At 34.6% G+C, this 70,879-nt stretch overlaps 5 protein-coding genes and 5 long non-coding RNA genes across 11 annotated transcripts; 4 read left to right on the forward strand and 6 right to left on the reverse strand.

Annotated features, from left to right (window-relative positions):
• Window positions 1–365: 365 nt before the first annotated feature.
• On the forward strand, window positions 366–1,410 carry LOC136802079 (uncharacterized). Its single transcript, XR_010845957.1, has 3 exons — window positions 366–434; window positions 954–1,029; window positions 1,274–1,410. It is a non-coding gene; the product is annotated as an uncharacterized lncRNA (long non-coding RNA).
• A 9,469-nt stretch (window positions 1,411–10,879) lies between these two features.
• On the reverse strand, window positions 10,880–12,025 carry LOC136802083 (uncharacterized). Its single transcript, XR_010845959.1, has 3 exons — window positions 11,964–12,025; window positions 11,754–11,789; window positions 10,880–11,139 (listed from the first exon to the last, which is right to left on the reverse strand). It is a non-coding gene; the product is annotated as an uncharacterized lncRNA (long non-coding RNA).
• A 570-nt stretch (window positions 12,026–12,595) lies between these two features.
• LOC136802091 (uncharacterized) lies at window positions 12,596–13,111 on the reverse strand. The gene is made up of 3 exons (XR_010845961.1): window positions 13,022–13,111; window positions 12,815–12,859; window positions 12,596–12,679 (listed from the first exon to the last, which is right to left on the reverse strand). It is a non-coding gene; the product is annotated as an uncharacterized lncRNA (long non-coding RNA).
• Window positions 13,112–14,282: 1,171 nt separating this feature from the next.
• LOC136802098 (uncharacterized) lies at window positions 14,283–14,934 on the reverse strand. The gene is made up of 3 exons (XR_010845963.1): window positions 14,897–14,934; window positions 14,565–14,624; window positions 14,283–14,322 (listed from the first exon to the last, which is right to left on the reverse strand). It is a non-coding gene; the product is annotated as an uncharacterized lncRNA (long non-coding RNA).
• Window positions 14,935–29,179: 14,245 nt separating this feature from the next.
• LOC136802104 (C-type lectin domain family 17, member A-like) lies at window positions 29,180–31,615 on the reverse strand. The gene is made up of 3 exons (XM_067058825.1): window positions 31,490–31,615; window positions 30,357–30,522; window positions 29,180–29,923 (listed from the first exon to the last, which is right to left on the reverse strand). The coding sequence occupies exons 1-3, from the start codon at window positions 31,545–31,547 to the stop codon at window positions 29,668–29,670; spliced, it is 480 nt and encodes a 159-aa protein (XP_066914926.1). The 5' UTR covers window positions 31,548–31,615; the 3' UTR covers window positions 29,180–29,667.
• A 3,353-nt stretch (window positions 31,616–34,968) lies between these two features.
• Window positions 34,969–36,470, forward strand: LOC136802037 (echinoidin-like). The gene is made up of 3 exons (XM_067058743.1): window positions 34,969–35,038; window positions 35,374–35,539; window positions 36,206–36,470. Exons 1-3 carry the CDS (start codon window positions 34,969–34,971, stop codon window positions 36,468–36,470), a joined length of 501 nt encoding a protein of 166 aa, XP_066914844.1.
• Window positions 36,471–41,376: 4,906 nt separating this feature from the next.
• LOC136802114 (uncharacterized) lies at window positions 41,377–43,423 on the forward strand. The gene is made up of 4 exons (XM_067058834.1): window positions 41,377–41,572; window positions 41,722–41,806; window positions 42,218–42,400; window positions 42,657–43,423. The coding sequence occupies exons 1-4, from the start codon at window positions 41,434–41,436 to the stop codon at window positions 43,363–43,365; spliced, it is 1,116 nt and encodes a 371-aa protein (XP_066914935.1). The 5' UTR covers window positions 41,377–41,433; the 3' UTR covers window positions 43,366–43,423.
• A 293-nt stretch (window positions 43,424–43,716) lies between these two features.
• LOC136802045 (probable ATP-dependent DNA helicase RecS) lies at window positions 43,717–45,905 on the reverse strand. The gene is made up of 2 exons (XM_067058756.1): window positions 45,427–45,905; window positions 43,717–45,025 (listed from the first exon to the last, which is right to left on the reverse strand). The coding sequence occupies exons 1-2, from the start codon at window positions 45,903–45,905 to the stop codon at window positions 43,717–43,719; spliced, it is 1,788 nt and encodes a 595-aa protein (XP_066914857.1).
• A 144-nt stretch (window positions 45,906–46,049) lies between these two features.
• LOC136802167 (uncharacterized) lies at window positions 46,050–50,194 on the forward strand. Of its 2 annotated transcripts, none has more exons than XR_010845970.1 (4): window positions 46,050–46,095; window positions 49,059–49,247; window positions 49,398–49,533; window positions 49,769–50,194. XR_010845970.1 is itself a non-coding variant. In XM_067058891.1 (4 exons), the coding sequence occupies exons 1-4, from the start codon at window positions 48,812–48,814 to the stop codon at window positions 50,062–50,064; spliced, it is 693 nt and encodes a 230-aa protein (XP_066914992.1). In that variant the 5' UTR covers window positions 48,775–48,811; the 3' UTR covers window positions 50,065–50,194. The 2 variants fall into 2 exon arrangements, 1 of the variants encoding a protein (XP_066914992.1); XM_067058891.1 differs by lacking the exon at window positions 46,050–46,095 and adding an exon at window positions 48,775–48,883.
• Window positions 50,195–61,971: 11,777 nt separating this feature from the next.
• Window positions 61,972–69,292, reverse strand: LOC136802181 (uncharacterized). The gene is made up of 3 exons (XR_010845974.1): window positions 68,936–69,292; window positions 62,444–62,713; window positions 61,972–62,183 (listed from the first exon to the last, which is right to left on the reverse strand). It is a non-coding gene; the product is annotated as an uncharacterized lncRNA (long non-coding RNA).
• Window positions 69,293–70,879: the final 1,587 nt, after the last annotated feature.

Below are 70,879 nucleotides of genomic sequence, written 5' to 3' on the forward strand. Positions count from 1 at the left end.
CTGAAAAACACCATAAAGCAGATCACCAGCTGCAACGCCACATGCTGAGTTTTTTCTTTACGACTGTTACCTATTTAAGTGTCTGGAGATACAATCATCAGGTCTCGGACTCCGCAACTTAATGATTGCATGTGTACTTTCTAGCTTGCTGTGCGGGCACTTATTGGTAACAGCCGTAAAGAAAAAAACTCAGCGTATGGCGTTGCAGCCGGTGATCTACTTTAAGGTATTTTTCAGGACGTAATTTCTGCTGGACTACTTATTAATTATTCAACAGGGTGTCCTCTTTAAAAAAAGTCTATTCAAGTAAGATTATGTATATTGGTTTCAAAATTTCAACATATTTTATTAATATTTTTAGGCCCATTCACAGACAAAATGATCAAAGAGCAAGCTAAGAAGAGATTGTAACCAGTTTAATCCTGCCACTGAAGGTTAGTTTCCTATTTTCGGTCAGTTGCAGAAGTCACCCCAAGTTCATTCAATCAACTGATTGGAAGTATGAAAAAGAAAAAAATTGCATTGCAGAATGAATATTTTAATTTTCACCACATTCTTGTATTCAGCGAATCTCCCCAAGACCATTTTTTAGACAAGTTGGTATTGATACCACAATTAGGGGGTTGACCCCACTTTTGATAATTAAGTAAGCTTAGGTTTGAATATTGTATATGGGGTAGGTTCCCTGTTGTTAAATATTTTATTAAATTTCAAGTTGGTATATACCTGACATAAGATTTTGCATAACCACGTGTAATAAAGAATATGCTGAGAACTCAAGCATTTTATTAAAAAATAATATATATTTTGATCAGAGGATTTTGAAATTGAACAACAACAGGCTCAAATACATATGCTTCATTATATTTTGCAAATTATGCAGCTGTGTCCCAGGTGTTTGGATGAATATTTCAAATTACAATGCGTTATTACAAATGATCTTTTGTTTTTAGATCTGAAAAGCTACTGGGACGGACGTTATCATTCTGGAGTTGGTGTAATTTCTATGAAACTTCAATTCCAGTACAGGTAAGATGATACTTAAATTAGAATCTAGATTTCAGGATTGCTGATAAATTTTACGATTTTATTTCAGGTTAGTGCTGACTCCATAGGCTCTATGACAGGGCTGTATTACAATCTTCTCATCCTTCCATCGCCACTAAAACCTCTGCGATCCTGAAAACATTTCAGTGGTATCACTTTAGGGAAAGAGCGTGATATTTAAGCAATAGAAACGTAGACATGCTGTGAAATTTCATTTTGTTTTTAGAATCATACCAATTGGATTGAATCGACTGCATACCGTCCTCTGGTGATTCTTCAGATTCGTCAATCCTTATGCTGTTGCCAATCCTTGATGGACAACTGCCACTTTCATTCAATTTAAGATTATATACCTGAATTCGTGCGAAAATTAGTACCTTTATCTAAATGTATCAAACTAAGTTCGTTATGTGTAGAAATATTTTCAAAAAATGATTTTGAAATTGTCTCAATTCATTTTCCTTTAAGACTCTTTTCAGCTAGACTACACCCTCCAAGTTGAGGCGCTTACAATCGGAATCCGAGGGGCTTATTTTTTGAAATTTGACTTTAGAAGCCATATCTGACATAGTTGGTACTTCTCATAGTTATCTTAGGCTATAAAGAGTTCTTGAAGGCTCGACGTGGGCTTATTTTCGGAATCCGAAGAATTAAGCCCAAGTTGAGTCCGTTTGCGCTTAATATCGGAATCCGAGGGGCTTATTTTTTGAAATTTGACTTTAGAAGCCATACCTGACATAGTTGGTACTTCTCATAGTTATCTTAGGCTATAAAGAGTTCTTGAAGGCTCAACGTGGGCTTATTTTCGGAATCCGAAGAATTAAGCCCAAGTTGAGTCCGTTTGCGCTTAATATCGGAATCCGAGGGGCTTATTTTTTGAAATTTGACTTTAGAAGCCATATCTGACATAGTTGGTACTTCTCATAGTTATCTTAGGCTATAAAGAGTTCTTGAAGGCTCAACGTGGGCTTATTTTCGGAATCCGAAGAATTAAGCCCAAGTTGAGTCCCTTTGCGCTTAATATCGGAATCCGAGGGGCTTATTTTTTGAAATTTTACTTTTGAAGCTCTTTTTGACTTAATTGGCACTTTTCATTGTTATCTAAGGCTATAACGAGGTTTTAGATACTCAAGGTGGGCTTGTTTTCGGAATCCGAAGAACTAAGCCCAAGTTGAATCCCTTTGCGCTTAATATCGGAATCCGAGGGGCTTATTTCTAAAAGATCTGTTTAACATAGTTGTCACTTTTAATTGTTCTCTTAGGCTATAAAGAGCTCTTAGATGCTTATCTTCGTATTAAGCTCTTCCAAAAAAGTCAGTACATGGGAGGTGGAGGATATAATTTTCAGGAGACTCACAATAACAAGCGTGAATACATCCAGTTAGGGCTTAACTGTCGGATTCCGTAGATTTAAGCCCACACATCTAGTGCGCAGATCAAATCAACGTTACCACTTAAAATTATTTTACCGTTTTACCCCCTCCTCAAATCCGAATTTGAAGGGCTAAGCCCCATCCCTTGCGCTTGTTATGCACTATTCTACCTTTTAATTTATCGTGAGCGTAGACTAAACGAAACAGTCTGAAATCTCTTACTCTTTTGTGCTTAATTGTTAGAGGGTGGAATAAGCGGGGAGCGTGGATACTCTAAAAATCGTTACTCTAAAAATCGTTATATCCCCGTGAGAGTACACGTTTGCATCGATTGGGGTCTTTCAAAGTTCCTCAAAGTGCCGTAAAAAGCCGGCAAAAATTGCCAAAAACGACCTACTCAATTAAAAATGATACACCCCCTTCTCACCAGCAAAATTCGGCCGTCTACGGGTACCACCGTGCGCAGGCCCTGTGGGTCCCGGTAGACGTTCCCGGGAGTTCCATTGATGTCAACCGGCTAGGGGGGATGTGAAGGTACTCCTCTGCACCGGTTGGAGTGCTTCAAAGTTCCTCAAAGTGTCGTGAGAACCCGGCAAAAATTGGAAAAATGGCGAAAATTGGTCAAAATCGGAAAAAATGACCTCCTTCCCGTACCACCGTGCAACGGCCCTGGGGGTCCCGGCAGACGTTCTTATGAGTTCCATTGATGTCAACCGGCTAGGGGGTATGTGTAGGTACTCCCCTGAACCGGTTGGGGTGCTTCAAAGTTCCTGAAAATGTCGTGAGAAACCGGCAAAAATGAGTAAAAATGACCTCCTTTGGGTACCTGCCCAGGTTAGACCAAGTTTGGCCTCCACAGCCTACCACAGCCCTTCGCATCCTTTCTGCCTTGCTCTCCCTCATGGCCATCAGTCATCCGAAGCCTTCAAAAGGCTTGGAAAGGCTTAAAAATTTGCGAAAATTCGTCAAAATTGGATAAAAACGGTACCGCCGCGCACGGCCCTTGGGGGTCCCGGCCGGGGCACTGCGAAATTACTCTATCATTTTATCCCCATTGAAAACTGAATGTAAAAAATTGCACTCCAAAACCATCCCTACTGGAATTTTCGAGCTGGAAACATTAGATAGATAGATGATGCCCATTGGCATTTTGATAGAAATTTTCATCCCCACTGAGGGAAAAAGTTCAACCGGGGCACTGAGACAGGGGTGTATTAGACTAGACTTGATTTTATTGTTGGACAGTACATAAATATATATACAAATTATCATTTAAGTAATATTTATTAAAATATGAATATATTAGAATCGTGTAAAAAATCATCAAATCTATACATTAAGATAAAAAACCTATTCTTGGATAAACGGTCAGCTAGAAAAAAATTCTATTGTTCTCTTCATGCTCTCAGATTTTATATCTGGTGGTAAGGAGTAAAAATAGAAATACAAATTTAACACTTTATCCACTATATAGTGCTTAGTCTGAATTTATGATATCTCTGAACTTTCATGTGTTGCTTAACCGGGACAAATAATCCATACTTGAGGAATAACCGGGACAAAAAATATTACCGGGACAAAAAAGTGTCCCGGTAATTTTTATAGCATTATTTGTGTCTTTATTGGGTCTTTTGTTCATTTAACGGTTTTTTAGGTTGTCCCGAAAATACAACAAAATATAAAATGAAGCTTAACATAACAAAACATAGATCGTGGTTCTACCGGGACAAAAATAAAATTGATTTTGAAAAAGTAAGAAGCAAGACTGATTTTTTTACAACTCAATTTTGCTTCAATGGATGAGGCTATAAGTTTTTGCCATCTCCGATTTCCTTAATTTCAACATTAAAAATTAAGCATAGCTTACTTTTCAAAATTATTTTGATCCTTTGTCGGGACACACTTAATATTTTATTATTTTTCAAGGTCTTTCCGGGACACGGATTTATGAAATATAAACGGTTTAATCGGGACAAGCTTAAGCTTTGAATGAAGAGGGCGCATTACCGTGACACCCGAAGGAACGAGCTTGTAAAATATTGTGGCACTTTGTAGGGACAGACTTAATATTTTATTATTTTTCAAGGTCTTTCCGGGACATACACAGAGTTAGGAAATATAAACGGTTTAATCGGAACAAGCTTAAGCTTTGAATGAAGGGGAGGCATTACCGTGACACCCGAAGGAACGGGGTTTGTTAATTATTTCGGCACTTTGTCGGGACACGGAGTTAGGAAATATAAACGGCTTTATCGTGACGATTTTAACCTTTTAATGAAGAGGACGCATTGCCGTGACATCCGAACACCCGGGACGTGGTGTTTGGAAATATAAATGGCTACATAGGTTTATTGGAACAAACTAGAGCTATGAATTAGGAGTCATTGTAAAACCCAAAATGGACGGGGAAAACTAAATCAGATCGAGCACCATAAAAGGATCTTCCCCGGTTGGCTGTTGGTTTGAAGTTTTTGATGCAGATTTTGAATGAATATCAAATGGGATTTTAAGCATGTCATTTTCGCCACATTGGAATACGAGATTGGGGGAAAACAGGCTTTTGCAAAATAAGCTAAAAGTAGTGTGCGAGCGTAAGGAGTTGCATTTTTCAAACTTCAAAAATCTTTGGCTAACCTTACCCTTCGTTTACCGGGCTTTACGACGTTGTTTAATGTAAAATTCATATTTTCGCATTATTTTTGGGCAAGCTAGTCCATATCAAACTGCACCAATTTTCTATCTACGCTTCGAGATGAATGCATTTGTGCAATTAGATTTCAATGAGCTCGAAGACTTTACGGTTTTGTACGTAAAAACGTTTGGTTTAGCAAAGACTTTATATGTCAAATGTTTCAAGTACCGTATGAAAGTTTTAACAACCAAAATATTCTATGACTAAGAGTTATTGCCTGGCCTATATTTCTAGCAGGAAATTATTTTTAAATATATGTCAAAATAAAGTTAGTAAGTAGAAGTGAATTTCTGGAAAATATCTTTTTCTTGTAAAGTTGTAACGAACTCAAGGTTTTGAACAATAGTATATACTGTAATAACAAAATATAAACAAACGTTAAATATGTTTTTGTAAAATAAATATCGCCATAACTTTTAAATATAAAGTTTAGTCCGAACTTTTTTCTTCTCAAATATCTATAGTTTTACTTATTTTATTTTTCACTTTGTCTGCTCCCCGCTCCTTCAGTACTGGGTACCTATTCAATGCATTTAGGACTTCATGTTGCATTGGTTTGACTTTTGATTTCACATGGTGTTGGAATGCTTTATGTAATGCTTCTGTTTCGGCTATCGTCCATTTTTTCCACGTCTTCTTAGTTTTCTAGAAAAAGAAAAAGGATTTGTCTTTTTTTACATGACTAAAGCTAAAGTATGCTTTTCTGCAATCCTGCAATGCAATCAAAGGCATCGCACGCACTTGAACCCTGAAAGTAAAGTGGCCGTCTAATGAAAAAGCCTTTCTAACAGAAAAAATTACAGATCAGATCTTTTCTGTTGCAGCACTCTTACAATCTTCTCTGCTAAATTATTACTGCATTGCAAGGAAATTACAGGAAAAATCGAGCGGCTACATTACGAAATTTCTCAATTCAAATTACATTTCAAGATTGAGTGCAATATTTCAGAAAATAATTTGGCTGAGTATACAAAGGCCCATTAATACTACCACACGCCTGCGTGTAATGTCAAAAAAGCTAAGATGATAAATGCTAATGCAAAAAATGTCTAACTACCATTGGTGAATTAAATTTCGCGTGGATTAAATTGGATGAAATTTAGTCCTCGCGAAAATTTTAAAATCGGCATTTTTGCCCCGGAAAATGAACGAAATTAGGTGAACGTAGTAGATTCGCGAACATTTGCCCACGTGAAATTTTTAGATCTACGATTCGCAAAAAAATAATCCACGCGAAAATCTATTCACTTAAGGTAAACATAATTTGGGCTGATGTACCAGGCGACTAACCTTAGGGTCTTCTCGTTGCTGCTGAATATCGTTGTCTTCAGCGTCTTCAGTCCTGCTCTCTTCAACATTGTTTTCTATAGATTCAAAATATTCATGGATTAAAGGAACAATATTTCTATGAAAAGAATTACTCACAAAATTAATTAATTAAATAATAAAGTGACAAAATTATTTTGTCAAAAATGAGGCTCTGAAAAATTCACCTAACGCTTATAAAAAAATACTTTGTATAACAAATAACTGGAAAATGGAAATGGGAAGTGGACTTCAGTGTGACCTGGTCTTATACTAAATATTTCATAAGCGATTGTAGTCAGACAGAAATACGAACTATCTAGGCTGGGACATCCTACCAAAAACCACCTTAAAGCTTTCAAAGGAATACATAGGAGACTTTTAAACAAGTATATTCGATTTCTGAAATGATCTGGAGTTATATAGAAATTGGTTTTTACGACCAAATCTGGCCATCTGAGGGTTCTAGGTCAAACAACTTGTGATCAGCCTACTCCTTCAAAGTTTTCTATATACTTTTTTGAGAGCTGTTGCACGGTAGAAGCTTTCCGAAGTTAATGCAGTTGTGATTATGACCTTTTAAATTTTGAACATTTCGGCAATTAAAGTACAACACTTAGACCCTGCATTAAATTCATACTGGACACGTAAAAATACCTACCCGTTAGGAGATCGTCAATGTTTTTGTTCTTCAACTCTGCCCCTTGATCCACCGCACATAACACCTTAAATCAAAAGAAATTCATAGTTATTCTTCATTCAATTTTTGTTTAATAAATAGGACTTCAAGGCTATTGTCTTGGTTCTTATTCACCAAGCGTTCCAAATATTTGTAAAACCAGTCCATTAATCAAATCATCTCAAGTTTTGGCCTCGTCTGAAATTTTGGCAAAACTAGAGACATAAACTGCGAGGTAGTTAACAAGTGATCAAAATTAAGTACCTTAGCCACTTTTGTCAGCTCAATCGTAGAATCCTCCTGACGGTAGAAGCCGAGGTGGACATCTTTCGTATGGCCCATGTGAGTCGTCATCCAGCCCAGCTCTGCGTCATTGAGCTGCATCAGTTGTAAGATAGTGTCTAGGAATTTTCTTGTCCTAGTTGGCGTAAGTAACTTTGGCGATGTCAAACGATCGCCAATTTCCTTTGCCACGGTTTGCAAAGCGTTCCAACCTTTAATGTAGAGCTCGCCGGAGTGAAAAACATACTCATTTTCTTCGTCTACAAATTTATCCCTGAAAGAGACTAGACGTTGAATTGCCTCCACACATTCTTCAGGGAAAAGTATCGGAACGTGGTTCTTCTTTTTCTTCGACCTCTTTTTCTTTTTCCCCTCGATATAACAAAGTTTCAATTTCTCGGCCAGTTTACGCTCAACATCGTCATCGATGAGATCGATGTACTCCTTTTTTTTCCAACGGTCGTCCATAACCCCCTCCCAACGATCCAATTTTAACCTTGCAACCTCTGAGCCTGAATGAAAATATATAAACGCATTTCAATATAACCAAATTCAAAGCTTTTGCACTTTTGATATTCAACAGCTATATGAGATTGATCTAAACCCTATCAACCATATCATTTTCTTTTAGTATATTTCAAAATTTCTCTTTTGGGCTTGGCTCAAAAATGTAGATCTAGATAGTAGTCATCAAGGGTTCCAAGCTATTTTGAAGTACCAAGTTAATCAAACTTTTCAAAATCAATCAAATATTTCAAAATCTTGCTTATTTTTCAAGATTTTTCAGATGACGAGACAGTTGAAATTTCTATTTCTTTTTGTTCACAGGGATTTGTATTAAAAAGTCTTTTTCAATCAACTGTTGCTGAGAGTTCTAGGACCCATTGGGTTTTTCAGGTTCTGAGGGTAATTGAGTGTGGAGGGCTTTGACTTCTAATCCTGTTTAGGTGTCATGATGCAGATGAAAAAAGGTTTGGTCAAGTTTTTAGGCGTGGTAGATTTTCCATAATAGCGGATTTTTCGTTTCCTCGCGCTGTTGCTAAGGAATTTTTCATTTGGTGGCAAATCTACACATATTATTACAAACATTTACAATATGCACAACAGGCTCAGGCTCTACAAGCAATACAAATCCCTTTCAACAAAAAGAAATTTCAACTATCTCGCCATCTGAAAGGTCATGAAAATGATCATTTACATACTCAATTACACTCAGACCCTAGAGTAACCAGACTAAATACAAATTCTGATGAATAACGGATAAGGAAATACCGACCTCTCCTTGCATTGAAGGTCATCAGCCTTGCAAGTGTGAGATTGGAAAGCAACGAGTAGTCATCTTTTGAGAAGGAATCATATTTCAATTTCAACATTTTTGTGATTTCGTCAACGCAATACTGTTTGAACAACTTGACATCGCTTTCCAATGGTAAATTCTGAGGCGCATTTGCACTTCGATCCTCGTAGACGGCCTGCGCGTTCACTGAAAAGGCTGTCCAATCTACCTCATATAGTTCCAAAAATGATCGACACTGCTCTCTGAGATCATTGTCACATGCCTTGATAGCTTCGGTCCGGACAACGACAGCCAAATTGGAAAGAGAGAACCCGATTTTTCGAAACACATTCGGCTTTCCAATTTTCCTTGGCCCCTCGTAATTTGTCAAATTCTTTGCAGCTCTGAGTACGTTATCGTAGTTCTTCACTTGGACAAGACTCGAGCTCGTGGCATTGTGCATACCAGTGATGCTCCTAAATTCAATTAACAATTTGCTCAATGTTTTCATTGTGTACCGTATATCACAATAACGGTCTTTTTCTTTTAGCTGCATTTGAGAATATCCTAACAGTAATAATGTTCGGTCGGTCATTTTTCATAATAAGATAGTTTTCATCACGTCCGCGCATTTTTTCTACGATGTGCTCGCGGACGTCTCCAAATTTGCCGTCTGCTTTGTCGGAGGAAAGCAACATGCGACCAGCTGCCAGCGGCTTCTTCAACTCCTGATTCTTCTTTGAGGGGCACTTTTTGACATGTTTCGACAGGGACCGGGCTGCAAAGAGACCCGTGCAGTAAACACAGGGGACTTTTTCGGATATGTTTTTAGTTTTTCGCACAACCAATTTCGTTGTCGAGCTTTGGCTGTTAAACTTATGGTCACCTTTTCTTTCCAGAGCGATCCACAACCTCCGCTTTTCTTTGCCCGTCTTCATTTTCATGATGGCTTTCACTTCTTCTTCTTCTTTATGATAAGTTTTGAAATGCCTGGTAATGGGGTGCTCCAGTTTACCACAATAAAAACACGCATGTCTCTTGTGCCCGTCCTTCAATCGCTCGGCTTAAAGAAGAAAATGAATAAAAAATAATTTAGACAGAAATATTATACTTCAGTGTACCCTCGAAACATGTAATTAATTTTCGTTGGGATTAATTTTTGTGAATTTGTAATTTGTATTGGGCTCTTCCAGAAAAAAACCATTCATGGGGGGTGGAGGATATATTGTCCAGGGGTATTGAAAAAACCCTGAAAAACTGCCATGTCCATGGGGTAAATCTGCGATGTCCAGGGGTAAATTTTGTGTCCAGGGGGTCAACTTGATGCTTGTCCAGGGGGTGAAAAATCGAAATGTCCAGGGGTAGATCACAGAAAAAATAATATATCCTCCACCCCCATGAACGAATTTTTTCTGGAAAAGCCCATTCTGCGAATATTTGTTCCAAAGAAAATTTTTTTATTAAAACTAAATATTACAACCCAATATTACAATCAGTCATTATGATTTTACCTTAACGGAACTTATTTCGGCGAGAATTAATTTCGGCGAATCACATTAGGGGAATTAGGGGTCATTTTGGAAAATTATGAACAAATTTAAATTTGGCGAGAACTTATTTAGCGAGGTAGCAACTTTTGGACCAGGTATTTAATTGGTTTATTTTATTTTTATATTTAAATATTTATTCACAAATTACAGTGAATGAACGATTCCAGGCTAAATCACTTGACTGTTTTGCCTCGCCTATCTGCGCGATATATAGCTGATCCAAAAGAAATAGAGTCCAATTACTTCAAGCCTTAAACAAACGAGTTGGCAAGGACATTGTATAACGAGTGAAGGGTCTCCGGTTCAAAATGTTTCCAATGATGTGTCAATTTAAAATAATTTCTGAAATTTTATGGCCTTTGTTGTACCGTATCTTCACAGGTTACTTCTTTTATTTTGACGAGAACTAATTCGCAAAAATCAGTTCACCCAAAAATTAGTCCCCTTATTAAGGTAGTGAAGAGACAACAACTTATTCTTCATAAAACAGACACCAGATAACAGAAAGAGTCTAGAGAAATACGTTATAAAAGCTACTGACAATCAATCACTCTTTAAAACCTTACGCTTTCTATTCCCTATACTGAACAAACTTGAAATGCAAATTCCACATAAAATGCGATTTGATCTAACCTACCAACTAACTCTTCGGTTGATTTTTTATCAATCTCGTGATCGTCAATATCATTGTCGATTCCATAGTCATTTTCTCTTTCATCTCCATAGTTCGTTGTATGATTTTCGTCATCTATTTCGTTATTCGTTTGCCTGACAGCTATTTCTTCAGTGCCGTTTGGAATTGAAGACGTATTTAAAACTTTAATGACTGCATTTTCAATTTCTTTTTCGTTGAATTCGTCAAGGGGGTCGTTACTATCGTCCTCAGAAGCAGATTGGTCAGGGTTGAAATCTGGATCACGAACGTCATCATCCAACTAAGAAGATAAATAAAGTAGCTGTTACAAATAGGTGCAGTTTCTGGCAAGCTTCAGGGTAAATCCTTATTGTTTATGTCTTCGCCACGGAAAGTCATGTACTTTACAACTAATAAGATTTAAAGGGATAACCAGATAAAAATTGAAATTTAGCCCATTGTTGAGTAGAGTGTCACCTCGCTACACAACAATTACTACACCATTGGTCTCTGCTTGGTGTAGTAATTTATGTCTTAATAATTAGTTCTTTCAATGGTTCATAGAAAAAATCGTCATATCTTAACTTTAGAATATTAGTTCCTAAAAATATTCGCGTTGAATCCACAAATAGACAAATTTTTGTTAGAATTCAATTTGGCAGGTAACCAAATAGTTTTATTTGTTGATTATGGGATATTTTGGTGATAAAAATGGGGATATGGGAATAAAGTCGTTCAAAAGGCCTTAAATAGCAAGAAGTGACATAAAATAAATCTAAATTGGCAGAACTGAGTCAGTAAGAAAATTATGTCAGCAAACTTTGGAGAAAAAATTCCATAATAACCTAGATAGAAATATTTTTTGCCTACTACTAGTCTACGGATTTTAAGCAAAAGAGAAATAAGTGTACTTACTGAAGAGTCATCGGAATCACTACCTTCTTCTTGACTCTGAAAACGAATTATTTGAATGAAAGTTAAAGAGGCTATGTTAAATAGTATTTTTTGTCGACATTTTCTACAATTTCCTTGACTGAAAATATGAATAGGAAGAGAGAATGAATGCTTCTTGTACTCAAACTTTAGTACTCAGGCAGGAAAGACTTAAAACTGTACTTAACTAACCTCGTTCACAGTTCTGTCGATACCACTGTCATTTATTGCCGTTTCAACGTCTGATTCATTCTAAAACCAAGATTGTTTAAGACTGTTGTGTTGTTCATTTATGCTGGATTTATAAAAATACGTAGGCATTTGTCCCTTATCTTTTTGGGAGATTAATCTAAGTGTTTTGCATTCTAAATCGTGAATAAAACAGAAATCTAGTCCAACCCTCTCGTTATAGGTCAAAAACACAATTAAAAAAAGGGGGCTTCAGGTTTTTCTATTCTCCAATGTGTTGTACTGATTATTGCTCCTGTATATAAAGACGTAAGTAATACCTGAGAGTCAGCTTCGTCATTTGGGATAAGAACTTTACGAGGACGAAGTTCGTAAGATGGCGACACTTCACGCTGCACAAGACAATAAATAATAATAAAACAAATTAAAAATCAACTGAACAGATTGATGACGTATGCTATTAAATTCGAAAACATCCGTTTGGGAGTGCATAGTGGATCTTGTTAATAAAAAACCGAGGAAAAAAGAATTTTTCTTTAACATGGAATGTAGTTTTGAAAAGTAATCGCAATAAAGTACAATTGACAAGGATTCTCTAACTTTTAGAAAATATAAGAAAAAGGTCATACTTTGTTAATGAGACATTTTCCAACATGCATATCAAACACGCCTTTGACTATGAATGATTTTTCGCATCTGCAAATGAATGGACCACCAGTCTAGATAATAAAATTATTACCACATGAAAGATCTACTCCTTACTATGAGCCTCATTGATTTAAATCCCTTTTCCACTGAGATATAAGTTCAAGGATTGCCACAACTTTTTAGTTACGAAGTGTATAAATTCTTACGTTTCCTTCTGGGTTAAAAATCTTCTGATTCGTGCCGTCACTTTGCTAAAATAAAAACGATAAAAACAATTAGAGTTACCTGTTTGATTTTTCCAAAAACCATCGAATTTTGAGCAATAAAACACCAATAAATTCAATATGCTTAGAGAATTAAACTTGCTAATGATCACCAAACAAAGTTGAATTGATTGAATGTCAATGTTTCACCTTGCAGCTTTTAATGTGATAATCAAACATCAGCTTTATTTTGAAAGATTCTCCACAATTACAGGCGTAAGGTCTTGCTCGTTGGTACTAGTGAGAAGATAGAAAAATTTAGCAAACACCATTCAGTGTGCCGAAAAAGAATTGGAGCAAGGTTTTTACCTGCCTTTTACCATATGGGATTTCGAGCAGCTGACACAAATACAGATACGTCTAAAATATGGCATTTACTATATTGTTAGGAATTTTCCTTATACGCATAGACCCTGATGTAACAGTGTATACATCACAATAAAAAAATGAAATAGTCTGATAAACAAACGGCAAGCTTTCTTTCAATACTTGAATTCTTTCTATTAAAACAAAGCTACAACTCAACTTATGTATTTAAACGTCTTAGTGTCTACAACCTGAACAGTTATACCTCCAATAGCTTATTGCTCAACTTCACTTTTTTGCTACAAAAAACGGAAAATAAAAAGATTATACTCAAGGGTCGAATTACAACCATAAGCCCGATTCATATACTCTTCCTAAAAATTGTACAGTCAAGAGGAGATGGTACACACTCTTTCAACGATTTAAAAAAACCGCATAAGGCATGATACACTTGCGATTAAGCACAAATGATTGTTAAACCCAAAATAAAAGGTTTGAATCAAATTTTCACCAAAACTATATAGTTCTTACCTGGCAATGGGACTTTTGTGTTTGAATCTGAAAAAAGATAGATATTGCATTAATGCCATAGTTTACCATTATTTACCTGTCTGTACCAGACCTAATATCTAAAGATTTTTTTTAATTTATTGTCGTTCAGGGTCTGTTGCTAAAATAGGTGCAAAGAACTTTTTGATGCAAAGAAAAAGTGTGAATATCAGATTGACTTTCGATGATCAGTTTAATAACACTAAATTTCACTATAAAATATTAACACGTCTCGTAAAACAAATAGGACATAAGGCTGGGAAGCGCTGCGAGGCAATCAGAATATGTCGAACGATTTTAAACCAGCGCAGAACATTGTTTAATAAAATAAAACATTTTATTGAAATAAAATTCAAAATAGTTACCATTGGCAATATTTCTGACTCTGAACCAGATTCTTCATTTGAAAATATGACATCATCTTCCAGCTTTTTCTGCAACACGTTTCATGCCCTACAGCAAAAAAAATATATAGAAATAGTAGTTTTATTGAAACGAATCTTTTGAAAATAACATTGAAGACAGTAGATAGAGTATTAAATTTGTGCAAGCAATACCTTTTTAAACTTCAATTTTGATTTCTTTCGTATAGGGGTCTGAAAATAGAAGAAAGAATCTTTGCAAACAATGTGTTATTCATCGTGATCCAAATGTCTGCGTGCATGAAGCAGCATTGTCTGGATAGCAATGCAATTCTTTCAGTTATCTGTAAATTGAACAAGAACAACTCGATTAGAAAAAAGATCCCAAGACTCTTTTTAAGTTTGATCCTTTAGGAATCTTATAAAAAAAGAATGAAAAAGAGTGGAATGTGGAAAGCTTTGAAGCTAGGTTATACCATTGGGATTTCATCAGAATCTTCGTCAGAATCTCCGCCTTCCAGCTGATTTCTAATGGTCTGTCAAAAGCAAAAAATAATAACTTCAAAACTCAATAAAATTACTCGACAGAGTAAAGCGTTTCCTTAAAACATAGTTGTATCAAAAATCTTTTTTAAATAACCATCGTTATGGAATACAAGGGCACTAAAATTGGAATCAGAAATGTTCCATAGCTTCCCTACCACTTGCCTATCAATTGGTATTTTAAGTAAGAGGTTATGTTTTTCTCAGAGAATTCAAAAGTTAAAAACAAAACTCCTTTTAAATAGTTAAAATTCAAACAACTTACCGATAATGAAGAATTGCGACCAAAACATTCAGTTTGCTCTGTTAACGGACTCTAAATAAAGATATTAATGGTATTGATATTAATCAAACTAAGCCCTTCCCATTAGGGAATTACTCCTTACGAAATAGGAATTCCTCCTTTTTCAAATAGAAATTCATAGCACTATCCAGACAATGCTGCTTTCATGCACGCAGACACGCATATACAACGATGTATAACGCTGACACTCGAACTACGAATTTTGCTCTCACAGGCGTAAAACGTAATGAAACGCAGGATTCAACTTTCGCAGAGAATTAATTTTCGCAAGATATACTTTCGCGCGAAAATTTGTCTCGCGAAAAACCTTTAATTGCTCATTCTTTTTTACAGTCATTGATAAAACCCATGTAAAAATCATTTCACTAATACCATTAAAGTAATGAGCACGATGTCCTATTTGGGCCGAACAAAATTAAAATCCAAAAATACTCTTACAGAGGATTGAATTTGTAAATCTTTGGTGCCGATTGTTTTCGATATTGCGTTCTAAAAAACAAGTGATACTTTTAAGGACCTGGACCCTGATATTTCCAGGTCATGTAGGGGTAGAGTACCTATATTGAAAGCAGATTTTAGCTTTGTACCAGGTTAAAAAAGGGGTAGTGGTCCAAATTACAACTTCAAAAGCAAGAATATACACATTTTTGGCATTCAGGTTCATTTTGTATTTTTGAGAAAATTGCTATTGTAATCTCCTCTTAAACTTCAAAACATTCATGATAATGGTTTAAGAGCCATTTTCTGAGAAAAATAGGCAAAAATAGGCAAGGTCAGGAAGTGATATCCTTAGATTTCCCTCACTTTTGGATATTTTGTTCAGAATAATAAAAAAACATCCCCTGAAATTTTTTAAAAAAAAATTCCTTCCGGTTGCTGAGATATGGCCCATTGAAATTTCTATCTTTTTGGCTATTTTTGGGTCTGCAAAATGGAAGAGCTTCTTTGAAATGATTTTTAGCCCATTTTGTGCATAAAGAGCTCCCCATTTCTCCATTTCTTGGAAATATGGGATATATACCGGGTGACCCACGAAAAAGTTCGGACCTTTCTCGGCGTCTTGAGGCCGAACAAATGTCCCAAAGTGCTCGGAATTTTGATATTTAAAAAGTAGATATCCTAACTTAAAATTTGAGCTATCACTTTTTAAATTTGACCAACTAGTTCTCTACTTATGATCTTTTAAACTCAAAATTCACTTTTCGGAAAGTGTAAAAAACACGTAAAAAAGAGGTATTAAATTAATGCAATCAATTAGAAAATCTCTTATAAATTGACTTATTTAACGAGTTTTTTTATGACATTAATAATTATTAAAAAACAACCTTTGAAAGTAGTTTTTTGTTTAAAACAAGACTAGTTTCTATCAAAAAATTGGCACTTTCAAGGAATTTTCTCAAAAACTGTATATCAAAATCGTCTAAAAATACCTAATTTGATACCCCTTTTTTACCTGTTTTTTAAACTTTCCGAAAAGTGAATTTTGAGTTTAAAAGCTCATAACTAGGGAACTTGTGCGTCAAATTTAAAAAGTAATGGCTCGGATTTTAAGTTAGGATATCTACTTTCTAAATAATAAAACTCCAAGCACTTTGGGACATTGTTTCAGCCTCAAGACGCCGAGAAACGTCCGAACTTTTTCGTGGGTCACCCGGTAAGTTCTACACAAAAAATAAAAAACAAGGTTCTGAATATTCCTCGGTGTCTAGAAATCATAGGCCAAAACCACATTTTTGCCAAATTTCTGTCCTTTTTGAGATCAAATATCTTACTTGGGCCTCACTTCTACATGTACCAGTTTATCAGATTTTCTGATAAACAAACTGAACTTACTTTCATGTCAACAAAAAAAAATTCATAGGCCAACAATGGGTGTGGCCATCACAGCATTTCATCTAAGCATTTAAAGAGCCGTTGTGGTTTCGGCCTATGATTTCTACACACCGAGGAATATTCAGAACCTCATTTTTTTATTTTTGTGTAGAATTCATCCCATATTACCAAGAAATGGAGAAATTGGGACCTCTTTATGCTCAAAATGGGCTAAAAATCATTTCAAAACTTCCTCAATTTGCCTGGATCTCTTAGAAAATGGCTCTTAAAAATATTTTTTCTAGATGCAATGGAAACATTTATGACAACATATCTATTTTCTATTTTCAGCATTGCATAACTATGTATTTTACAATAAATAAAGTATCCAAAGGAAATTCTATTCGATATAAAAAAAGTCACACTGGTCTGTAAATTTTTTAAACCGTAACTTGGCCTCGGCTAGACCCGGCCGCTGCAATTCCAATGGGCGTTTTTGGGTCCGCCTCCCTTATCTGATCACTCTTTCGATGGCGTATTGGCGGCCGCCCACACGCGGAGCTCTAGAGAGAAGGTGTTCTTAATGTCACCTGCAAAAGGACGTGAAGGGGAGCGGGCCCGTCCGTATCAAAATTTTCAAGACTTTTCCTACCTTCAGAGCCGAAGCGTATAAGAAGAAAATTTCTACATCGGGTGCGAGATAACCGCCTCCCCAAAGAATTACATATATAAGAGCCCCAACGCCCAAAGTCGTACTTTTTTCAAAATGTGTGCAGCAGATAGAAAGGATTTCTAGCTTTTGATCAATCAGAATGTTCCCGGCTTTTCGAACAATAGCTTAGCTAATCTAATACTTGCGGTCTTTAATTTTCCTTTGCTTGGAAAAGCTTAAAGGCCTCCATATAGCACTTCGGGCGCTGCGGAAATCTATGGTTCTCCCGCATGCATCAATTATCGGCCCAGTTCGCAGCGCGATGTCCATCGACCGATATCTTGAGATTGGCTTAATGCAAATTTTGAACCAGCACTTTTCGAAATCCGCTCATTGATGATACGATTCTTTTGAGCTTAATATGAAAGTTAGGAATAATGGGAAGCGGTGCTTGTCAAGCAAAACATATTTGGGACATGCCTTCTTTCACCCGAGTATATCTCGAAATAAAACATTCCTTTTATTTTAAGGTATTCGAGCTGTAAATGGAATTAGGAAATCATTTTTCGGAAAAATAAGATGACACTAATTTAAACGATGCTGGGCCTTCACGCTGCACAGGCTTTCTTGTCATTTAAGTGTTTAAAGATATTGTAACGATTGCCTCAATAATTAGTTTCTCTTTCAATTGTTCGGCTGATGGTCTTGTTGTGTTGCTTTGACTTCTTAACCGTTTGCTTTCCTCTTCTCAACTGACTTCCTTGGTTTCGTCTTTTGTATTTATACCGTTTTTCCAGGGTGAAGTAGTTCTGTTCTTTTCGTGATTTTTTTTGTTTATAGTGAAGAACGTTACTTTGAAGTTGCTTTACGCGTTACACATCTTGTGGTTAGGGTTTTTCCATCGTGTCCAAACTTTATCTCGTGCGGGATTTATAACAATCTTTTTCTTTCGGTTGAGTGGACTGTTCGGTAAATGTTTACTTAAAAGTTCTTTAGCTCAATCCCAGCTGGCACACAACGTTGTTTCAACGTTTATTCAACGTTCACAACGTCCATATAACGTTAGATGAACGTTGAAACAACGTTGTGTGCCAGCTGGGATTTGATTGGTGGATTTTTTTGCGATATAAGGTAATGTTTATGTCAGGTCACGTAGAAAATCTTGTGATTGCGAAGACACGCACATCCAGTACTCATTTTTACCAAAGTACCCCCCCCCCACCGTATGTTGTCATCATCGCCGGCTACTGTCCGTTAATTTTTTTAAACTTATCAAATTTGATGACGTCGCAAATCTTAAAAACTCAATATTTTGCAATCGACCTATTAAAATCTACTCATATTTGGAGCAGAAACGTAGAATTGAAAAGTGAATCAGAAAAATTTGGCAATATTTTTGATGACTTCATCGGCTTTAGTCAAAAAGCTAAATTTCTCCATAAAATGAATAAGATATCAATTTGAAAAATTGCAATTTGACGCCCCTTACAATCAAGCACAAAAGGGTAATCGAGGGTAATCTACCAAATTACGGTTAAAAACTCTAAACGCAAACGTCAAAAATTTAAACCGCTCCTACGGAGCATGTACGGAGCAATAAACAAGCTCGAGGAAAAAGACCTACTTTACAAAGAATCAATTGTTAAGACTTGTTTAATCTGTTAGTCTTGTACGTTCATATGAGAATAAAAAGACTCATAATTTAGAATAGATTTCTGCCAACCTACAAGTTACATGTAGGTATCTGTCCGCCTAGAATTGAATTCCTTCAGTTCTTCTGAACTTTTTCTGAACTTTTTATCCCGATTTCTATCATTACATCAATTCGCTTTTTGGACAAAACAAAAATTAGATTTCATCCTGCACCGTGAGTATCGCGGTTAAACTTCCTGCTAAATACAATCTGAAAGCAATTGGTCAGTCATACATGATGATTCCATTTGACTTGAAGTTCTATTTCCAGGATTCTACCAAATGCAACAATGTACTGAAATATATATTCCCTTTGAGACTTTGCCATAGCAAATACGGCATAAGAAGATTGAAAGTTTTGTTTTTGGCTTCATTTCAAGTTGTATGAGTCCTTAAAGCACCAGTGACTCAGCAGATAAAAATTCGAAATTATTATCTTTTACCGAGGGTTTGGGCCTAAAAGTAAATAAGAAAAAAGCCAAATGTTGATAAATATTTTCCATTGTTTTACTAAACTTCGTCTTCTGTTTAATCGATTTAATATTTACCAACAACCGTCAAAATAATCCGCTCTACTACGAAACTGCCCTAATCTCTCACAACCAGCCCTCCAAGTGGACACGTTTATGTTTTTTTATAAGCATTGCACTTATAAGCATATCTGGGCTCAAATATGGGAAAATCAAGCATATGGTAAGCATTACCTCGAGCCTACGGAAAAAGTATAAGTTACTTTGTAGTACAACTACTTTGCTTTTTGTGAAGCCATTGCAAAGAAAATTTCACCCTTTCCCCAGTTTCTTTTGTTTTAACTCAGCCAAGAATTCTAATAGGCAAATTTGAGCATATTTCGAGCCCGATTCACTATCTTTTGTAACTTGTAAGCATCCTCGAAAAATTCATGTCAGGATATAAGCATCCCTCAAGCATTTTTTCAGCCTTATTAAGCTCTCGACTTAAGCATCTCTGAGCCTGTTTTGGGATTTTTGTATGCTTATAAAAAAGCAACATTTAACACATCATATGAAATTTTCTACTTCCGTATTTCAGGTAACGATTTTATTAAATGCATGGGTTTATTAAGTATTACAAGTTTTTGTTTAGTTATACCATGGAGGTAATGAAGATATAGATGGAGCATATAGTATAAGAAAGCCGCGGCTGGAATGATAACATCTGAATTTCTGTTATTCTATCCCTGTCGTATTTGATGACTATTTGTTGATCAAGAAATCAGTAATGTAGCATCTTTAATGGTAAATTTTATTGGCTTGTCGTTAATACTTACTTCTCAGTGCGTTTTAGACAATTTTTAGACAAATTTTCATGACAAGGCTATTATATTTCAATATAATTGTTAAAAATGTAATGTCTTTTCATTCATCTTAAATATTCTCACGAGTATACCCAAAATTAATCATCTTATTCCAAAAGCATCCAAACATCTGTTTGCTTCCGATGATAAATCAGAATAGAACAAAAGGCATTGACTCTCCATCTATATTTTTATTACCTCCATGGTTATACTAAGCGGGTGTGAGTTTCAAGGGGATTCTTGCTTTCCATTTTAAAGCATTTATGAAGCATTCCATTCCCGCTTTTCCAAATTGGAAAATTAATTTAGCTTTTCTGGTTTTCCCTGTCAATCATTTTATGAAACGCTATTGATATATTTGCATTGTCTCGATAATGACCATTTTCAAGGCCATTTTTATGTTCAAACTTTTCCTATCAATCATTTTATGAAGCACATTTGCTATTGGGACATTTGCATTGTCTCGATAGTGACCATTTTTACTTTCCAACTTTCCCCGTCGATCATTTTATGAAGCAATATTGGGACATTTGCATTGTCCCGATAATGACCATTTTTACTTTCCAACTTTCCCTGTCAATCATTTTATGAAGCAATATTGGGACATTTGCATTGTCCCGATAATGACCATTTTTACTTTCCAACTTTCCCTGTCGATCATTCTATGAAGCCCTATCGGGACAATATTTTGTCCCGATAATGACCATTTTTACTTTCCAACTTTCCCTGTCGATCATTTTATGAAGCACTATCGGGACAATATTTTGTCCCGATAAGGACACATTAGTTCATTCTGAATTCACTTACTTTGTAACCATATCGGGACATCTTAAAAATACGTTATCTGGATCATATCTTACCTTTTAAAGAATTCATAGTTTGGCTCGACTATCCCACACTTACCCAATCCCGGGAAATTTTATTATTTAGTAATGTCCGGTAAAACTACAAAATCACCATGTCCCGGTAAATATACCTGAGTAGGTATACAAGAAAATGCAAACAGTTACATCACTCAGAAATTTAAAAATATTAGCATAAGGTTCAAATATTCTGATGTCATGATTTTTAAACCAGTAAATAAAATCTTTTTCTTCGTTTTACATGCTAATAAATTGTTCAAAAGGTTTCTTAACATACAAATACTTTTGATACAGACTTTAATTGAAAAAAATATATACAGTGGAGTCTCCATAACTCGAACACCCACAGGGAATACAGAGTTGTTCAAATTAAAGAGATTTCGAGTATGGAGTAAGGTTTAAGGCACTGTTGAATGAAGGGATTCTATAACGCAATCTTGACTGTTCCTCCAATTATTGGGTTGACCTTTGCACCATCTTTGGTAGAATCCCCTCAAATTGAAGCGATCCCAGTGATAGGTTCCTTCAACAGCTCTGTCGTTTAGTCCAATCCATACTGCAGAAATCTTTAGTCGGCTAAATTGATCAAGGATATATTTTACTCATTAGCTAACAGATGCAGTAGTGTAGTCTTGACTTCCGTCCAGGAGGCCGGGGTTCGATTCCCATTCGGTGTCGTGATTTACTTAGCACGTGAATGTATCTTCGCTTGGGCTACCCATGCCATGTGAAGGGAATTCTGATACAAGAGTATGGAGAGGCTTCGAGGTGTGGCTCCTATACTTGTAAGGTTCGACCGTGCGAGGATGCACTGTCCTCCCGAGTCGTTCGAGTATATCTACTATAAGAGCTTGATGCGTCGCGGTCACAAGCTGGCAGAGTCAGATAAGTGGAGTGACTTCCTTATTCTAGGATAGTTTGCTGTCCTAGATGGTACCTGCTCAGTTCATCTCTCCCTCTATCTCATTAACTAAAAAGAAGGCCGTTTAAAAAGACCTTTGTGAATGGGAAGTTTTTATAACGTTTTAAAGAATAGATTAAATTCGGAAGTCATAAATTTTACGTTTTTGCGAAATATATTTGTTTTCCGGACAGTATTTTGGATTCACCTAACAGAAATCTTTAACTTACTGGAGTTCGTTAGCCAAATAAAAATGTTCTGCTGAGTCATTAATGGTTGCTAGGTAACCACCACATCTTCTGCATTCCTTTTGTGCGTCAGTCCATGTAGGCTTTCCGATGGATAGTGTATTGTGATGTTTCCACGTATTTTACGCTGCGAACTCTCAGAAGCTCTAAAAAAATAACGAGATATGATATCTCAGGCTCATTTACAATTGGCTTCATCAAAAAAATATATGAAATCAAACTACATTGTAAGGTTCAGAAACAGTCGGTAGGTAAAATGCACTGTAAGGGTTCGATGTCAATAAAACAGACATTACAGTAAACGATTTTTTCAAAGGAGTGTAGAGCACGGTAACAAAACCTGCCCAGTGCAGTTAGATTCTCTAGAATTAGGTAGTTGGGATGAGAACCGATGCCACTTACGAACAGTATTAGCACTGCATATTGGTGCGATCAACACCAAACTAAAAACTAACTTAAACATTATCTTGTCACTTTGCCACTTTTCCCAGAAGTTTTTTTCCCCAGACCTTGGAAGTTTGTAAATTTTACTGCTCTATCCAGCTGCTCTATTTATACTGCGCCAATGACTCAGATAATGATACTATTAAAACACACTTAACGTGGTATAGGATCACGTTGAATAGATAATAATAATAATAATAAAGCTTTACAGGTTTGCAGGCCACCGTGAAGACACATGGGCCTCTATAAACCGCTCGTACTTTTTACAATGATCTTTTTGAAATAGAGTTTTTTTCGCGGGCTCCCCCGGACTTTCCATTTTGTGTTGTCTTCCTTGATTTTAGCATTCATTTTTTCGGCTTCCTTACACCATTCTTTAATTATCTGTCTTTCATTTTTGGTCAAATCCTCTGTCACTCGGTAAGGAAAGCCTTTTTCTTTTGTTATTGCTTGCAACACTGTGTTCTTGTCCTCTTCGTTCGTAAATGTGACTTTAATTGGTCGGTATCTCGCTTTATCTTCTCTTTCTTTCGTAAATTTCCCGATCCGCTGTGTCTCGGTAATCTTTATAAAACGATCCAGAGAGCCTGAGCACGAACGTGCGTGAGTGCAATGGAAAAGTCCGCCAATGAAATGAATAAAATAAATGAAAATCTAAGTTTTGAATAAATATTCTTGTAAATTTTATGAACTTATAACCTCAAATGATGACCTCATCACCAAGATTGTCACAAACTTATAAGATTATTTCAAGACATTTTTATCAAGGTGGCACATGCCGAATTTGAAAGTAAACGAACAAGCCAATCACGAGATATAGGTTCCCGGTATCTATCTAGGAATAGGGCCCATTCCGAATGATTCGGTGGGTTCGCTTCTCTCGCCCTCACTCTTAAAACTTAACTACAGTGAAGTAGTTATCCCAAAGAATTGACTTTTCAAAATTTAGAAATTTTTAGTTTAATTTAAGTCCAGTCTTGACGTAGCTCTCGTGATTGGGTTTTCAAAGTTAAGAAATTTTTACTTCAACATAAGTACAGTCATGATGTAGCTCTCCCATACAATTGGAATTTCAAATAGAAAATTTTTCTTTCAATTTAAGTACAGTCTTGATGTAGCTCTCCCATATAATTGGGTTTTCAAAATATAAAAATTTTTAAATCAACTTAAGTGCAGTCTTGAGGGAGCTGTCACGTGTAATTGGTTTCTTTAAAATTACGAAATTCTTTCTTCAACGTAAGTCCAGTCTTGACGTAGCTCTCATGGTTGGGTTTTTAAAATTGAAAATATTTGCTTCAAAATAATTACAGTCCTAATATAGCTCTCTCATATACTAATTTCAAACAGAAATTATTTCTTACAACTTAAAGTCTATTCACGATAAGTGTGCACTCTTTTTTCATTTACCAATAACTTTCGAAGGAATTCTTCAATCTTTATAAATATGGTATCATTGGAAAGATATTAGTGAGTGGATCAATTTGAAATAAAAAAATCTTTAAGCAAATTCTAAAAATGAAGATGAAAATGAAGAAAAAAAAAATTAAGATCTTGTAGAAAGGTGCTATAACTATCATTTTCACTGAAGTGAATCCTTGATTATCGAACATCATCACTGTGAAAAGATTTCTCAAAAATAACCATTCAGTCAAAAGATATCAAGCAAAGTTATAAGCTGATTGACGTCTAAAAACGCTGTTTTCTGCTGTTTTCTGCTGTTTTTTGGGGTCAATCACTTATTAACTTTGTATCATAACTTTACATTGAATAAATATTTTAGTGAAATTTCTTCACAGTGATGATCTCCTAAGATCAAAGAATCTCTCCAGTGAAAATGAAAGTTATAGCACTTCTCTACAAGATCTTCGTTTTTTTCTTCTTCATTTTCATCTTCGTTTTTAGAATTTTTTTAAAGACTTTTTCATTTCAAATTGTTCCACTCACAAATATCTCTCCAACGATACCAAATTTATAAAGATTGAAGAATTCCTTCAAAAGTTATAGGTAAAAGAAAAAAGAGTGCACACTTATCGTGAACAGACTTTAAGTACAGTCTTGATGTAGAATTCTCATATAATTCTGATCTCAAAAAGAAAATTCTTTGATGAAAATTCGATGAATATCAAATGTCACTTTATACCAGACTTGAATGCTCTCTTTGTGATGATAACCCAGTTATTTGGTTTTCTGTTTTTAATGATCCATCACTTTAATGAACCACAGATAGCTTTGTTTTGAGTTCTTCTAAAATTCACACCAAATTGTTCTTCCAAAATCAACTTTTGTTTTTTTGTTTTTTTCACTGATAATCTTTCTGCTGTGATTCTGATCAGATCCCTTGATAGCTGTTTTGTAGAGGTGCTCAAAGTATCGAAAGGTCCGTCCGATACGAAAACCAACTTTGTAACAGACCCTCAACGCTGCCCAAAAGTTTGCGGGCATACCAACTGAAGTTGAAAATATGATATATTTTTTTCGATCTTATAATAATGGAAAAAGCTTACCTACATTTTGGTGAGTAGCAAGTTTAAAGAAAAGCAATTTAGGCCAGGATAGATCTCATCAAAAGTATTTTACAGCGGAATTATGCGCTGGAGAAGATCCTTTAGAAAACACATTTATAATTCTATTAATTTTTGTATTCCTGCATACTTATCAACGGTTCGGCGGTCGGCTTTTAAGGAGACTGGTAGTGAATTTACAAGGAAGACTTTTTCTCGGCACACGGCATTTCTAGGCTGTCTCTAACTACCGTGAAAAGCACAGGTCGAAATCATATATCGACGCCCCTGTGCGCACGAATCGAGATTCTATTCAGCGCGCAATCAACGAAGACAAAAGTAACCATGACGACCATCCAAGATCTTGGATGAAGTTCAAAGTTGATATTTTTATTCCCGTCGTTGAAAACACAACTAAAAAAAGTCATCAATGCTTTTTAAAAAGAGTCAGTGATAGAGAATCGTAACATAAAGTCTGTCTATTATTTCGATTCAATTAAAGTGACATTTCCATAATTCATATTTTAGTAATTACTGTTATACATTTGGGGATCATGTAAAAGATTTCTTTCGAAAGAAACTCACTTCAATTACACTTGGAGGTTTCTGGGGAATTCGTAAATAGTAAACTGCATACTGATACAGTCTGCTAGACAATAATAAGGTAATATTTGCTCTTCATCTTTGATTCTTTTTACAGTGATTAGATTGACATATGCGCGATAAAATTTCTATTATTGGTCTTCAGAGGTTAATATATTCTTTGAAAACTTAACCTCTGATACTCAGTGTAGCCTCTAACAGCAACCATGAAAGCAAGCTCCTACCAAAACTCAATTCCATATGAAAGACAGATTGAAGTGAAGCGTAAACAATTTTTAGCATTGGAATAGCTATTATATACTTCATCGCAAGGATATCTTACATTTTTCAAAAAGCGCTCTTTCAATCCCGTTGTTGTAGATTCATTACCAGTTGTCCCGAAAAATGACCGCACTGAAAAGTTGTATTGGTTAATCGAGGCGTTGGAAAGAAAATATAAAGTCTATTCACGATAAGTGTGCACTCTTTTTTCATTTACTTATAACTTTTGAAGGAATTCTTCAATCTTTATAAATTTGGTATCATTGGAAAGATATTAGTTAGTGGAACAATTTGAAATAAAAAAATCTTTAAAATAATTCTAAAAATGAAGAAGAAAATGAAGAAGAAAAAAATGAAGATCTTGTAGAAAAGTGCTATAACTATCATTTTCACTGAAGTTAAACCTTGATTATCGAACGTCATCACTGTGAAAAAAATTCTCAAAAATAATCATTCAGTCAAAAGATATCAAACAAAGTTATAAGCTAATTGACGTCTAAAAACGCTGTTTTCTGCTGTTTTCTGCTGTTTTTTGGGGTCAATCACTTATTAACTTGGTATCATAACTTTGTATTGAATAAATATTTTAGTGAAATTTCTTCACAGTGATGACCTCCAAAGATCAAAGAATCTCTCCAGTGAAAATGAAAGTTATAGCACTTTTCTACAAGATCTTCATTTTTTTCTTTTTCATTTTCATCTTCATTTTTAGAATTTTTTTGAAGATTTTTTTATTTCAAATTGTTCCACTCACAAATATCTCTCCAACGATACCAAATTTATAAAGATTGAAGAATTCCTTCAAAAGTTATAGGTAAAAGAAAAAAGAGTGCACACTTATCGTGAATAGACTTTAATTCATCGACGTATATTCATTATTCGAGGCGTATAAAAAACTATACTTGCGATCAAGTTGCTATCATCTTCTCTCCAGTTGCTTACCCAATTCTTTTCATCCGATGATAAGCATTTCTGTTTCTGCATGAGTACTTCACTAAGATTGACACATGATATTTCATTCTGCATCAAAGTGGGCATGAGTATCTCACTGTCCGGCAAGAGTTACTCTCGGGTACCTAATAGCCGTTCTCTCCCCCCCCCCCCGCGCTAATTAATTTTCCATCCAGGACATTCTTATCCCAACCCCCCCCCCCCCCCGCTTATTCCAATTCCCCCGGCTATTAGGTACCCGAGAGTTAATTCCAACTTGATGAGCAGATGTCAATTCCAACGCAATGTCCTTGTTCTGCAGAATCTTCTGAGTGGCTCGGTGATGACCGAGAAATTCGGGAGGAAGTTGAGATTGAGCGATTTTCACGGTTAGATTATCGTGTTGTCCGGTCACGCTTGTAGTTGCATTGTAATATTTGCTTAATCCCAGGATGGGTGTAGAAGACTATGAGATCTTTGACGTGTTTTAACTTGGCGTAAAGCTTCAGAAAGAAACGAAAACAAAAATCATCAAGTTGAAATTTGGCTTACATGATCAAATCTTCGGAACAAGTCTCTATTAAGACGATTAACCACCTTTTCCCAGAATCGTTTAATAAAATATTCTTGCAGAAGGTTTGATTCGGGCAACCCGCCCGCTCCGGTAAGCGGTAAGAAGGTTTTGGTCGTTGGAGTTGATCATTTGCAAACGTGATAGACAAACAAAACAATCACTATCGATCTACCTTAAAAGAAGAAAAACTTGGCGAATGAGACAATGCGCCAATTTTGGTGCAATTTGGCGGAATTTATTTTGACGATATAATAAAATTTCCAAATTTGGCGAGAATTAATTTTGGCGAACGACCCATTTTTGTTTTAGCTGAAAAAAGAGGGATAAAAAGGTTTTTAGGAGAAATAGAGACTAGTGTGAAAGAAACTTAAATTTGACGAGAATTTATTATGGCGAATGACCTATAAATTTAAATTTGGTGGAAAGAAATTTTGGCGAATTTGGTGAAATCTTTAGGCAATAATTCGCCAAAATGTCTTCCGTTAATGTAGGCTGTTCCATTCTAGTGACTTAATAAGTAAAAGGTATGTTATCTGTAAAACTACAAACCTCATCGGCATGAATTCCAGTGATTTTCAAGCCAGTCACTGAGACAGGGGTGTCAGAAATTCTCACCGAGTCACTTAAGACAAGGGTGTCAGAAATTCTCACCGGGTCACTGAGACAGGGGTGCCGGAGCTTCTTAGAGGGTCACTGAGTCCTGAGAACCGGGGTATTAAAATTTCTGACAGAGTAACTAAGAAAGGGAAAAGGAAATTCTCATCGAGTCATCGAGAAAGGGGTGTCAGGAATCGGACATCGTAACCGGGTGACTGAGATAAAAGTGTAAGAAAACCTCACCTGGTCACCGAGACAGGGGTGTCAGTAATTCCAATTGAGTCACAAAGAAAGGAAGAAATCTTCTCTAAATCATACATAAGCCTTCGTTTAAATGTACCTCACAATCAAAAGAAAAAATCATCAAATCACACGCCTGTGAAAACCATCATTCCTGCACAAAAATTTTCCGTCAGCGTGTGATTCTTAAACTTTACAGTTTGTGAGACTTTTGAAGTCTTGGGATACAAGTATTTCTCATTTCGGAATTTCGGTATAGATAAAGCGGCGCAGTATCGATTCTTATTACAATGATACAAAAACCGTCCTGCTTTTAGATCCTCCAAAATCTCTTCATAGGTTAACCCTATTAGCCCAAAGCTTTTTTGATTTTTGTATCCCCAGGGGGGGGGTGTAGAATCTACCACCCTCGATTATTTTTGATCTAGGAGAGCTATGGCCATGAAGGTATAAATATGTTCTTCATCATGACACAAATTTCCAAGAAGAAAAAAAAATTGATGACGTCATTCAAAAACCGCTAACACAAAATTTCCGCCCAAATATATGGTTTGCAAAAACGTCTATTCCAGTCGAACCAGAAGATTCTGAAAGATAAAAGGCTGTTCTTTAACATAATTGCCGGTTTTGCGATTTCCATAAAGATTTTTTCTTAAAATCTATGCTGATGATGAGTAGAATTTTCAAAATTTGATGACGTCATAAATGATGAAACCATCATTTTCAAAAAAAAAAAAAAAATTTTGAATTTATATTGCCAATGCTTATCACGTGTCAAAATTTGAAAATGATTGAATAAATAGCTCAGATGTAATCAGCACTTTAAGATTTTGAGTTTTAAGCGTTTTTAGCTGGGTTTTATGTCATGTTTCACAATAAAGTCATAAAAACTGATCTGGACAAACCTATGACCCTAAGATTTTGCACAAGAACTCATATTAAGATTTTTTTGAAAGTCAGAAAGTTTCAAGTCGTTTAAAATGGAAAAAAATAAATTCTCAGATTTTTATTTTTATATTTCATCCCAAAAAGAATTTTTTAACACAAGAAACAATGAAGGAAAAGATATGACACGTTCTAAAAAATCGATAAAACAAAATTAAACAGTTTTGACGCTCAATGTTTTGTGAACGTTGACTTCGCAAATGAAGAATCGTTTATGATGGATTCCCAAATCATTCAAACATGAAGACGTATGGGCAAAAAGTTCAGCAGCATCTTCATTTCCCAAATTGTTTGGTTCTCCCTTGCACCATCTTTTGTATCCACCGACTGCGTTGAATCGATCCCAACGGTAATCACCTTCTTTGGCTCTGTCGTTCAAACCAGTCCATGCAGAGCGAATCTTGTATCTCCTGCGGGAGTGAGAGGTATAGAGGTATATAATCATTTTTGAATAACCTCTCTAGTAAAGCTTTTGAAATAAATTCATCAGAAAACCAACTCTTTTTTAAAAAACGGTTTTAGCGGACCCGACCTTCATTTATCTTACAATGGACTCTCGCTATTCGAATCTTTCTAAAACTCAAACTGATTCTTAGTTCCCGTCAATAAGAAACGCTTCTAAAATACTTTCAACTATAATTGAATCCCCGGTGGGGGAATAGGTTTGCGAGGTGATGTTTGAGCGAAAGTTCGAAAGTCGACCCTTTGTGAGACTGAATATCGACGTTTTAGTGACCCTTTGAGAGACTATAATCAAATTTTCAGCTCAAAATTACCAGATTTTATGAACCTTTGAGGGGCTCGATCTTTGATCATTTCTTTAGACCGGAAATAAATACTCACTGTAATGCTCTAGTCAGGAAGAAATGCTCAGCTACATCATTGATGGTAACCAAATGACCACCACATCGTATGCATTCAGCACGTGCTTGAAGCCAGTTGTATGCTTTACGATGGATGGTGTATTGTGAAGTGTAAACAGTCTTCGTTGTGCGCACTCTCAACAGTTCTGCAAATAAGCAAAAGTGTTATATCACAAGGATATTGTATTATTCCAGAGAACCTCTTTTAAACCGGTTGAATTCTTCGAAACTTTAAGTTTTTTGGAATTCTCTCCGTTTCAATAGATTAGATCTATTTTATATAAGCCACACATCATTCAAGTGTTTAATCATAACGTAGAAAATCTCGGGACAAATAAATATATGTTCTCAGGCAAGTTAAGGCCTGTGCAAAAAATTCGATAAATCGTGACGGCCGTGACGGCCAGTTGTTCCACCCCTTTTTATGGGAAAATTTTTCGTTATTTTCACTCTTCATATTAATACCTTTCCAAAAAGTGTTTTTCCTTAATTTTCCCAAAATGGCTGAAACAGAATTTTTGGCCCAGGACTTTTTGGAAAGGTATTAATATGAGGAACATAACTCTGTAAAGATTTCTTCCAAAAAAGGGGTGGAACAATTGGCCGTCACGAGCTTTATGATTTGTTGGATTTTTGTGTTGGTTGCCATGGAAATGGCGGACATTTTTTACGTCAAAAATTAAATTGCTAATAACTCCTGGAATATTTATCCAAATGAACTGAAATTTTGTACGAAGGTAGAGTTTATAAATATCTTTTATTCCCAAAAAAAAATTTCCAAAAAATTGATGACGTCAGCATTTTTTGAGGAAAAACGAAAATTGCTGATTTTGCTGATATTAGATATTAGTATTTCAAATTTTTGCTGACGTCAGCAAAAGCGTTTTGCCTTAACTTTCCAAAAATGACTGAAAGAGAATTTTTGGCCCAGGACTTTTTGAAAAGGTATTAATATGAAGAGTGAAAATAACGAAAAATTTTCCCATAAAAAGGGGTGGAACAACTGGCCGTCACGGCCGTCACAATTTATCGAATTTTTTGCACAGGCCTTAACTTGCCTGAGTTTGCAGGGTTGAAGATAATAACTGAAAAAAAGAGTAATAATTGACTTACGGATGGTGCTTGCACCACAGACTGCAATAAGCATTAATCCAAAAGCTAACTTCAACATTTCGATTTGTGTTGGTTTCTTGCGATGATTGAATACTTGTTTCGTATTGATTACTCGATGAACTGATGATGGAAAGCTCACAAACGCCCTTATTTATACCTTTTTCTCGACAAGGAAGTTCATCGATTCTAATTTTAAAACTTCAAAGCATGGTCCATCAAAAGTCAATTTTCGAAAGCTTCATAAATCCAGATACGATTTTAATTAATTTCTTTGGTAGAAAGTGTTGGTTGATGTGATTTCTAAGCGAAAGCCAAATCAGTAGTTTTGCATTTAGCCACAAAAAGTCTTTCGTCAAGTGCGGTACGATATTTTGGTCTCAGTGCGTCTGTGAGAAGGGGATGTTGTAGTAGTCCTTCTCATGAATTATTGTTGCAACGAGTGCTTTGTTTTGAAGCTATTACCAAGGCAATTATATCCCTTGAGTGCTCAAGTGTTGATGCTTTTATTAATAGAGTAAAAGTTTACCTCTTGGAATCAACTACCATAGCATTATTTTGAGAACGAGGTAAGCGTTACTCGTGACGTAATTTATGAAAGGTCTATTCTGCCCCCGGAAAGTATCCTCAGAAAATTTGCGCCTAAATTAGTGATCAGAGAGGCCTCCTGGTGCCCCTTGTCTTTTGCCACCCCCCCCCCAAAAAAAAAACGTCCAACACTCTCCTAAGGCTTGGGGACACGAGAAGTTTTTTTTTCGATTGCGCAATGCAACATGCTCCATCCCACCAACCTGAAACGCTTTCTCATGTCTTAACCCCATTTTTCTTTTATTAACATTTGTGCTTCTCTCACTTTTGTCCTTGGGAGAGACAACATCAGCGTTTATTTTGGGTATTTCCCTCACTTTTTGTCCCATAAAACAAAAAAAGAAACCATGGGACACGCACTTTTTTCTTGTGTTGGTGGGATGAAGCATGTTGCATTGCACCAATCTCCGCTACTCTTGCAGATTTTGTTGAATCAATCATTAATAAAATTCATTAAAAATATAGGATTCATTTAACTGTTTTCATCGCCAGGCTTCCAGGAACAAATCTACCAATAACAAAGATGTTTCGATTTGGAAGATGTGGGCGGAAGTCATTAGATAAACATCTGCTTTCAGGAGTCTTCTTATGAAATATCCACAATGCTAACGAGCCTCGTGTCTTGATGAGGTGGGTCACCACACGATGATTTATTGCATTACCTACTTTTAAAGTGGAGTCTCTATAACTCGAACCTCTATAACTCGAACGTTTCCTTAACATCCTTAACTTGAACAAGTTTTCTCGTCCCTTCAGTTAACAATGCCATATAAACCTTACTCCATAACTCGAAATTTCCATAATTTTAAACAAATTTGGGTTCCCCGTGCTTGTTCGAGTTATGGAGACTCCACTGAATAATTATATGCCAATAAACCTAATCCACCATTTATGATGGGAAAGCAATGCAATGTCTTCTCCATAAGAGTTGGGCTTGAGATCACAAATTCGATTGTTCACAGCTAGAAAATCCAGTATAGGGGATGGCTTGTAATTTTTGAATGTTTCCGATAGGGATTAAAACACCCCCTCTCCCAGACCCGGTAGGATTTATTCAGCCAGTGGGGATAAAGATAATGGACTAAAACTCGATGGGGATTGATAATTCCCATATCTTTCATGGCTGAAGATTCAAATTCTTTTTTTTTCAAGTCAGAAATGTCAATGGGGATGGGAAAAATAGCATAATATTTTGCAGTGGGGATTGGTTTAATTAATCATTTTCAGTGGGGACAAAAATTAGGGTATGATTTTCCACCGGGGACGATATCGAAGGGTTCCCAGTGGGTCTGTGAGAAGGGGGTGTATTAAAGTTCAGAATATTTTTATCCCCAGAGGGACGAAGATGTGATTTAATGAATAGTTGAATCAAGAATCTCTTTCTAGATCCTGCAATAATAAATTAGAATCATTACAGACCATACCCTTTTAAATGTTACGGTGGAATCAGAAGGGTCTTAGTTTCTACCAGCCCTTGCCAAAAATAAACTCAAGCATTTGAGGAAAATATTCTTGAAGAGAAAAGTAAAACTGAAAGATATAATGATTATGACAGTTTAATGGGTACGCCGAAATAGCTTACAATACAATAGCTTTTGATCATTTTTGGAAAAAAGAGGAGGAAGTGATTATTGAGTCTACCCGCGTGCATCAAATAGGCTTTTAATTTCTTAGAACAAATCCCACATTAATGAGCTATAAGAAGTTTCTCAAACCACCAATTAATACTCAAATAACCTCTAGCATCGACATTTTGATGCCCTAAAACTTCATTTGCAGTAATGTATTATCTAATGAAATAACCATCTCTTCCAACATCAGTAACAACATTACCTTCTTTTTATGCACAGTAATCAAAAGATATGCTGCTAAAAACACACACCTGCATCATTGACCCGGTGTGAGATAAAAATGGAGAAAAAATATCAAATTCTATAGACCTTAGTGATGCATTGTGGGATTGTTTCGGGAGTATTACAATAGAAATCTCTTAGGAATTCCTCGAGGGAATTATATTGTAAAACAACCCCACAATGCATCACTTTTTTAGAAAAATCAAAAAATTGGGTAAATTTTGGCTTTCAGGTCACAAAGTAGGAGCTACAATTTTACTCTTAGCTTAATGGCACAAATTCTTCTTAAAATATTATTTTTACCTTATTCAGTGTATTTTTATGTATTTTTGTATTTTTAGTGGGGTTTGGGGTAGAAAGAAATTTTTAAGGCATGAGGTAGTCAAGTACAGTTGTTTAGATATTCGAAATAGTTACTTATTTCCCATCGAAAACGCGTGACTCAGGTGGTTTTCAACATTTTCTCGCAAACGCCAGATTAATAGTAAGATCTATCGCTAGATTTTGAAAAATAAGCTGCGCGAAAAGAAAGAAAGGGCTAGATTCAATCCGTCGTTCTAAATGCAGCGCAAATCTTGAGGCTTCACTTTTTCTTGGTTGAGAAAGGTTGAAGATTTCTTTCTAGCACCCTCGGGGCTTTAAGCACGTGTTATGAGTGCGCGAGGATTCGAAAAACTAAATGGTAGCGAGTGACAATTTCCATGTAAGGATACAAGATGCTCTAAATTATTGATGTTTGCAAATATGAACGGATTTATGTCGATTATTTGCCAATTAATCGAACAATTAAAATAATTGGGGGCAAAGTTGCCAAGATCATTCGAAATATGATTGATTTATTCGCCACAAACTTTATTTTTAGTAAAAATTTGCATTCTTTTGATACTTTGTTAAGTGGATTTTTAGGTTCTTACCATTTAGGCTCAATCTTATTCATTAACGTTAGCCAACATTTTCAAGTATAAATAGAGCTCGATTTTAAGTGCAAATCAAGACATCGAATGGGACAGTGAATTGAGGAATTAAGTCATAGAAGACATAATGAATAAAGAAACATTGAAGCTATTGGTCGTTTTGATTCTAACAATCCACTGTAGTGCTAACACCATTCGTAAGCATTTAATAAGTATTCTATTCTAAAGCACCCCTGTCTCGGTGACCCAGTAGGAAAACTTTCATAAATTCTTAAGTGGTACGATTGACCTTAGCGGGGAAAACTTCGTCGGGGAAAATTTTCGTCGGGGAAAAATATTCGTCACTTGCTGGTAGTTGGTAAATGCATTAAGGCCGGGGAAAATTTTCGTCACTTGACCAAAATTTCGTCACTTTTCCCCGATTTCTACCCCCGTTAGGATTTCGATAGAAATTTCCATTCTCACTGTTGGAATAAGTTCTACTGGGACAGGAGTGCCAGGCTAACTGATATATACTTTATTTCGATTCCAGAATTGCTGAGAGTTAGAAAAACAGAAATCATTTATACCTCGCAATACACAATCCACCAGAAGGAACTGACTTGGTACGAAGCACGTGCCGAATGCGAAAGTTGCGGTGGCAATCTAGTTACCATTGACGATTCGGCCGAACACACATATCTCGTTCAAAAACTGAAGTAAGTTTTCTTGAGATTCCTGCTTGGTTTTATTTTGGCAGAGTTTCCAATTCGAAACATACCTCTTTCAAAAACTGCAATCAAATCAGTCTGGTAGAAAAAGCCCTAACCTTTGAAAATAGTTTCTGCGTGGAATTTTCAGTACAAGCCTGTAGAAACAAAATTTCTACAAAGTTTTCTATGATAAATTTCACGCTATCTTTATCTGGAAGGGCCCAAAATTTAAAGTTTTGCTGTTTTCTAAAATCTTTCTTCATGCCAGACGCTATTAATCGAACAGTTCGATGACCGAACTAATCGAACTTTGTCGAACTCAATCGAACGACAAAAGTTCTATTAAATTCTTTAATCAAAGTTCGACAAAGTTTGATTAAAAATACCCTTCGATTGGTTCGATTAATTACGTCTGGTTCATGGAGTAACCAATAATGACGCTTTAAATATTTATTCAAATAAGGCAGAAAACATATCAGGTGTAGGATAACAATAGACGATATCGGCTTTCCGAATTCTCCCCGAATGATTAACCATGATGCATTGCGCAAAAAATTCACGGAAAGTCAATATCATCCGTGAATTTTTTTGCGCAATGCATCATGGGTAATCATTCGGGGAGAATTCGGAAAACCGATATCGTCTATTGTTTTCATAAATATTTCCTTTAAGTGAACTGAAAGTCGGACAAGTGTGGATTGGTTTAAACGACAGAGCTAGTGAAGGCCGATTTCGTTGGGTGAAAGATGATTCGGAGGATGGTTTCAAACAATGGTGTAATGGCCAACCAAACAATGTGGGCGGCCACGAAGATTGTGTTGAGCTTCGAGATAAAATTCTTGGCAATTGCTTGAATGATCGCCCGTGTGGTTCCTACAGATTACCTTTCATTTGTGAAGTCAATATTCACAAAACATTAACTGTCAATACCTTTTAAATTTTTTAACTTTTATTTCTATTTTTCGTAACGGTAAGATTGATATCCTCTCCCACATCTTTATCTAAGCTCAGTTTTAATTCCCTAGAGAATTAGGATAGTCAAACAAGAAGTAAAGAGATGCACAGCTAAACAATGTACTTTTTCAAAACCGTTAGTCTCTAACAAAGGTCAGAAAAATCATTCCTGTTGATCCGCAACATAATAAAATCCTCCCTAATATTTTCATTATAGTGATAGTGGGAATAATATTTTGAATAAAGAAAATATTTTTTTGATGGATTTTTCAAAAGTGATACAAAGTATATCCTCCGAGATGGCCAATTTTCATCGTTGTGCAGTTGTTGATTTTTTTTTTTTGAAAGTCTGGAAAATTGAAGAACGAGAACATAAAAATTCGAAAACTCCGATTCCAATACTTTCATTTGAATACTGCTAGATCAGAAGAGAGTAACATATCAAATAAGCATCGGTATTTCAATATTTGTGATCCCCGTACGCCTCTCCCCAGGATATGTCTACAAAGGCAATCTACAGACAAAGGGATGGGAAGGAATATTTCTTTGATATTTTCTTATGAAGATCGTTGATTGGTTGATCAATCAAGAATTATACTGTTTCATTTCTAGTGATTTCATAATCAAATATTTGACACATATGAGATGATAAGATAATCAATACAAAACTAACTAAAAGCTAAACTAGCTAAACTAGCTAAAAGCCAAACTAATTATATCTATCTACAACCAAAACTTTCTACCAAAGCAAAGACTTAGAAGAGAAAGACGTCGCAGCGCATAATTATGCAAAATTATCTCTTTGTTCGGACAAAAGAAATTTTTCCCCTTTGATCTAACGTTAGTTTCCGACAAGATCCAAAAAAATGGCCGCCAAAAATCGAAGGCCACCAAATTTGGAACTACTCGTCCATGTAATTTTGCTAATTATGGTCTAATTATCATGAAATATGTCATGAAATTGGATTGGTTTGATTTTAGAATAATTATATTATGAAATAATTTTATTTGAATGAGGAAATCTGGTCAAAACATAGCCTAGAAATCTAAGCCAGATTGATTCAGTCACTAGATAAAATCTGATGGTTAAGTTGTGACTGAATATCTAGCTTAGTACAAGTAAACTCGGTAGCTTATCAACTGACAACAACGAAAATTCAAAAATCGCGCTCGTTTGTTACGTAAGCGAACATAATTAGCATAATTTATGTGAAAAGTCCCTTTAAAAATGGCGGAATCAAAATGTAAACAAATAAGAAGCACGAAATGCTTGAAACAAGAGCAGGGAAGTTACTTACGAGCTGTGCAAGTTGAACACAATTTATTTACGTTATTTCTTGTACACGAAGCCGAAATTAAACCCCAAAAGCTCCAACATTCAACAATAAATCAAAAACAATACTTTAACTTCGTACAATATGTCTTTACGAGTTTTTTAAATCAGTTATTTGTTCAAAATCAACCAAAACACTTTAAAAATCCTCATAAATTCCTTCTCTAAAATGTGCTGAAACGCCATTTTGAAACTTTATTTTGTTTATGTTTTGAATTCTTTCAAATATGTTTTTGGAAATGGCCCAACATACAAAGCAATAAAATTCAAAATAGAAGATAATTTATCAGACACAAAACAACCACGTAAAAGAATGCGCTCCTTTGAAAAATGAATGCTGATTGGTTAAAAAAAAATTTGATCAATAGCTGATTGGTTGAAAGTGACGTATTGACTGATTTTACGTCACTTACGACCAATCAGCTGTTGGTTCCGTGATGTAATGTCAGAAGACATTGCAGTGGTGCATATCATAACCCGTGTATTGATTTAAAAAAAAATTCTCTGCGATGGAGTTATGGCGGGAAATGTAAAACACATGTTGTCTAAAAAATTTTTTTATGTGTGTGTAGTTTTTTCTCGAGAAGATCTCTCAGATTTTCTCACATCAATTATTGTTCTCCTACACAATTGAAATATATTTTTGAATAATGCGTGTAAGTAATGTCTCAAAATCCTCTGCGTTAGAGTATTTTTTCTTCCAAAAAACCTCTTTTCTTCTAAACATAACTTTTTGACTATTTGTGAAAATGTCACCATGAAAATGTCACCATGAAAATCTAAGACACATAAAAATGGCTGAAGGCGTGTCATCAATTTCAGCACGTTCTTGTAAATTGTGTGGTGTACAATTTAAATTACGTGAATCTAGAAAAAATATTTTAAATCATCCAGAATTGATCGAAGATTTGAAACAAATAGGCATTGAATTTGATTATTTATTCGGTGAGGATAGCATCCATTTAAAATGTGAAAGACACATAAAATCAATCAGAGAAAAAGATGAAATCCGAGAGTCTTGGGTATGTCCTGTCATCAAAAAGAGAAAAAGAAATGAACACGATCCCATTCCAGCTGTAAGTTACTACTTTCAGGTGATTTTATAGACCCCGCCCTCGGACCTTGTTAGGACCCCTTGTTTTTTAATTTTTGAAAAGATTCCCAGCTAACAAAAGAAAGCCCCAAAAAAGCTCCTCATTTTAACTCTAAAAGGCCTAAATTTAGTCTATTTTCACTCTTTTTTAGTGTTTTTAGAGGTACAGTTTCCAACCCCCGTTTATTAAATTTGAAAAAATTTTCCACGCCCCCCCCCGTTTATTTTGAAACCCCCCCCCCCCCCCAAATGATGTAAAATACAAGAAAATCAAATCTCGGAATAATCACAACCCACTTAAAAACTTTAATTCTAAACTTTCTGCGAAAAGTCATATTTGACAATTTTTTTCTTTCTAGGAGCAACATTCTTACACAAATTCTACAGACAATGGGCTCGACCTCAAAGCAATCTCTGAAATATGCAAGGAAGAACTTTCCACAGCATATTCAGCGAGTCCAAAGATTAAAGATACCAGTGTTGAAGCTATAACAAGTGTTGACGAGAAAGAAATATGCCAAGAGCTAGATCAATTGTGTCCCCTCCTTTCAACTGTGATCAACGGAGCTATTGGTTGCGATGAAGAAAATGTGAAGTTTGGGACAAAAGCTACTGTTTATGGTATATTGTTAAAAGCTAGGTAAGTCATAATCAATGTTCAACTATTCAAGGATTTTTCTTCGATTATTGAGTGTGGTTTTGTCGAATGAAGACCTCACTTTTCAAAATTTTTCCAATTGTAGCAGACAAAGCTTTTAAAGGTTTCAATTTTTGATGATAGTAAAACATTCATCACTCTTCAATCACACAGGTACCCAAGAAATAAACCAATCCTTCTCGCGCACCGAAACGACCAACTGCTAATTGCTGGTAGAACAACGAGAAGAGTGTTTAAATGGTTTAACAAAATTGGTTTTACAAACTCATACTCGACTGCGATCACCAAAAACAAAAAGCTAGCTGAAAATCACGATGAAGAAGTAAAAAGATGGAAGGAGAAGATAGAAAAGAACGAAGAGAATAAGCCTGAGTACCTTGTATGTTCTGTATGAATTTGTCAGATCGACCTATTTTGATGAGAAATATTTTTCAATTTTTGAATTCTTCCCTTTGATGTTGCAAAATCTATACTGTAGAAATTATTTTTATGAAAAAAGGGCAGCTATCTTTCTAAAATCTTTTTTTTTTTATTTCAGCTGACCAGTGACAATTTTGATCTTGAACTCCGAACTCGACACCAAGGAATCAATAATCCAAACGAAACCCTCCACTGGATGAACAGTATTGCAGCTAAAGACCCTGTTCTTCAATCTCAAGGTAAGTGTTTTATTTTGGTAGAGCTGTTTTGCAAATCTTTAACCCAAAATGACCAAAATAGATAACCAAATGTTTGGTGTAACCAACATGGGAAACAGTTATACTTGGCCATATTTTTTATCAGGCTCAAATTTATGCTTTTTCACATGCTTAACAATCCGAAATATTAAAAAACTGATCTATATTTTTTTTCATTGTATTCTAGACAATCAACCTAAAGAATATTATGAAAACTTTTCAATCCTTCCAACCGTTCAAGACCAAGTGGACATACTAGACGATTTTAAATTTTTGGTCACTCGTTCTATCGTGAAATTCATGCCGAAGCTTTACAGTTTTCAAAAGTACATTCCTAAACATATGCCTCATCCATTCACAGAAGAGATGTCAAAAAAATCAGAAGTGGTATGATGGCATTAAATTTGATTAATTCCTCTCATTTTGATATCATACATTCGTCACAGTTCTCTTGGTGACATTTGGAGATCAAAGCTTTTCAAAAGTTGAACTAATTAGATTCTTTAAAGTTTGAATGGATAGGATATTAATTTTCATTTCATTTCTTAACCAGGTTCCGTTAGGGTTGATTTTTGAAAATGAAAATGAATCGTCAGGAATGAACACTATACTTGATCATCTCCAAAAGGAATATGTTCCCACTTACATAAAAGAAGACGGAGAAACTGAGGTATATACTGTGGGAGTTACAATATTACATACAATGACTTTGTTTGATGATATAAATATTTTTTTGTCAAATGAAAATGTGATTACAAAAAAAAAATCAGAACATAAAGTGTAAATGATAAACAATATGCAAAATATTCATATCGTTCAGGTACTTGAAAAAATTCGTTTTGCCGGTGACCAAAAAACTGAGGTTCGAGCTGACGCAATCATCCGGACAATGTCTGACGGCGATACGAAATATGATAGACTAGAAGGCCTACACCCTATGTTTGCCGACTGGCACTTGAAAAGAACATTTAGCGAGGTAAGGAAAAATCTCTTTGCAGGGGTCTATCGTAAAAGTCATGCCACTTTGGATTTTTATTGACCTCAAAAAGGAAAAACAAAAACGCACAATCCATTAAACCACAGAGAGATGATAATATTTCATTTTTTTCTTCATATCATCAGGTTAAAGAAAGTTTGTTCAACCATTCAAACTCAGGGAGTGAGTTTGGAACATGTCGCTGGGCAATGAATGTCTTAAGGAGTACAAATGCCAAGAAAGGACCCCATGATGCTTTCAATGCTTACTCTGAGTATAATGACAAAGAGCTGGACGGACAAATTTTGGCTATTGCAATGACATACTTTGGGATGGAAAATGTTGATGGTAAGAGAAACATAGGATGTTTGCCTTGAGATATCATAAAACATATACAATCCGAACAGGAACATTTAGGCTACGAAAACTAAACTCACTCATGATCTTTAAAAAACTCTAATTTATGTTTTTATCTTTAATTTTTATTTCTTTTTCAGACGATCCAGTACCTACTGACCTCGAAGATACAAAAGATGCAAAGATTGAGTGGTTAAAATCAGCAGTAGACTCTATTATCGAGCAGTAAGGATCTACTATTCTCAAAATATAAACAAGCATTATACAGTGTGTCCGGAAAAAAGCAAACAAACATTTGTCTAAAATATAAAATCTTCAAGATTTGTGTTCCCATTCAAGACGTATATTTATTTATCTTATAAATACACAAAAAAAAATTCAAATGAAATGATTAGTTCAAAACCATAAGAGAAAAGATTTCGAGGATTTTATTTCATATAAAATTGTGGCCACCTTTTTCCGGACACACTGTAAATTAAGTAGAATAAAAAAAAAGACTAAGTCAATGAAATTAAATTCTCAATAATAATACTTTATCTCTAACTCACTATGCAACTTAAATACTATTCAAAATACTTTAAATGAAATGACAAAATGAAGTCAAGCATTAACAAGCTCTTTATGCTTTATCTTTAGGTATGTTATACAATACAACAACGAAGTCCAAAGGGTGCGACAAAGTTTCGAAAAAGTCAATCAAAAAGTCCAACCTGAGCTTTATCATTGTGTGAAAGTTGAGTTAGGAGAGTGCAATCATAAACCATTCCAGAAGAAAGGTGCTAGAAACAATCATGAAAAGAAAAAACATGGCTATGACAGGTAAAATATTTTTGAATAAAGTTCCTAAATCCTCGAGAATATACTTGATCATGCACATGTTAAAAATGAGTTCTTTTCAAACAATAAATTAATAAAAACTATGAAAACAAAATATAAAAAGTTCTCTTTTAATTAAGTGATATTTTGACGAAAGATAACAAAAATGATAAAAATAAGTACTTTTATATGCCTTTTTAATTTCAAAATAAATAACTAGAAACTGGTAAGACAAATCTAAATGTTGTCTAATTCTTAGAGAATCAGCAGAAAGCAATATTGAAGACAGAAACAAAGAGGAGGAAGAAGAGGAAAGCGACCCAAACGATTATGTATTTGATTATCAGAAAGCTCTGTTCACCATGAATCTCTACATCAGAAACATCAATGATGCTATAAGAGAAGGGGATGGGGAAAGACTCATGAGAACTTACAAGTTTGTATTGATTTATTTCAAGGCGACTAATCACCATCAATACTGCTACTCGTTAATCAAACTTTTCCATCAAATCAAACTGCTACCAGACATGGCCTTCAAACTTATCTGGTGTAGATTCATCAACACAGCAGGTTATCTTGGAAGGAACATAAGTTTAGACCTACATCTTGAGCATGTTAATGGTTTCTTGAAAGAACTCATGAAAGGCTTGAGAAGCAATGTCAATGAGAAAAACGCTAAACGAAAGGCTCATTCTCTTAATAATTTGATGAAAATTGTCAACAACACAGAAGCAGTCCATTCTATTAAGACCACCAAAGGACACAGAAGAGAACCTAAAACTGCTGCTGATGTAAAAAAACTAGCTCAATCATACAAAAATGCCGAAGTGTTTGTGTTAAAGGAGAAAAGGCACCATGACTCCTACCCAAAATTTGAGAAATGTATTTTGAAAAAGCTTGACATTACAGGATTTGTCAATTGGATGAAAACAAAAGAAACAGAATTTAAAGATAAATACTGTAAATAATTATGAGTTCCTGAAGTACAGGGTGTCCATAAAAAATAGGACAGAATTTGATATATAGAGAAAAATTGGCAATAAAAGCTCATCATATAAAAAGATTATGATAATTAGTTTCTCATTACATTTTTAATTCCAAAAGCAATTAAATTGCCTTTTCATGATGAAAAATTTATAACTTAGCTTGTTAAAACTGTTGCGTAAATTATGAGGATTTTTCTTTAATATGAAATTCTGTGCTAATTTTTTAAATGCACCCTGTATCAGTTTATATTAAATTATTTAAAGTAAACAAAAAAATATGTATAAAAATGTACAAAAAAATTAAAAAAAGTATAAAAATGTATATTATATTATTTAGTCATAGTCACTATTACTATCATCCAAACTTTCCCCTTCTGAGCTTGCAGAAAAGTCTGAATATTCATCAATCATAATTGGTCCACGACTAGAATTCAACAATTCAGTGTGCCCATCATCAAATTTCAAGTCTAAAAATACTTTCTCATCATCATCAACATCAATAAAAACTTCTTTGACAATAACAGCAATTTCTCGAGCACATTTGAGATTAATCACGTGTAAATTTTTAAGAATGTAATCTACTGAATCAATATATTCAAGATTTTCAACAACTTTAGAGATGATTTGCTCATTCAAACCAGTAACTAATTCAGGTGGAGTCAGAAGTGGTAGAAAAGAACACTGACTTTCGTGAGACTCAATAAGAAGATTCCGAATAAGCTTTTTATCATCTGGGGTCACGTTTCGAACAGGAATCTTTGGTTCAGAGGACTCGCAATCCATAACATCTGGTACTTTGAGACCTTCACAACATGGTTCTCCACATTGACAATTAGTGGCACAAAAAGTGCAACACAAATGACTCGGCTGTTTTGGGCTTACTTGTTCATTATTGTCATTAAACGGTGTGAAAAGTGCTGTTCGTAGACAACTTTCGTTTGCTTTTAAGGAGTACTTTCTCATTGACCTACTGATAGTTGTACCTCCTTGGGGAAAATTGTACAGGATAGCGTGTGAGATTGAAGTTTCTCCTCTCCCAGCTCTACCAATCTGTTGACAGTAGTCGACCAAATGGTAAGCCAAACCAAAGTGAACAATATATTTGACGTTTTTCATATTAATGCCACATCCCAAGCTGCTGGTTGCCACAACAACACGCATCGGACAATCCAATGTTGTCAGGGTTGTCATTACTATTTCTTTCTTTTTGGGCTTTGTGTTTGAATGGAAGATACCAATTAATTTCTTTGGGTCAATTTCGGAATTCCTTTTTGACAAGAATCTCTTCAGTTCACTGTACACCAAGCCAGCAGTATCAACTGAACGACAAAAGACAACGATTTTTGGAGTGTCGAACCCTTTCGCAGATAAAAGATTGACAATCCATTGAAGACACTCAATGTTTTCTTGTTTTGGTATCTTTTTAACTTCAAGGAAAATATTGTCTCTGTTGCTGCACGTTGAAATAATCTTTACAGACTTGGACAAATTACAGCTACTCTTCACAAGGCTCTGAAGGTCTAAATCAATTGTGGCACTGAGAGCTAATACAGGAACATTTTGACGACAAGCAGATCTTAGCTCACCAATTCTGCTGAACGTTTCTCGAAAAGGTTTTGAATTTTTGGATGACGATTGGCCCCTGTAAAATAAAAATTGTTAAGTTAATTTTATTCATTGTTACTTGAGTTCGCAAAAAAAATCCATGAAAAATTTATGAGCTCTTTCAATTTCTTTTACATGCTCAAAAAAATGAGAAAAATAAATAAAGACTGATAAAAACACTATTCAGGAAATGAAAAGAAATACAAAAAAAGAACTTATGAAAGCTTTCGTTTCATATTTCAAAATATTTTATCTCCTTCCTATCATAATACTGTGGCCTCACAGGATGTCACATATGTAATATGTTGATCAACAAATAGAACTAGACTAGAGCTGGATCTAAAAGAATAAGAATCTCTTCTAGTCTAGTCCTGAACAACTGAAGAAGGGTAGGAAAATATTTTATCAAATGATGCCAAATTTAACCTAATTTCTTACCATGTCACTTTATGAACTTCATCCACCACAATACAAACTAAATTGTCCAGCATGAAAGTCGAGCCCAAAACTTCTCGCCATTTGTCTGAGATCCAGGATTCTGGTGTTCCAAAAAGAAGATTGAATTTACCAGAGCCAGATTTTATCTCCTTCATCATTGTAATATCGAGAGTGGAAGATTTGAGTCCAAGATACTTCAATTTGTTTGCTTCCTCTACCTGATTCTGCATCAGAGCGACAAGGGGTGAAATGACAACAACAACAGGCTGAGATTGAGAAGACTCCATCATTGAAAACAACTTGGGTAGGCATTGATAGATCATAGATTTCCCAAATGCAGTCGGTAAAATACATAACGTGTCTTTGCCAGTGTATATATTTTTGATTGCTTCAATCTGTTTTGGTTTCAGCTTTATGTTAGTTTCTGCAAAAATCTCATCCAAGGAAGATTCGACAGTACGTGTATTTGAAGCCGCCATCTTGTAAAATTAACTGATGTTTTCAACTTTCACGAAAGTTTCCGAGTTTTCATCACGTGACATAATCTAACCAATCAGAAGAGGTCAAAATCTCGCCGAGTTCTGCGTTCATTTTTTGAACGCGCGCTTCGCCAGTCAAAACATCGAGATTTTATAAAAACAAGATGGACGCTTGTCTTTGGTGATAAAGGTAAGGTACTACTTAAAATGGGTCTGAAATAGATATTTAAAGTTTTTTTTTGTGATTGAAAATAATTTTCTAGCATTGCAAAAGGGTTAAAGTTTCAAATTATGAAGGACTCTTTTGTGGCCTGGCTCTTTTCAGACTGGCCTGGCTCACTTTTTACATGGGTTAAATTTGGGCTTATATGTTGAAAGAGAGACAAATGGCTGTATATTTTGATGGTAAAGCTGCTTATTTCTTATTCGAAATCTCTCTAAAAGTTATAAATTATGAGTACCTGTTAGAAAGAAATAATTATTAGAGGTTTAGGGCGCCTAAAATTTTGAATTTTAAAAGTTTTTTGGAACAAAAATCTCAGCATTTTACTTCCATCATGGAGGGCCATGTGAAGCTGCTTGAAATGAAAGTTTATGTAGAATCTGTGGAAAAACAATCAAATGTGACAAGGGGAGGAATGCTAAAAATGCCATAGACTATGTAGAAGCTGCAAAGCATTTAGATGTATTTCTTAATGATGATGTTGAAAGTGTCCATCCAAAGAAAGAAGTTTGTGAAAGTTGCCGAAAGACCCTTTCAAAGATAAACATTGCTTTGAAAAAAGAACAACAGTATTGCCCAAAAGTTGAAGTGTTTTGTTTTAAACCACATACTGAAAAGGGATGTTTGATTTGCCACCATAAGAAATCATCTGTAGCTGCTATATGTAGGAATAGAGTGCTGAAGCAGGTTAACCAGTACTCTGAGTCAAGTTACTGTGTAAATGGTGATAAAACAAGCCTTTTTGAACCTGCTGAACAACATGTTGATAGTAAAGATGCATTTTCACCCATCACAGTTAAAGATTTTGCTGAGCAATTGGGCTTTGCTTTGGTTACGTCTGATGATAATACACGTGTCATGTATGCAATATTTGTTAGGCGAGATTCACCCTATTTGCAAATTCGTAGTCTTTTAACAGTCACTGTGACTAATGACTGTTGCTGGAAAGTTCACATCGATGACAAAGATGTAACTTCAGAAGAGATCTTCAGTAGTTTTAATGAAGTCCTAGATGAAAGATAGCTGTAAATCAATCCTCTCTTTATGTACTGAGGCAGTAGTATTCTGTTCTGGAAACGAAGATTTTGCTGATTTGTGTGAGAGCAGAAGGGAAGAAGGGAATAAAGTTATGTTTAAAGATAGACAGGACACAATAATTGCACGTGAATGTCAAGATGTCATTTGTATGGCATTGGGGTTAGAATCAACAATTAGACACAATTCTTGCAAAATGCTAATTGCACCTTCGAAAAACCAATCACGATGTGACATTTGTACCCAATATCGTTTGACACTGGCTGCTTTAAAATCAAAAAACAAAAAAGGAAACGTCCCTTTTGCTAAAAGAGACTTTGAAGTACCTGCTTCTTCTTCAGTTCCTCATAAGTTTATGAACAATAAACAAATGCAAAGTAAGCTTACTAACAGAAAAATTGAAAATCATGTGTTGAAAAAGGAAAAACAAACAATTAAGAGAGAGAATAAAAAATCTCATCGAAAATGAAGGAGTTGGTACTGGTGACGACATGCACAATGCCTTAAATGAAATACTAAATGAAAAGAAAGCCTCGAGAGCAAAAGACTTTCAATTTCCTGAAGGATCTGCAATGGAAATATTATTTGAAGAACAAATGAAAACTTCTAAATTGTCAAGTGCCAAACAAATGCGATGGCACCCACTTGTTATAAGATGGTGTCTTGGCATTTACCACACTTCACCAGCTGCATATGAGTTTATCAAAAAGTCTTCTTTTTTAAAGTTACCTCATAAAACAACCCTGTTAGACTACACGCTATACACCACACCTGGCTCTGGTTTTAATGCAGATGTTCTACAGCGCTTGTACGATGAAGCAAATGTTGAAAATTTACAACTACACCAAAAAAACATTTCATTACTATTTGATGAAATGAAAATAAAGGCTGATCTTGTCTACAACAAGACAACGGGTAAATTGATTGGTTTTGTTGACCTTGACAAAATAACAAATGAAATTGAAAAGTTAGAAAGAGTCTGCTCCAAAGATGTTTCACAAGATAAGGAAATTGCGACCCACGTCATGGCTGTAATGGTTTGTGGAATCTACACAAACTTTCAGTTCACCATTGCATATTTCCCAACTAAAGCAATAACCTGTGATGTGTGATATTCCCTATTGCTTGGAATGCAGTTTGTTCAGTAGAGTCGATTGGTCTACTTGTCAGGTGCTTCATATCTGATGGTGCATCATCTAATAGGAAGTTCTATAAGTTACATTTGAAACCTGGTTCCAAAGAGCTTCCTTACTTTGCAATCAACCTGTGCAATAAGTCAAGAAAAATTTACCTAATCTGCGATGTGCCCCATTTGATAAAAACAGTTAGAAACAATTGGGAAAATTCTCATGGCAACAGGAATTCTAGAAATTTGATTGTAAGTGTTTATGACATAAAAGTATCAAAATTTTATACCTTGCTGAAAAAGTCCTAAGATTTCATTATATTTGAAAATAGGCTTTGAGAGTCAAAAATTGCATTAATTAACATTTAATTCAAGTCTTACAGTACAGAATTTGTTATTATGTTCGTCATTACAGATTAAGATTATTACTACCTTTCAGTTCAACAGTTACTCGATTAGCTGGGGTCATCTTGTCTCTCACTAAAGAATTATGATTCAAATCCAACAACTCCTGGTCTATACATGACAAAGCTTAGAAAAGAACATGTAAAGCTGACACCTTCTTCAAGAATGAAAGTTAGGCTTGCTGCACAGGTTAGTTTGAATAGTTCACAAGATTTTTATTTGAAATGTTTGTGCAATTGAAAATTTAGACCAACTGCCCATATGCTATACCAAACTAAGCATAGTCATATTTTCTCAATAGTAATTTTGATTATTTTAATTCTTTTAAATCAACATTAACTGCAACTGGTTATTTCTGTTTCAGGTTCTCAGTACAACTGTTGCAAACTGTTTGAAGTATAGAAACAATCCAGAAACAAAGGGTACAGAAGAATTCTGTCGAAACTTCGATTATTTTTTCGACTGCCTCAATGGGCAATATGAAAGGCAAGGCATTGTTACAAAGAAGCCAGCACTAAACCCATACAAATCAGTCAACGATCCTCGTTTTGATGTGAGTGAAATTTTAGATAGTCACAATTGACATTTTCAGATTAAAGTACTTTTCTTCACATAGGATGTTCGGATTTTGGAGTTAAAATGTTCAAAGAAATTTTAGTTTTTCTGTTATTTATTAACATTCTATAAACTTTTTTCTACCTAGTGGCTAGAGAAGGACTTCATTAAAGATTACATTATACAATGGCAAGAAGAAGCAAAATCACAAATACACTTGACAAAGAAGGAGAGAAACAAGCTATGTTTGAGCCAACCCACATTTGAAGGATTGCAGATCACAGGTTAAATTTCCTTGACCAAGTTTTTGGTATCATATGATTATTTTTCTTCAGTTTTTTTCTACCGTGGTATAATATCAATAATCAAAATTCTTTTTTCATGATATTTCAAGAAAAATGTTTTCAACAGCTGAGTACAAAAGGTAAAAAAATTCAATGTTTTAAAATTTTGACGAGTTATAGAGATTATTGAATTGTTTATAATTGTTTAATTTTTGTTCATTCTACAAATATTTAGTCAAGTCAACAGTGCGACTAATCAAAGATCTTCTTTTGGAATACCCTGGCTTTTATGTATTAAGTGGCAAATTTTCTCAGGATCCCCTTGAACAGCACTTTTCAGCACAACGAAGGAAGTGTGGTTTCAATACAAATCCAACAGAGGACCAATATGCTCACAGTGAACTTGGTTTGCACAGTGCAAAATCTAAGAATGTTGCAAGTTTGAATGGAAACTGTACCATACCTAAGGAAAATCAACAACAGTTCATGGAAGATGTCGGCATACCCTTGAAGCGTCGAAAGCGCAAATAAAGGTCTTTCTGTTCTTTTTTTAGTTTTTAACTTAGAGATTTTTGCAGGGATCTAGGTTCAAAATCTCAAATTACCATTTTATTATGGTGTTTTGAAAATCAAAATCATACAATACAACTTTTTTAAACTATTCTTACACTATTCACTATACAACTTTTTTTATACTATTCTTACACTATTCACGCTTTTTGCAACAACACAACACTGTTTTGTTTCATTTTCATTACTGAAATAAAGTCACACAAATTTAAAAAATTTAAAAAATTTTCTGTGTCGTGTGTCCATGTCATTTTTCATAATTTATAGTATCAAAAGTGGTTTTCTGTATACCTATCAGGTACCAGGGTGAAATTTGATTATTGATTAGCTTTAAGTAAAAAATTTAGAAAAACTAACAGAGAGTTTGTTCAATTTGACAATCTAATACTATTAGGAAGGACAAGGTGAAGCGTGATGCTACAGATCAAATCTGTGTTTTGTCTGGACTCACCAACCTTTTTAATTATAAAGGTACAGTCTGTTTATTGCAACAACTCTTTAAATTTAAAACCTCATTAGAGTTAGAGTTAGTTATCTTACTGTCATTTATGATATAATGTTGCCTATTGAAACTTTTTGCTGATTAATTTCAGAGAATGAAACATTATTTTCTACTTTTTGTTTGCAGTTAAGGTTCGGCCCTGTATGTAACCAAATCAAAAAAAACGAGACCAAAGTTATTGTTGGTGGTTATTTGTGTTTAGAACACTGCTGAGTGTATTTGATGTTGCACAAAGAAAGGGTTCAAATTGAAATTTGAGTGAGTTCTATGCAAGTGTATACATTTGGATGCTAGAAGTTAAGAGCCACTTTAGAAAGAAAAAAAATAAAGCAAAGAAAAAAACTTGCTAGCTCAAAATAATAATTTAGACATTGTTATATTGGGCAAAAATTTGTGGAAGAGTATATTATATTATTATTATTTGTTTATAATGATATCTACAAAAAACTTAACTAATATAAGGCACACAAAATTATAATTTATTACTCTTGACTATCTCTATAGAGAGGATAATTATCTTCTTTCACAATCCCCTTTTGAAATTTTAAAAATTACAAAAGGAGAAGATTAATAGAAGCTTACTCTCTTTTTTGTTTATTTTTCTAAACAATAGTTAGTTTATTTAGTTTACAAATTGTTAAAAAATACACCTCAATGAAAATTAAATTAAGTAAGTTTCAAAATTGAAGTTTGTTTGATTTAGACTCCTTGGTAGTCTCTGTTTGTTGGATAGAGCAAGTGACTGAGCTGAGGACAAAAAACAACTGAAAACAATGAAATGACACAGAATAATGGGAGTGATTTTTGGGACAATGAAAGAATTAAATTTAAATTAGAAGAACTAAGCTAATATATTAGCTTGGTTAGCTTGTTTTGCAAACAAACTAAAAACATGCATTCTTTTGTTATTAAAGGAAAAAAATAATAAAATCTACGTTATTCCCAATTTTTAAATATGACCAACTTTTTCTCTTTATCAGGTGTTTGTATAAGTGTAGTGAACACTTTTTGAACGGAGGATAGACATTACGCCTGACATTCAGGACTGAAAACAAGAGTACTAAAAAGAGCACTGCATTCTAAAGCTAACGTATTATTTCATGACATTCTCTTTGTGCTTTTTAGATTTTTCTCCTTCCTAAACAAGAATTTCACAAAAAAATTTAAATAAACAGATTGACAAATCCTTCAAGCAGAAGGAGGTATGGAGGTATGGGTTAATGGATTGAAATTTACTTACTAGATTTAGATTTAGATTTTGTGCTCTTTTTTGCATTCAGCTGCTTTCTATGAGAATGTTCCCCTTTCTCTGAAACCTTATCTTTATACTGACTTCTAAGACCATCAACCCAAGCTCTGACAAATGCCTTTCCACGAATGTCAATCCATCGAGCTATCACCAATTTGAAAAGGTTTTCCTTCTCAAAGGATTCCAAGTTATCACCTTTCATTAATTCATCCCATCTATATATGAGATACTTTCGCTTGTAAATTTTTTCTTGGATAACCTTTTTCAAATTTTCACCTGCTGCATAGTTATTCAGTGTGACAGGATTAAAGACATCTCTCACTGAATATTCCACGGTACGAAAAAAAAACAAAAAGCAATTGTCATTGACATCCACCAGTCCACCTCTATTCTGTAAGTCAACCCACTTGTCTTTAAACTCAAAGCACTTGGCTTCACGTGTTTTGATGCTCCACGTTTTGATGGCATCAACAAATTTTTCCCCCCTCTTCCCTTTTTTTATAATATTTTGTTGCAGAATGTTCAATAAAGCCTGCGACATACTTAACAATGTTCTGTTCTCTATCATCCATCTTTTCTCCCATTGGTATTGATGTTGTTGACTCTTCATGCAGTGATAGATACGATTCTATGTTTTCAGTGATCAATCAATAATTCTAACAATTTAGAAGACAACTTATACACAATTAAGTCAAAGTTTGCTACTGTTGAGATTTGGCGTAACGGTATCCAGTCAATTGTACATTTTTTCAGAGGAAATATACGTATAAAACTTTTGCCACATCAATCTTCTTCCTTCTGAAATCAAAGGTGTAGTTGGTAAGCATAGTTCTACCATCTCGTAAATTTTTAGTAGGATTGTTTTGAATTGTTCTTGAAAAACTGATAAATTGGCAATCAAGTTATTCAGAGTACATTTTCGTTTTTGAATAGTACATTGATCACCAATAAAAAATGATCTGTCGTCTTGTAAACAGCTGAGAGCACTCTTCCACAATTTTTCAGACTTTTCTTGTACATCATCAGCAGACAGTTTTAGAACTATGTTTGGAATTTTCTTGGTTGCATCATTGATTTTATCACAAATTCCAGTATGGACCAGGTTGAGATTTTGATCAGTGCCATTCTTTATTGACTTGACTAGTTCATCAGGAATGAAACTTATCAGTACTTCATCAAGGTCATCATTAAAATACCCAGGTTCCGCCATCCTTGAAGCAAACAGCAGTCAAAAGTTATCAAATGCTTGTATTTCCAAGAAATTTGCTTGTACTTTTCTCTGAAAAATCTTTCATCGCTAAAAAAATATTTTAATCTAGTTTTTTCTGCTGACTCAGCATTTTTCAACACGGGACAATCCAGTAAAAAAAATCTATATCTGTGCCGTATAACTAAGGTGAAACAATGGTGCGACGTCTTCCTTTCTCTAAGTCTTTGACAAGCAAAAATCGTATCTGGTTATAACCGAAATGGACTCAAGCATGGTTGACAAGCTTTGTGTTAAATATCTGAACTTTTGTCGGGAAAAAGAAATAAGGCGTTTGGACCCTTAAGATCCCAATACACCTTTCCCGAATTGTTTTTAGGCTTTTTGACTTTTTTGTTTTAATGTTTGAATGTTTCTATTTAGTTTCATAAAATTGTATGTTGCAAAACTAAACAAATAAAAAAAGAATTATGAAAAAAGCACTTCCGGTTCTTGAGTTATTTTGATTTGAAATTTCTTTATAAACAATAGAATTACATGGAAACGAGGCCGGGCTGTATGTTTTAGTTTTTATAAGGGATTTCACCTTGAACAAAACAGTCATAAAAAAATTGATAGAAAAACGCTTTTGAGCTCAAATTTTCAGCAGTGCATGCACTTGTCTTTATAGGAGGAATAAATACAAATATATAGTTTTCAATATGGTTTGAAGACCTTCGAAAAAAACCAAACAATTCGGGAAAGGTGTATACGAAACAAGCCTTCAATCATCGCAAAAAACCAACATAAATCGAAATGTTGAAGTTAGCTTTTGGATTAATGCTGATTGCAGTATGTAGTGCAAGCACCATCCGTAAGTCAATTTTTAATTTTTTTTCGATTTGTCAGTTAGTATCTTAAACCTTGCAAACATTTATTTGTTTGTTGTCCAAGATTTTCTATATTAAGATTAAACACCTTGAATGACATGTGGCTTATACGACCAATTTACTAACTATTCAAAACGCAGGGAAGTCCAAAGAACTTTCGAAATATTCGACCAGCTTAGAAGGGATCTTCCGGAGTACAATATCCTTGTGGTATAACACTTTTTTCTCATTTGCAGAACTGTTGAGAGTGCGCACAACGAAGACTGTTTACACTTCACAATACACCATCCATCGTAAAGCATACAACTGGCTTCAAGCACGTGCTGAATGCAGACGATGTGGTGGTCATTTGGTTACCATCAATGATGCAGCTGAGCATTTCTTCCTGACTAGCAATTTTTACAGTGAGTCTTTGTTTCCGGTCTAAGAAATGATCAAAGTTATTTTAACCGGTAAAACCGCAATTTTTTCGATGTTTCCGCATTTTGAACATTTCGACTCAAATTTCGCCCTGCATCTTGGGCACCTAAACCACCAACGCAACTAGAACAGCCAATATTTCTTGTGCAGGAATGGCAAAAAGACCAGATCAAAATTGACGTCTAAACACACTACGCACTTGAAGCGATCCTTGATATCCTGTACTTTATCCTGTACTTTATCTTTATCACCAATCCACTCAAGTTCAAAATCATTCAAAATAAAGTCGATAGAGATATGAATTAAAAAATCTTCCTACATAATCTATGTTTAGATTTATTAAGGATTTATCTTCTGTTTTAATGTTTTGAAAGGAAAATACTTTATTTTCAATAATTCTTGCCGTTTTCAGCCTTGAATTATCTATCCTTAGGATACAGTAATGCTTAAAAGTTATTGACGATTTTCAGCCTTAATATGATTATAAGCGTTTTGCTTATAAAAAAGTCATTTTAATTTTTCAAAAGTTTAAAGATATCACTAGCCAGGAAACCTCGTGATGAAAAACCGTTTGTTGAATCCTTTATTATAGCTAATTATTATAGCCGATCCTGGCTAAGATATAACACGTGAAATTTTGCCTGTGTGAAGACAAGAATAGTATTTTGTAAATCAATCTAACCTGTAAATATGAATTCTTAAGAGGCCATAAAAATTTCAAGGTCCTTTGAAAAAGATTGCTTAAGATATCAGCATTTAAATCGCTGATTTCAAATATGTTTTCAGATTGTTTATACCTTTCTGGGATCAGAAGCCATTTTTTTGAAGAATCCAGAAGCCATTTTTGCGAAATAAAGGATATGAAAAACCTGAAAAGAAAACACTTTTGAGCGAGCTCAGTTCTTCTCAACGAAGTATTACTTGTAGTTGTATTCTTTCCCTTCAAGAAAAATGTATTGAAGTTTGCAAACTGTCCATCGCGCAGAATTAACGTTGCAATTTTTGACATGAAACAAATCCGGAGGTTTTGACGTAGATTTTTGACGTCAAAAAAATAGAAGTTACAAATTTCTTTATTTTTCCCTCTCCTTTTTTATTACACTGCTTCCTTTGTATAACGTTTTGAGACATAAATTTGATATTTTTGAATCACTTAATCTGTCCTCTTTTAAGAAATAGTAAACTTGCTTAGATTTGTAAGTTTGTAAAAAAAGTTTGAAGCCATAATGTAAAGGTTACTTTTTTATATCTTTTTGAAAATTTGACAAATTTTAAGAGAGCAGGAAAGATACAAATTGAGTAGCTTTTAATTTCCCACCCCTCTAGAAAGAAAGCTGAGCCCTTTCTCTTTTCAACGGTGTATAAATATATGTTTCAATTAAGACAAATTCTTTCGACTTTTCTCTTTTAATTTTCTTTAGCATTTTTTACCTCCAAATAAATAAAGCTTACTGGTTATCCTTGGGAGTTTTTTATGTCCAAAAAATGAATCACCATTGATAAAAACAAAATTAAAAACTGAATTTCGAAGCGAGGAAAGTCTGTCGTAAATATTGAAGCAAACAATGCATTCAATTTCTATACATACCTCTTACAGCCATATCTCAATGTAATTAATTTTATAACTTTCTGAAACTCATAGTCTTTTCAAAATATGAATAAGATCACAATATTTTAGGTTCAATTTTTAGAAAATGTTTTCTTCTCAAAACCAAACTCACAAATGAGTTCAATGTTTTGATTGCAAACATTTTCGAATCTTTTAAATGCGTGACAAAATTTGATTGGCAGAAAATAGAACTCGCGCGAAAAACAATGAAACAACTTCATTTTTGAGATGACAAAAAGCTCAACATCAATTCTGCGCGATGCAATTTTTCGAAATAGACTTTAGTTCAAATATTAAGGGAAGTAATTTTTGTGGAAATCATTTTTGTGTTGCAAGGATATGAAATCTAGAATTTTTTAATGGCTTTAGAAAATAGTATCGATTATCATTTAGAGTAATGTTTTATTTTAGTACTAAGTGTTTTATCTCACCTTTATTTCTATTTGTGTAAATTAACGTGTGATATTCTAACAATTGCATCTTTACATTTTCATACAGAAAAGAAAAATTTACCTTTTTTGTCAAATAGATTAATCATTACAGAACCTTTTGATATAATAAGGGCTGAATATGGAACTTTCTCAATCTTTGAAATCAAAGATCAAGGAAAAACGTTGATTTGAAAAATGTTACGGTATCAGTCTTTAAATTTGGCTTGTGGGTGGTTGTACCTTTTTCCTGACTGGTCGTGGGTGTTTGTATCTTTTTCCTGGCTGGTCGTACCTTTTTCTGGGGGTTTGTGGGTGGTTGTACCTTTTTCCGGGTGGTTGTGGCTAGTTGTGGCTGATTTTACCTTTTTTCCTGGGTGGTTGTGGGTGGTTGTAACTTTTTTCTGGCTGGTTGTACATTTTTTCTGGCTGGTTTTACCTTTTTCTGGGTGGTTGTGGGTGGTTGTACCTTTTTTCTGGCTGGCTGTACCTTTTTCTGGGGGTTTGTGGGTGGTTGTATCTTTTTCTGGGTGGCTGTGGGTGGTTGTACCTTTTTTCTGGCTGGTTGTACCTTTTTCTGGCCGGTTGTGGGTGGTTGTACCTTTTTTCTGGGTGGTTGTACCTTTTTCTGGGGGTTTGTGGGTGGTTGTATCTTTTTCTGGGTGGCTGTGGCTGGTTGTGGGTGGCTTGGGCTGGTTGTGGGTGGTTGTACCTTTTTCTGGGTGGCTGTGGCTGGTTGTGGGTGGTTGTACCTTTTTTCTGGCTGGTTGTACCTTTTTCTGGCTGGTTGTACCTTTTTTCTGGGTGGTTGTACCTTTTTCTGGGTGGTTTTACCTTTTTTCTAGCTGGTTGTACCTTTTTCTGGGTGGTTGTGGCTGGTTACGTATTTTAGTATTACCCATTATGGAAATATTACTTTAATTGAATCGAAATATTAGGCAGACTTTATGTTATGATTCTCCCTCACTGACTCTTTTAAAAAAGCATTGGTGACACTTTTAAGTTGTGTTTTCAACGACGGTAATAGAAATATCAACTTTGAACTTAATCCAAGATCTTGGATTGTCGTTACGGTTACTTTTTTCTGCGTTGATTACGCGCTGAATAGAATCCGGATTGGTCGGCACATGTCAAATATGATTTCGACCTGTATGGTGGCCGAGCGCTGCCATTATGTTTTGCTTTTCAATTTTATTTTTAAATCATATTTGAAATGAAAATTGAAGCAATAATCGTCAGCCGTGCAAAATTACTCGAATCTGATTTGTTTAGAGGAGTGTGATTAATCGGTAATTGCACTATTACCACTTTTTGCACACTTCGGCGGGGGAGACTTTTGTCCCCTTATTCTTTTCTCTCTCAAGTCCTGTGTCAGAGACTTTTTTTTACTATATAATAAAAACAAAGAAATTCTACGTTACAAAGAAAAATTACACTGCAATGTTTTCTTTTTAAACAAAAGAAAAAAAGGAGGTTTTCGAATGTTTACAAAAATATAAAAGTTATTTCCCCTTTTTCTTAAAACTAGAACAGTGCTCACATCACTGGATAACGACCGCCTTAAATTTGATGAAGAATTCATCGGTTAAGACAATGATCCACTTCGACACTCTCGTTTGCGTGATTTAACTTGAAAATATGGATATTTTTTATAAGCATTGCACTTATAAGCATATCTAGGCTCAGATATGGGGAAAAATTAGGCATATGGCAAACATTACTTGAGCCTACGAAAAATGTTTTTTTCCTGATTTTGGCTGGAATTTTGCGGATTTTAGTATTTCCCTAAATTTGTGTTTTAGATTTAACCATCCCCTCAATCAAGCATTTTTCAGCCTTATTAAGCTTTGAACCTGAGTATCTCTGAGCCTGTTTTCAGATTTTTCTATGCTTATAAAAAGAATACATGTATGAGTTAAACCACTATGCTTACAAGATATATATAATTTTTTACTGTTTTCTTTCTGTTTGACAACTTAGGCTACGTGTATCTATATTCAATTCTCCTCAATCATTTTGCAAGCAATTCCCTTCTTTCTCTCATCTTTATCCAATCTGACATCCAACCTCAATTTCCTTTTATATTTTGGACTTTCAACTCTTGGAATTTTTGTTTATTTTTTCGGGGAATCCTCCTCGGAGGCACCCCGATTTAGTCCATTTAGTCCATCCAGTTAATTTTCGCAATTCCCTGGCGGGTGATTCCTGCCTCCAAGACCCTCTCTAGACTAGGACCAGATATATAGATAGAATTTTTATTTTATCCTTAATTTTTTCTTAGTATACTTTAGTCCTTATTACTCTCAACTCAAGTCCGTCCTTAAGATTTTTTAGTCTCGGTCTACACTGACCCTTAGTCTCTCTTTCGAGGTGATTCCTATTTTCACCTTACGCCATCGTACCGCCCCCACTTTCACTGTAGCTCCCCTTCTGACACACATTTTTTCCCCTTTTTATTAGTACATAAAGGAAAAACGAAAACGATGTAAATATATTTTTATTATTATTATTATTACTATTTTTTTTTTCTTCAAAAAGGAAACCTTATAAATTATACCGTAGATTTTTATGGTGATTAAAGAGATGTTAATAAATAAAAAAAACTGTGGCTATGTTGCTTGAACAGTATAGTTTGAGTTGTTTAATCACTTGTGGTTTGAATCAGAAGCTGATAAATACTTAAAGTTTTTTTATTTACTTAACATTTATCTCCCTAGCGGGGCGCCAAAGCATGTTTTTCATCTATTCATGATTAACGTCGTTATCTCCGAAAAAATGTTTTTTTTATCTTAGTACGAAAGGAAAAAGGATCAAATATATTCAGTGCTCAATAGAAAGAAACCGAAGCAAAGGCGAGGAAAAACTATCCAGACGTCAAATTTTTTTTTCTTACGCTCAAAATAGGGTTCTTTAACTGTCACAGTGTAACACACTGAGGCGACCGCGGTCAAATCTTATGAAATTTATGAATTTGTACACCATTTACCGTTTAATATGAACAGTACATAGAAAAATCCTTAAATCTTATAGAAAGTTTGGTTTGACTACAGTTAGTTTTGAAACCAGACGTTTTTTTCCAAGTTTTTTTTTAATCAAAATATAATTTTTTAATGATATACAAAGTACAGTTTTTTTTATAAGAATTATATAAATCGAAGTGATTCGCGATCTGAAAATGTCACGAATTTGAGCCCTAAAAAATTCTTTTGTTTCTAAGACTTGAAAAATAAAAAAAGTGAATTTAACTAAATTTGCCATAAAATTCATTTCAAAAATAAGATTTTTCCTGCAATACCATTTGTAGATTAAGTTTTGCAGGGATTAAATTTCTTCAAACATAAAAACCAAAATGGAAAACAAGAATTTGAAACTTTCTCAACAGAACCATATTTCAGACAAAATTTGAAGCTGAACAACATTCTTAAAAAATCCTTAAAGTTTATCGATTTATCTTAAAAAAGCTGAGTAGGCACAAAAAACTTATGCTGGCAAAGTAAAATTAACAAAAAAATTGGCTACCAGCGTCATCCAGTCTATCAAAAAGCTCCAAGTGGCCTACAGGCTAGGGAAACCGTTCAGGCCTCCAAGCCAATTTTTTTTGCCATTTAGTTAGTAAAATAGGACAAATTAGGACGAAAATAGACTAGAAATTAGGAAATTTAGTACAAATTTTAGGCTTTTGGACCAGTTTTCAATTTTCATTTTTCCCGTGACATGTGTGTTTTTAAGTTCTGTCTATAGTCTATATGAAAACCAAAACAAAAGTTTGACGTTGCTTACTTTAGAGATACAAAAGGGCAGTTTCAAGCAACTAAATGAATTTGGGAAGAAATTTAAGGAAAATTGCGAATAACGATGAAGATAGACTAAAAGGTAAATAACTTTTGATAAATCTTTGCAAGGGTATAATGGTGATAAATGTGTACATGTATGGAATATTGCTAAAATACGTAAACAATAAAACTTCTAAATGGCTAAAGCAAATCCATTTATTGTAAAAAAAAGGAATCATTTTGATACAAATGTTATATCATAAATGACCTGCTTATAAAAAACTAAACTAAATAAAAACTACAAACCTTTTCTAAAATTATTAACAAGTGGTAAAAATGATAAACCTTTTTTTGATAAAAATCTGTTTCTACGTCTCTTTTTTTAAATAATCTTAACAAAATGGGAAAAATGATAAATCTTTTTTCATAAAAATCTGTTTCTACGTCTCTTTTTTAAATAATCTTAACAAAAAAATCTTTTTTGGTAAAAATCTGTTTTCTTTCTACGCCTCTTTTATTATTAACAAAATGGGAAAATAAAAAAGCTAATACTCTTTTTTATAAAAACAATGAGGCTTAAAATGCCCAAAAAATAAGAACAAGTTGAAGGCTGGGATGTCTAATTTTTTATCAAATAAGGGTCCAAACGAGGTAAGATGAGGTAAAAAAATAAAATAAGGCAAAAAGGACCCAAAATACCCCAAAGAATAAGAACCAAATAAGAACAGTTTGAGGCTCAAAGAGTCATAGGTCCCATAGAATCAATGTCAATGAAAACTTAGCTCTACCCATTATACTCAAACGAAGATTGAAATCTGACAACCCACCTACACTATAAGATAAAATGTACATTGATAAATCTTTAATGATGAAAATATGTCTTTACTACTACGTTTTTTAATAGAAGCATAATAAAATCATGGTCTAAGGATTCTTTTAAGAGATTTAACCTCTCAAAAGTTTGTGCGAAAAAAAGAAGTCTTAACTTTCTTCAGCTTTCACAATTTCCATAACTATTTTCTTTTTAACATCAACTTCATAACTGAAATCAGAATTAAGCAACTTGAGCTTGAGGTCGTTCATACCATCTTCTGTGTCGATATTATTCAGAGTTTCTGAACCGAACATATCGATAAGGATGTTGTTTGATAATTTCACTGTCATTTCCGGAGCATCAAATTCAACGAATACGACAACTTTAAATAGATTTCGATGCAATTTAAGGTAACTAATCTTGAAATCCTTACTGCATGAAGAACAGGAAGTCATACCTTGTGTGGATGGTGCTAACCTTTTTTGGCATGATTTACATGACCAATAGTTGTCCACTTTAACGCTAGCTATAACAGGCGTTGTTATTAGCTTGGTAGACAAGTCAACTTCGCTGAGAACCTGTTCTGGGAATTCAACGTCCAAATCTGCTGTCAGGTAACAAATTGAAGATGAGTAAGTGGTACCAAGACAAATCTCCTCGTTAATCACTTTTGAGGAAAGTGAAGTCAATTGAATGAGTGTGTTTTCTCTAACCAGATGAACAAAGTCTCCCCACAGGGACAAACTGACAGTTTTCACGCCATCAGAGAAAAGGCAAGGGCGCATAAGACTTGTTTTGGTTTTGCCGAACTTATCATATTCTTTCATCTCAGTGGGACCTGAATATTTGATTTTTCCAACCGCTGAAAGAACCGTTCCATTCTCATCGATATCAGAAAGATGAACAGCATCAGCATCATTTAAACCAAAGCTGAGTTCATTGTCATCAATGTCCGAGATTGAAGAGTAGCTGTTAAAAAAATATACCTCTTTCCCTCTTTCCCTGGTACTAATTTGCCGGCACGGATGGCAGTTTTGTTATGAAAGGCGTCAAGAAATTTTTGCCTTATTGATTTGATGTCTTTATGGTTGCTGATTATTATTTTGCAAAAATCAGTTTTGCCAGTTTTGAGATGCACCGTGAAGAAATTTCTGGTACGAGCTTGATTTTGGCTGATCGTTGCAACTACGCCAACAAATCCAAGGATGTCTAAAGAAGAATAGTAACAATCAATTTGCAATACCCTGTGTTGAAAGAGAAGGCTTGACATAAGCACAAGAAATAACATTAACGCAAAACTTTTCATGACCAGGCAATGACTTTATACATAAACCATTTACTTAAACCAGTCCCACTGTATTTAATGGGTTTACTATTTTAGTAAAAGCTGGTAAGAATTAAATAATGCATTTCTGAAATGTTTGAGAAAAAATTAAAGAAAAATGTTCTTGAATTTTACTTTTTCTTACCTCTGGCATTGGGTGGAATGGAAGGTGAAAATCTTGGGGACGGCAAGAGTGATGGAGACCCAAACAAACGTGATGGTGTATTGACCATCCCTTCAACAGCCTGCTTTTTAGGAGTCACCGGTGTCTCATTGTTATTCAAACTTTCACTGGCGTTGGGAGAAGAACTTGAACTTTTGGTGGTGTTATTACTTTGAGTGCTAGCTAATGCATCAAAGTCATCCATCTTAGCATCAGCAGCAGTTTGCTTCCTCTTTCTGTCACCTTTTGCCACTGTAATAAAGATACAGGATAATTTTTGTTATTAAAAGAAACTAAAATGATAAATAAACAAATTTTCAGGAAAATATCCACATTTCCCCTTTACTTTTTTTAAAAACAATGAAAGAATCACAAAAACTGCAAATCTATATACAAACTATTTAGAGGAGACGGCTGGTAAATAAAAACTTTAATTTGATTACTTTGTCATACCAAGTTGACGTAATCTGCTTTCTTCATCCAAACGCTTTTTCAAACTTTTACTTTTTGCTAAGGATTTCAATCTTTCATATGGCATTGGCTCAATATAAATACTATCTAAAGTCTTTGCTCTTGAGAGAGCAACATAAGATTGTCCAGATGCTCGTTCAGATTTTCCAAGATCAATTGACATTTGTTCTAGAGTAAGGCCTTGCGACTTGTGTATAGTTATTGACCATGCCAATCGCAAGGGAAACTGAATTCTTTCATAATTACTACCTAGGCTGTCAGATGTATTTGCAATAGGTGGTATGGGTACCAAATTCTGTTGTAATTCTGAAAAACTTGGACCTGAATATTGGTCAAATTGTACAATCACTGCTATTGGAAAAGATGGTGGAGTTTCATTATCCTTAAAAACAATGCTGCAAACAGTACCCATGGCTCCATTACAGAGACCAGATTCAGTCCACAAATTTCTCATTAACATTACTCTAGCTCCAACTGATAAAAGGAGAGTAGGTGCCAAGCCACCCATATCATCTAAAGAGCATTTTGCAGCTTTTTTGTCATTGTGTAAAGCAGAAATTCTAGCTATCGGTTGGTTCAGTTTTTCAAGGGCCTTGAAATTGTTTTCTGCAACATCTTTATTTCCATAGGACAACTTCAAGGCATTTGAAAAGTTAGTTTTAATACTAGGTCCAGAACGTGTCAGTAACAATTTCCAATCATCTATGCTCACATTACCATCACGAACATTACTCAAGAGGCTGCGAAATCTTTTTTGAAGAGAACTGCTTCCATCTGAGCGCTGATTCACAGTAAGCTCAATAACTGTATTGAATAATTGATAAACGAAAAATCCCTCAGCTTCAAGTTCATTTCTAGGATTGTTGTAATAAATAGGATGTCCTTTCACAGGAGGAAGTTGTCCCAAGTCTCCAGACAAGATCATATTTATACCTCCAAATGGCACATCAAACTTTCCAGTGGCTTGTTTGCATCTCCGATTCACCCAAGCTAAGTCTGTTCGATTAATTACAGAATATTCATCAATTATAATGTACCTAATACCTTTTAGCCTTTCTTGAAGTTGTATCAATGACGAGCCCTCAAGTTCGGAGTTAAACTTGCCTTTGATAGGCAATCTCAACAAGTGATGTAAAGTTTTACCTCCTACACTATAAGCTGCAAGTCCAAATAATGATGAAATGATGAGTGCATCTCCTAATAAATGTCTAAGTCTGTGAATCAAAAAACTTTTTCCACAACCTGCCTTTCCAAAAATTATCATCAACAGTTGTGAGTTACTATTAATGTGACACCTTACCATCTCAAATGCTTTACGCTGTTGATCATTTAGTTTTAAGACATTCTGTAATTCAGTGTCCTCGTCATTCAGTTGACCTTCTATTCTTAAGGTAGCTTTTTTGCTATTTATCCAAGCAGGCATTTCTAATCTAGATATTGAATTATACTGGGAACACTGATCCAGCCAATATGTTCTATTTTCACTACCACCACTCGAATTATCTTCTTGTTGGGGATTTGAGAAATGATCTGCTAGAAACATCCATTCCTCTCTGTAGTTGCTTATCTCATCATTGATTACTTCAGAATCATCTTCGGAATCAGAGTCCTGAGAATCGGTACCTGTTTCTCTACTCATCATAGCATTTTCAATTGTTTCTAATTCCCTTAAATGATTAGGAACACTAACAGCAGCATCTGATCGTAGAAATGTAGCCCAACACATAATAAAACCTTCATCAGTTGCATCTATTTCACCCCAAGCTGAATTTGGAGTATGTCTCCATACTTTATATTTTAGTAAACTATACTTGCAGTACTTACTATAGTGAATACTATTTGGAGAAGATGAGTAAGAAGGAAATGTTCGGATTACAACTTCTTTTTTCCTTTTATGCAACTCTTCATTGACCAAAACATAATTGGCATTGGCATGAAATTGGATAAAATTCATCTCAGAAATCCTTGGATCAGAAGAGTAGTCCTCTCTAAATGCATAAATATCCAAGTGAGATTTTTTTTGTACTAACTTCACCATCAACCAATTCAACCTGTCGAGAACCATCTAAGGACATGCAATAAACTTCATAAGAACTACTGTAATACTTCAATCCTAATATTTGATGGCAAACCTCTTGAACACTCATATCACGTAAACCTACCGATCTCATCATTAATTTCTTTATTGCAGAGCTTGGGGAAAAATTATCAGAGTTTACTTTTGAAGCCACATGAGTGAACGCATCCTGTGTAATATCACTGAGCTTCTCTGGCTTAGAAGCATACTTTGTCAAATATTCAACACATGAGTGGTAATCAACTACTACACTGATATCAACATTGGCTCTCCATCCTTGTAATAAAACACGTTGGTGCCTGTTGACTCTTGGGTCATTTCTTGAAGTTACAACTTTTGCTCTGAACCTTTCAACACCATCTCTAGATTTCACCTTTTCAAATTCCAAATGTGTTTTCTCGTTTACTTCAAAAGGAAAGTGAAATCGACATGTTGTGTCATCATTTTTTTGCCGAAGACAATATGCCGAACTACAAAGATGTTTTTCGACAGAGTTAACAAGATTGGCATAATCTGTACTCATTTCCTCTGGATTTAAGTTTCTATAATCCACTTTACAGGGATGTACCTGGGGTTTGACCCAGTTTTTCTCCCTCCATAGGATTGCAAGTACAAAGAAGCTTATCAACATAATCACACACTTGTTTCTCAGCCTGGCTACCTTCAGCAATAATTTCATTCAACTCTTTTTCCTGAAAAGCAACATTCTCAGATTTTAATTTTTGCGATGCAAGGTAACCTTTCAGAGCAATATTTGTTAATTCAACCAAACCTGGATCGTCTTCTAGTTTAGCAACACCATGACAATGAATGGAACCTCTAGAAGCATATTCAAACCTGTACCAGTGCCATGTAGCTTTTAGCAAATTATAAAGCCAATGCTTGACAAATTTGTTTGTACGCTCAGTGAAGTAATAGTCTACTACATGAGGATTCTCTGTAATAAATTTTCTTATTCCATTCACATCATTGACATCTACTTTAAATTTACTCAAAAGATCTGGCCAGTGAAACTCTGCCATAGAAAATGTGAAAAAAATTGTAAATACCCCAACTTGTTTAACTGTTGCTGTCAGATTGTTTCGTACTTTGTTCCAAAAAGAACGTGATCCACTTACATCTTTGGTGTAATAAAATACCTTTTTCATCAATTCATTAGCACAGTTAGAGTTTAACATTTCATTGAATTCATCCAAAGTAAAATTCATTTCCCCTGGATTCCTTTTAATGTACAAATTTCCCCTGCTCAAAATTCTTCTACGATACAATATGTTGAAAGCCCAGTAGGCAAATCTAGGATGTGCAGCAAAACGATAGAAGTAATTGTCATCATTGACATCACAGAATTTGAGTAAATGACGAATCTTTAATGAAAAGTTTTCAAGTTCATTAGACGCTATAGTTCTTTCCAAGGCAAGGTTAGTTGGATCACCTTTGCCATCAGGAAATAGAGTTGGAAAAGCCATAGTAGCTAAAAATGGAGTATTGAATTCATTGATTGGTTCAATACCAATAATATCCAGTTCAGGGATATTGTTGATAAAATGAGAAATTTTTGTTTTTATGCATTTGTGTGTTCAAAGAAGAAGGTACAAATGAACTCATTTCATCAGGCCTTATGTCTTCTTCATTTTCAGGACCAAGGTCTGTTGTAATTTCATCTTCACTATGCTCACTTTCTGATTCAGAAGAGCTATCCTCAGTGGACTCTTGACTAATAGAGGAATAAAGTTGTCCATTTAGAGGGAGATCCTCTATTCGATTTTGATCAATAGTAACATCAGAATAAACAGGGTTATTCTTCACAAGCCATTCAAGAGCATCTACAACTTTTTGTTTCCTGACCTTGAAATCTCTAGAGTCAACACAAGATCCCTTTTTAGATATCTTAATTATTGGTATATCAGAGGGCAAATTTGGCAAAACATTTGCAACTGTCTGAACATCTGAAGGAAATGTAATAACATGACCTTTATATGCTCTCTGTCTACCTCTAGGTTTACAATAAACATTCATAATAGGTAATGCTCTAGCAATCAACATTTCCTCAACCTGCGAAAGATCTTTCAGCTCATGAGGTACTGGTGACGGGATCATGTTATTCTCACGACTGAATTTTTTAGGCCATTGTTTATCTCGTTTACATCGAGTGCACTCTTGTTTAGAAACATTAAACCAAGCCTCTGCACAAACTTCGCATTGCTTTATTTGCATTTTATACATTTCATTGTAGAAGTCTAGAATAGTAAGATGTTCTGTCTGTTCGAGATGAGAGCTTACAGCACCTGACGATTTCATGGATATTTTCTTTTCAACTTTCTTTTGACTTTCAATTTTTTTGTTTGTTAAATTTTCTTTTATTTTTCCAATTGAATGTTTTATGCAAGTCTGAGAACCCTGAAGTTTAACATTTGATACAGAGTCTTTTTGAATCTGATTTTTATTGTTTGTTTGCTGTCTTTGCTTACCCTTAAATTCAACTTTTTTTTCAGTGTCTTTTTTGAGACAATAGTTGTGATCAAATTCCACTTCTGAGGAAATACACTTGACCCCTTTACAATAATCATGATCATGTACCTTATTTTGAAAAGAGACGGATGATTCATATGCAATAGGCACTTCTGTATTTTCTATTACCAAATCTATATTTTCATCAACACTGTTAATTACATCCTCCTGAACATAACAACAAAAAAACCATCCTTCCTGGTATTGATACTGAATATCCTCAAAACAATGATAAACTTCTATGCTCTCTAAGAGGTCATCAATATAAAACCATTTATTCCTATTCGAATCAAACGAAGCAATTGTAAAGTGGGCCCCATGATTACGAACTGAAGACCTGAGACTATAAGAAATGTTTCTGATTTTGAGAGAGCTATGGATTTTCACCAAGTTCATGAGATTTTCAGCAAACTCAATAAACAAAACTGACGATGGAACAATGTCTAAATTACTTGCAGGTATTTTGGTTTGACAATTTTGACACACAATTTCTTGAACTAACAAATTCGATGAAAATAATAAGTCTGGCCATTCATTGATCACTGCATCATTTATAGTTTCATTCCAAGAAAAATATTGCAAAAATGTTGAGACCGAGTCTACACAATGTTGGCCACAATTTATGCAAATTTGATTGAAGTTATAAGTGCTACAAAACATTATCCTCTCTAAGTCATTTCTAAAATCAAAGACAGATTCTTGAAAAATTTGTGAAAACTCGGCATGACAATCTCTTGCTCTGAAACTAGGACAGTGATCAATAATGTGGCTCCAAATTGGATTGCGAACTTCATTAGACACTAGATACTTAAGTTCTGATTCTTTATAGATGCGATCTTTGTGAAGAGTTTTTAATTCTGTATATTTGTCACACACACATCAAGAAGAGAGATCAAAAGTGGACTGTTAACGTAAGTTCTGTCTAAGAGACCAAATATACTATGGTAAAAAAGATCAATGAACGAATCAATCGCACAACTGTATGTCCCTGGGGTAGAACGTACCGAATTAGGAAGATGTAACTCACGAATTACAACATTTGTAAATCTGGGAATACTTTGCTTTTTCAGGTGGTTTTCAATTGAACTGTTCACATTAGATGATTGAGTGGCCATACTCTCTTTAGCTTTCATGCTAAGTTTTCGAGCTTTCATAGTCTCTTTAGCTTTCATGCTACGTTTTCGAGCTTTCATATTAGCTTTCATGCTAGTTTTGAGTTTTCATACTCTTTTTCAGCTTTCATGCTAGGTTTTGTGTTCCATACTCTTTAACTTTAGTGAATACCCAAAATATTTGAGCTAAAGTTTTGATTTTGTATTCACTGCAATCCAAATTAATAAACACATGAAAAGCTACATGTATTCCCAAATTTAAGCTGTATTTCTAAAGTTATACAAATATAATTAAAAAATAATTACTTTTAAGTGCTAATTGGTTCCCTAGTCTTGTCTTTAATTCTTGATCTTCTTTTGAAAAGGAACAAATTCACATGGGGACACTGTTTTCATGCTGTTGTAACAGTCGCGTCGAAAAACTATGGAGTATATTGTACTTTTTCCTTTAAAACTGTTTTATCTCCGTAATACTTTGCACATACAGAAATCTAAGGAAGATAATTACTTTTTCCGAGCGAGTGTTATTCAGAGACTTCAAAGATAGAGAAACGAGATTGTTGATTTCGTCAGCTTTCCGTGACTTTAGAGAACGGATTACCGCGCGCAAATATGCGAGATTTTTCACCATACAAAACGTCTCTGAATACACCGCTCCGCGGTCGATGATTATTTACTGACGATTACCTCGGAATTGTATGTTTTGTCGTGCAATTAATTTGGTAGATGGTATACCGAGTACTTACTCAAAAGTCAAAACGTTCCTGACTACCTAAGAATAGATAAAGGGACAGAAACGACCACTATGGCAGAGATTCATTGTCATTTGAGACAAGGTCATGGAGATCTAGCAGACTCAACAGCCTCAATCATATTTGGCCTGTTAACATCAAACCAGGTGATAACTTATGGAAACTAATTTTTAGGATTGTTGATGTCAATAATGGAAAGTTTTCAAAAATTAGACGGTTTTGGCTGCTATAACGAATGTTTACAAAACCTAGATAAATAACTCTTTGTGATAATATAAATATAAATCTGTTTAGAGACATGTTGGCATTCATTATGATTCCTTTGATTCATAAAAATTTGGACGAATTCAAGACAATGCATGGTCTGGAATACACACATAATTAGGTATCAGAAAGACACTTTAATGGCAGATGGAATTCCGAATCATATGTACGACTTCCCAACAAAATATTCGATGGAACAGTGTGGTAAGCACACGACTTCCTAAAAAATGTTACAGGTCTTTGAAAAAATGCCTCAAAATACGTCTTCCCAAAGTGAATACACGCTTTTTTATAAGAATAGTGTACTTTGGATGAGGGTCAAGTATTCTTAAGAAAATAGCAAAATTGAGGGTGAAATATTCTTAACACATTCTTACTTCCCCTTAGATTTTTTTACAAACAAGACAAATGATAAATTGAGACTTTTGAACGAATATTTGAGCTAAAATTACATTTCTGCCTAGAAGTTTAAAATTCAAGTGTAACAAAGGAAGTAGTTCTCCCAATTAACCAAACATAAAATACTGTATTCTTATCAAATTCTGTGAACTCAACCTAGAGGGTATTCTTACAAAAAAGCGTGTATATTGGAAGTGAAAGCGAAAATTCTAGTAAAACCATAATTCTAAAATAAGAAATCAAAATATTTCTAGCTAGGAAAGCAACTTTTTTAATTTGGTTTTTGAGAAAATAAAAATACTAGAAAAGAAAAAAAGAAAAGAAAAATCGAACATTCCAGTAAAACAATTTGTATTGCAGTAATAGTTTTTACTTTAATTTTTACGTCACGAAAATTTAACCATTTTTATGAAAGAAATAAAAAAGGAAATTGGACCTGCATATTGCACTACTGTATTTGAAAAAATATCAAATAAAAAGAAATTTAACAAAAGAAAAACGGGATAACTAATTTAAGAAATGTAAACGGCTGCAGGCTGTAGAGGTTTGGTAGTTCAAAAACCACTTTTGATAATAAAATTAATTTTTTATTTATAGGAAATCCACTAAACGAAGAAAAACTTGATGAAGCGATTGAAATTTCAGGTGTTATGAATTTTGGGAATGACTTCTTACGTCCAGATCAAAGAAACAAGTACCAGCGAATTGTAAACCGTGTTGTAACCGAAAATGATTTTGTACAGAGTTTTCTAGACCTTAAGTACACTGAATAAAATAGCATGTGTTAAAATATATTTCTACTTTGGCATAAAGTCTCCGAATAGTGGTTGCTTTA

This window comes from Clytia hemisphaerica, unplaced genomic scaffold (assembly GCF_902728285.1).
Source record: "Clytia hemisphaerica strain Z4C2 unplaced genomic scaffold, Clytia hemisphaerica genome assembly, whole genome shotgun sequence".
In the NCBI taxonomy this organism is placed as follows: domain Eukaryota; kingdom Metazoa; phylum Cnidaria; class Hydrozoa; order Leptothecata; family Clytiidae; genus Clytia; species Clytia hemisphaerica.

Excerpts from the sequence above, each read along its gene's own strand:
- LOC136802167 (XM_067058891.1), top strand. The coding sequence starts at position 48,812 with ATGACAAAGCTTAGAAAAGAACATGTAAAGCTGACACCTTCTTCAAGA. Across the intron at positions 48,884-49,058 it reads AAGTTAGGCTTGCTGCACAG|GTTCTCAGTACAACTGTTGC; the intron begins GTTAGTTTGAAT and ends TTTCTGTTTCAG. Across the intron at positions 49,534-49,768 it reads TGAAGGATTGCAGATCACAG|TCAAGTCAACAGTGCGACTA; the intron begins GTTAAATTTCCT and ends ACAAATATTTAG.
- LOC136802037 (XM_067058743.1), top strand. The coding sequence starts at position 34,969 with ATGAATAAAGAAACATTGAAGCTATTGGTCGTTTTGATTCTAACAATC. Across the intron at positions 35,039-35,373 it reads CTGTAGTGCTAACACCATTC|AATTGCTGAGAGTTAGAAAA; the intron begins GTAAGCATTTAA and ends TTTCGATTCCAG. Across the intron at positions 35,540-36,205 it reads TATCTCGTTCAAAAACTGAA|TGAACTGAAAGTCGGACAAG; the intron begins GTAAGTTTTCTT and ends ATTTCCTTTAAG.
- LOC136802045 (XM_067058756.1), bottom strand. The coding sequence starts at position 45,905 with ATGGCGGCTTCAAATACACGTACTGTCGAATCTTCCTTGGATGAGATT. Across the intron at positions 45,026-45,426 it reads GAAGTTCATAAAGTGACATG|GGGCCAATCGTCATCCAAAA; the intron begins GTAAGAAATTAG and ends TTTATTTTACAG.
- LOC136802114 (XM_067058834.1), top strand. The coding sequence starts at position 41,434 with ATGAATGTCTTAAGGAGTACAAATGCCAAGAAAGGACCCCATGATGCT. Across the intron at positions 41,807-42,217 it reads GTAGACTCTATTATCGAGCA|GTATGTTATACAATACAACA; the intron begins GTAAGGATCTAC and ends CTTTATCTTTAG. Across the intron at positions 42,401-42,656 it reads AAAAAACATGGCTATGACAG|AGAATCAGCAGAAAGCAATA; the intron begins GTAAAATATTTT and ends TCTAATTCTTAG.
- LOC136802104 (XM_067058825.1), bottom strand. The coding sequence starts at position 31,547 with ATGTTGAAGTTAGCTTTTGGATTAATGCTTATTGCAGTCTGTGGTGCA. Across the intron at positions 30,523-31,489 it reads CTGTGGTGCAAGCACCATCC|AACTGTTGAGAGTGCGCACA; the intron begins GTAAGTCAATTA and ends GCTTATTTGCAG. Across the intron at positions 29,924-30,356 it reads TTCCTGACTAGAGCATTACA|GAGATACAAGATTCGCTCTG; the intron begins GTGAGTATTTAT and ends TCACTCCCGCAG.